We start from the raw sequence: 61,101 nt of genomic DNA on the forward strand, positions 1-61,101 counted from the left end.
TGTAAATATCGTAATCTTCTCAAACAGCCATCAAATCTCTAGAAGTCCCAGAGCCACATTCTTAACAATTCGAGAATGCCGAGCTTCTCTTAACGAGCAAACTATCCTTTTTAGTGTCCTGTTCACATAGTTAACTGGACAAAGGAACATCTCGGATGTTCCTGCAGGGCAGACTAGCTTTACGAGACAGGCACATGACTCAGTGATATTCATTTCTCAAATATTTATATCCCAAGCTGGTAATCAAACAGAAATATTTGCTATGGGACTAGGTTTAGCTTATTATGACTTTTATCGAGCCTATGAGAAAACTGAGGAAACTGTGTGACACCATATATCTTATATGTCAGTGTCCATCATTGGCTGGGGTAAGATTTAAAAATTTTTGTTTTCTTATTTTTTCTTACTGAGCTGATACTACAAAATTGAAGATTTGGCCAAATGAATGGAGAAGTTGTGCTATTCGTCATTGTTTATCCGTTGTATCACAACAGATCATTATTTGAGCTCAAGTGGGTTTTGAGCACAAGGCCGCCACTCCATCCTTACCTAACCATACCATATTTTGCTCAAGCTCAAGCTTGGCCAATTAAAAATTATTAAAAATTGAGATTAAAGACAATGATATTTTTAGAACTCCACATTGTTCTACAACTTTTTTTAAATTCTAAAAATATATTCGCTTTAAAGAATCTAATTCATAATTCACCTGCAAAACTTTTTTAACCTCATATGTATTAAGGGTGTAAAATAATGTATTAATTATTTCATACACTTTTATACATAAAAGTGACACATAAACTTAAGCTTTTAGCATAAAATATTTTTATAAAATTCTTGACTTAAATTTTAATTCAAAAAATTACAAAAAAAAATTGAAATTCTTTTTCTTCTTCTCTCAACAAAAGTAGATTAAAGATTTTTAATATTAATTTTAAGCTAACAAAATCTTTCATACTTCAAAAATCTTAAGTTGAAAAATACTTTTCAAAGCGCCTGCAAGTATGCAATTTGTATTTAATTTGTAAAACGATAAAAACAAATTTTTAAACGATTTTATTCGAGTAGAAGAAAAAATATTAAGAAAATATTTGAGTTAGCGAAAACTTTCACACTGCAAAGCGATGATGCATATGTGCGAGTGTGTGTGAGTAGATTCGTGCTCCGCTTATTCGTAACCATTTAATTTAAACTTTATCACATACACATTTATCCACATGCATAGGTGCGGAGTTATATATATAGTAGGCATACACATACATCAACAAATCTGAGCATTAATTTTTGTTTTCTTTTTTCGCATACTTTGAGGTTTATAAAAAAAATAAATTTCTACTTTGATTACTCTTTTTATACAGAATATAATCTAAAACAACAACTCAGGAAGGAAAACAACAACAACAACATCAATGTCACTGTAACAAAATATTTGCCTACATATGCACTCAAAATTTTCTACTCACTTATTTGCTTGTTTGTTTGTTTACAACTTATGTGTTTGCTTATACGTAAGTGTATGTATGTGAGTGTGTGTGAATTTATTCGAACTTGTCTTAGACAAAGTTTACAAAAAATTTTTCCCATGTGTCACATTTTGAACGTTAATTTTTAAACTTTTGATTAGAGCGAAGTGTGCAGGGTATTTGTTGGTGTAAGAAGCAAGTTTGTATGGATTTGTTAAAGGTTTTTTTTTGCTGAAAAACATATTTTGGTAAAAAAACTTTTTAAGAATAAATTTTAGAACCAATCATTTTTTATTTATTAAATAATTAAGAAACTTAACAACCATCTCTTTATAGGAGATATAAGTGAGATATAAGAAGCAATTTGTAAACCTTTTTAATAACAACACTAACAACTTATAATCAATGTTGCGTGTTCAAATCACGTCGGGGTCACCAATGTTGTAATTCCAGTTCTTTGTATCAACACCTTTATTGCTGTTAATATTACTTCTCAATTACAAACTATGTAAATTATATAAAATTTGTTTTCTTAGTATAAAATTATTTCTGCCAAATTGATTTCTTAAATGTATACTGCGTTATCACCACAATATATATTTTCTTTTCTTTAATTTAATCGATTGTAACTGTGAACTATAATGAAACACTAGGGCCACTATTTATATTTTGAGCCTTGGCAATATTATTTGTTGTCAGTGTCATCCGACGTTCCTCTTCAAAATTCCCTTCATAACTTACCTTAGACTTTTTCTCAAAAGAGCGTTATTTGTGTTATTTACAGTGATTTGTAAATGGAGCGTTCACGCAATGGTATTAACGTGAAAAAATTTTCTTGCAATGCTTTATCACGACTTTCGATGTAGATTACTCGTAACAAGACAAGAGTGCATCGATCGACTTACTTTCACATTTGGCGATGAAGCTTTGTCATTTGCACTGTGAAACGCTAGTACAATGATTTAATCATAGCCGTAGTTCGCTCAGTGGCGAAATTTATGAAGGTCGTCCAAAATCAGTTGTTGTGGCAGAAAACAGTAATGCAAGATCGTCATGCGACATATTGTGAGATTGAGGAAACCCTAGGCATTAGTTCCATCAGCATATATGTAATATTACACGGTCCTATAACCGCGTTGTTGCACGTTGTTCTCGATTGGGGCACACAAATGCTCAAGAAGTACGGAACAATGGCGTTAATTCAAAAGTCGTGCATAATATTGTAGCAGGTGCCGAATCATGGATATATGCGTATGAGCCGGAACGTCAACTGTTTGGGCGTTTCAACATGAACCTATTCTAACAGAAGTTGTTCACGCTCGAAGCACTTCGAAACAAATAACCGGAAAAGCTGGTCATGTGGCAACTATACAGATACCATTACATAAACATTGAACATAAAACAATCAAATCCGAATGGTATACAAACATTTGTTTACCAGAAGTCCGCAATGAAATCATTCTCCATCTCCATCAAGACAATGCGAGTGCTCATACATCTCGTCTAACAACTGACTATTTGTACATTCAAAACATCAAATTGATGGGTCATCCACCGTACAGTCCTAATTTAGCTCCTAATGTCTTCTTCTTGCTCCCAAACGCTTAAATCGGTTTTTTAACACTCAAACAAGAAACACTTTTTAGATTTTTGTTAAAATTTTTTTATATATTTAAAAAATATTTTTTAAATATATAATACAGTAACTCAAAAGAGTTATTTATTAATAATTACAATAATTAATTAAATCAAATTTTATAATAAATACTAATATTTAATATAATATTTTTTATTTAATTTAAGTAATGAAGTTTTTTCAAGTTTTAATTATTTTTATACTTTTTTCTCAAATGGGTGAGTAAAAATAAGTGAACTTGGATTTGTCACAAAATTTTTTCTAACTTAGTCTGGAAATCCTCTCATGACGCTTTGGAATTATTTTTCATTAAAATTTTCGTTACTGTGAATTTTATTCACACTTTTTGTTTACTTTTAAATTTTATATTTATTTATATGCTTACATATTTTTTTCCCTTATATATTCTAAAGCAATTTACTTTTAAGAAGACCCCCATATTGTTTTTATTAGGCTTATACGGCTTATATTCGCGTGTGCACACACAGAAACTGCTTATGCATCTCATGTGTGTGTGAGTTAATAAAAAAGTTTCAGAACTTGTTGCGACATTAAATAAAAACTTTTTAAATTTCTTATTGCTTATAATTTATATTAGAAAAGAATTTTAATTAAGCTTAACCAGCTGTTTTACTTGTTTCAAGTATTAAAAGTTGAAATTGCGTTTTTGATCATTTTATTTACACAAACACATATGTCAACAAAAACTCACACACACGTCAAACAGTGCTACCAACATAATCAACGCCGTAATAATTTTCATTTTTGTGGCACATAAATTACGCATAAAACTCACCACACACGAGCACCCGTCACACACACACACATACACACACAAACGCACACGCATTTTCTCATTTAATGGATATTTTCTACACATTTGCACTGTCTGCATTGACATTAATTTTGCCGTCATATTTTCAGAAAATAAAATCAATCAACGAAACACAACTCAACAAAAATAAAAGCAAACGTAAAGCAAAACATAAAACAAAAGAAAAACGGAAAAAAAGGAAAATAAAGGATATGCATAAATGTGGAAAAAATAACAAAACCAATTTTGGTTATAGTGCTGGACTTACGAGCGATTCATTGCAAGCGCCATATTGTACGCCATGTTAGTTTTCGGCATTCAACAGTGGCGGCTTCCGTGCCCGGGTTTTCTCTTTTTTTGTATTTTTCTGTTGAATTTGATGCGATCAATGATTCTATTTTGAACGTTTTTTTTTTTTGATAAATTTATTATTGCTTTGTTTTTTGTTTTTTTTGACAATTTGCTTAAATACTTTCTGGTATATAAACACTAAGAGAAAAAAATTATACACTGCACTTTAATAAAATATGGAAGAAAATATTATTTTGCTGATGAAGATGCGAGATAACCATAGAGTACGGAAAAACTGTAGGTTAATTTAAAATTAACTAAATTTTAATCATTTCGTAAATCAAAATTTGTAAGCTTAAATAACAATTAGCGAATATTTTAAGTATATCATTGAATATATTTTCTATGAAAATGGTACATAATGCTGCACTTTTATGTAGTGGCTTTTAAGTTTTTTTAATAGTACATCCCACATAAAATTTTCAAAAACTACTATGTAACGTATATACAAGAGTACATAATCAGATCAGCTAATTTTTCTATTTATTCATGACATCCTATTCGTTTATAATGACATCTTATCCGCTTATATCATCTTATAAACCAAAACTTTTAGAAGTTAATAATTAAGTGAATAATTAACAACAATTAATTAAGATTCGGAAATAAGAGTATACAATGCGAATCCTCAATAATAACAGTATTTTTCATCTTCTTTACAAATAACCCTTTCGATGAGACATTACAATCACCATTGCAAAGCTTTGTTTCAAATTTAATAAAGTCTGATTATGTTAATTTTGAAATACCCTTTTCAGAAAAAAAATTTCCCGCATGTGAATCACGCCACACGCGTTGAAAAACATAGATTTAACCGAATAAAATGCGCTAGTATAAACAGTGTAAGTCTTAAATTTTAACAGATTTCTGAACCGAACGGGTCTTATGACAAGGCCCACACTTTTTAGTGTTATAAAGTTCAACCAGCTGTAGTTCAAAGTATCGAACAACTGAACTGAACTATTTTAAAAAATTTTACGATTACGATATTTACATCGAAAATTTTATGGTTTCTAAACATATTTAGTTCAATAAATAATACCATTTATGATGGATAGAGTTTAAGAAATATTCACTAGATCCCCACTTTTTCTTCTTATTTGGCACTACAATGCAGTGTGAACCTTGGCCTCCTTAGAAGGTTGCGTAGCGGTTGAGGTTGCTAACCTTGCAATCAACCCTCAATCTGGAGTAGCAGATCCCCTTATTTGTAAACCTGAGGATAAGGTTGGTGTTTAGTAGCTAAAGAATTCCCCCTCTGCTAGGTGTTTTCAGGTTATACGACCTATGCTCTGTCGCCAGAGCCTCGTATGTGAGAACAGCATGCACCACGTGTAGGTGAGGTTGGCTGTTGAGGAAACTAGGCTGTGTATTCGCATCACTCTCAGTTGGGGCACACACTTCTGCCCCTTGCATTCCTCATTGGATCACCTAACACTGGCATATTTTTTGAGTAATATATAATTCGCAACAATTAACCGTTAAAAATGTTTTCTACTCCTGATCCAATTTTTATGTTACGTAGTGTTATAGCTCTATGCATTGAATATGTATCAACGTTATTACTCTAAAAAAAAATTTTTTTTTTTGATTTGTATACATCAAACATTTGCTATTTGCACATTGTTTTATTATTGCCGAATTGTATTTCATTCCATACAATAATTTTTTGACTATTTTCGCTTTAGCCCCCAATGTTATTTTTCAATTCCATTGTCGGTTTATAAATTTGGCTATCATCGCTGCTGGTTTCGGTATGTTAACATTTATGCCATTACCAGCTTTATTTGCTTTTATTTTGGCAATTTTTTATTATTTGCAAATCCTTATTAATTTGTTAACGTTGTGTTCTGGTGCAATTGATTGGAATGCCATAAAAATGATTAATAGAAATTATTTTTTCGTCAGAGCGCGGAAGAATTTGTTATTGCATGGTATGTATTTGATTGACGAAAATGAATTTGAGAAATATGTGTGCAAATATGTTCAATTTGCACATTGCTTACTTCATCTGACAAGCTTAATAGTAATTGGGTAATACAATTTAAAAATATTTTTGTAATAGTTTTCACAAGCTAGTAACACTCATTGAAATGGAATCCAATCATCTACTAATTCACCCATTAAAATATTTATTATTGGTGCACGACTTTTTTACCTCACACTGTTCTTTTAAATGAGTACCGGATCCAAGGAGACTGTGTAGCGATATCTATGCCTCAATATGGCAGGTAAGTTGTCACCTTACTTTTATTAAACCTGAAAACCCTGAAAATTGCGTGACATCCTATCTTAGAACCCATCTGCCCATAACTTACTAAAATGTCTAGTTTTTAAGGTTTTAAATCCGTTAAATTACCAGTACATGAAAATATCCTGCCCTCTCGTTGAGTGCAATCCTGTCGCAGCTGTAGAGAGGACGATGAAAGTGTGTCACATCTGCTTTGTTACTTATTAATGCAAGCACGACACCAATTACCCATACTAGAGGTTTTTTTTATTAAGGATCTTAGCCAGCTCCAGAATATTTTAGGGTTTGTTTATGGTGGTTTTAAAATCTTTAAGTTGTTATACAATAACATAGATCACCCGATATAATCCAACGTGACCTAGATTTTATATAATATTTTGGGATAAAATTCATTCGCAATGCCGTATGAAATGTAAAAGAATGTTGCTTGCTGAGTAGCTTCGAGTAGCTTCTCCGAAATATTGAGAAATTCAAATAAATTCGTTGAAGTATAGTGTGAGACTCATCGAAAAGGCAACTGTGATTCTAAAAGCACAACCTATCAAATTTTGACTACTGTATTCGACTTATAGAAGATGTGTAAGTGCTTCATGCCACACTTATAACGGATAACCAAAAAAACTACTCTTTGTGGCATCCTCACCGTTAACCGCTCAAATTTTTCGATATGTTTTTCAGCATCTTCTTAACATTGTAGTGATAAAGCATCCCGTAGTCTATGTTTCAAATCAACATAACTTTTTATTTGAGTGATAAATTACATAAATGCTTTCAAAACATTTAATCTGAATTGTCACTATGTTCGTTTATTATGTCCGATTATATCGGATTACTGTTGCCAAATATATGGGTACCAACTCCATTTAGTGACAAGAATCCATGGATACTTACCAATACTACAAAACATTGAAAATGAAACTTATATCGGGTGTAATATTTTTCTTTTTCTAAACTAAGGAATTATCATCTGCATTTATGTCACTTATGTTGTAATCTAGTATGTTTTGCATTAGTTTAAGCAATCTTAAATAATGAAATATAAACAAAATTGAGTTAAATATAAACTGTCAATCGTGCCGGTTGTATTTAAAAATGTAAAATTCACATGGGGTACAGCACAACAACAAGCATTTATAGCTCTTAAAACGCATATTCTCAATGCAGCGCAATTAGCACATTATCAGGAAGATTTATCGTTGGTTCTAGCTACAGATGCCTCCTCCTATGGCATAGGAGTCGTGCTCTCGCATACGTACGTTGACGGTACATAAAGGCCTATTGCTTTTGCATCTAAAACTCTAGACATTCATCAACGACGATATAGTCAAATAGAGAAGGAAGGGTTAGCTATCGTTTTTGGAGTCAAGCGTTTCCATCAATATTTATTAGGAAGAAGATTTGTGGTTACTGACCACAAACCTCTTGTTAGCATTTTTAATCCAATTCATCAGTTGCCGTCGATGACGTCACATCGTTTACAGCGATGGGCTATTATACTAATGGCTTATCAGTATGATGTTCGGTATCGTAAAACTACTGAGCATGGAAATGCCGATGCTTTATCTCGTTTACCTGTTATTGAAGATAAAACTTTTGATCATGAAGAATCCTGTTTCAATATCAATGAACTTAACACACCTATCGACGTTGAAATAATTCGTCAGCATGCCAAAAATGACCTAATTCTTCGCCGAGTTTATTTTCTCGTTACAAACGGTTGGCCTGAAAAGCCAATGCCTCCAGATGCTGATCTTCGATCATTTTTCAATCATCGCTTTGCTTTAATACTTAACAACAATTTGCTTTGCCTCCAGACGGAGTACAACCGGGTTGTCATTCCAGCCTCCCTTAAGCAGAAAGTTCTTAAACTTCTTCATGGTGGTCATTGGGGAGTATCGAGAATGAAACAGCTAGCTCGACAACATGTCTGGTGGACTAATATTGACAAAGACATCGCACAATTAACTGAAAATTGTGATGTGTGCAAAATTGCAAATCCTGTTCACGCACGTGAATACGTAAGCTAGCCTGAAGCTGATCGACCTTGGGAGAGAGTACATATCGACTTTGCTGGTCCATTTTGTAATTCAATGTGGCTAATTTGTGTCGACGCTTTCTCGCAATTTCCGTTCGTTGTACAACTATCTACAACAACAACGGTTGACACCATATCAGCATTGTCTTCTATATTTTCTCTGGAAGGTATACCAGAAACCATCGTAAGTGACAATGGTCCGCAATTTACAGCTCAAGCATTCAAACATTTTTGCTCAAAACTTGGCATCAAACATATAACAACAGCGCCGTTTCATCCAGCCTCAAACGGGTTAGCCGAACGATTCGTCAGATTTTTTAAAACTGCTGTTAAGAAAAACATTGACGATGGATTGTCTCTCAAATTCGCTGCATCAAAATACCTTGCAACATATCGTGCAATGCCGAATGCTGAAGGTAAATCACCTGCAGAACTTTTACATAGAAGGCCTGTTCCCACCCTGTTGAGTCAACTGTTTGAATCGCCTAGGAAGCACCTTGAAGCTTCGAAACGGAAAATGAAATTCAGTCTAAAGCAACCCGTCTTCGCTCGAAACTACGCAAGAGGGGAAAAATGGATAAAAGGAGTTATTGTGAAACAACTTGGTAAAATGGTTTACCGAGTGAACACATCTTTTGGTTACATCAAACGTCACGTTAATCAGCTTAAAACTAGAAGTAGCTCTGACCTCTCTTCACAACCAATATTTGAATTCGCTCCAAATTTCATCAATGCCACACCGCCTTCATCTAGCCAATCAACATTAATGCCTAGTGAAACATCGCATATATTTTTTATTTTCCTCTTTGTTTAGTATGGAAAAAATAATAATTATTATTATTGTTATTATATTTATTATTTTTGATTTCATTATTTCATATTAATTATTATTTCATACTCGAGTTCTATGAATTTCTACCATTTCTTTATTTTCTTATCTACATCAATATATTGCAAAAGGACCTTACCTCCGGTGTGACATTTTTCTTCTGCTGACCCAAAGATTTATTATCTGCATTTATGTCATTTAGTCGGGAACATCGCATATATTTTTTATTTTTCCCTTTATTTATTATGGAAAAAATAATAATTATTATTATTGTTATTATATTTATTATTTTTGACTTCATTATTTCATATTAATTATTATTTCATACTCGAGTTCTATGAACTTCTACCATTATTTCTTTATTCTCTTATCTGCATGAATATATTGAAAATGGACTTTACCCCCAGTGTGACATTTTTCTTCTCCTGACCCAAAGATTTATCACCTGCATTTATGTCGTTTAGTAAGGAACATCCTATATATTTTTTAATTTCCTTCTGTTTATTATGGACATATTATTATTATTATTATTATTTCATACTCGAGTTCTAACAATTTCTCCCATTATTCATTCTTCATTCTTTCATCTCTTATCTACATTAAACATAATTGCAAATACGGAATCGTCAAATTAATGATTTCAGTATAATTTCGAATGTCTAAAGCCAAGTGTCATTAAAGATAAAACGAAACAAGAATGAAAAAACAATTAATTTGACTAATTTGAAAAACAATGAAAGTTTACCGAACACGAGCTGTCCTTTTGGTCCATAACCCTAATGCGTACTTAATTCCTATCAAATACAAAAGAGAAGAGAAGCCAAAACATTGCGGCTGGAATTATTTACAATTTTTGTCTTCGTCGCAATTAAATTAACATGACGATTAGGCGTAATGCTTATTGTATTCTAATAACAATAATGAGCCCGAAAATGTTGTTGCCGCTGAAGCCGTGATGGCGTTAAGTAGGATAATGGTCACATTTAATTTGACCGAAAACCTTAAAATGAAGCGAAACGAAATGAAATGAAATAAAATTAAATGAAACGGAAGTAGCAGAAGTTTTTGAGTAGCATGGCTCACTCCGACTCACTCCGGCTCACTCTGGCTCATACCGGAACGGGTATAATTAATGAGCGGCTCAACTATACGATAACAAAGCAGCATTGACCAGAGCCATAAAGTGATTAATTACGATGAAGTTTCAAATATTTGAAATGTGTAGAGCAAACATAAAATTCGCAATCAAAAAGAAGTTTTATTTGGAACTTCCTTCTACTGGCCCCAGCAATCCTCCCGCCTACAATACGTATACGAATGCAATTTTATATCTGTTGTTGTTGTTGGTGTTGGTATTAGAGTTGTTGGCATACTGCTTCCGGGGAATTTTAATTAAAATTTGTTACACGTAATAATTTTCGATCAACTTTTTTCCACTTCTCCACTTCGGTTCATATGAAATGGCACCATTAAAATAACTGCAGGATAACAAAAACACATTTGATTGATTTGGCATTTATTTGAAAATTAATTAAAATTATCGTTTATGCATAAATTGAATAGTTTTAAATTTGAAATCCTTCATTCAGTGTAAGGTGAATGGGAAAATATGAAAAATAGAGTGCAAATATTCACAGGCTATTTGAAATTCACAGTAAATGTGCTGAAATAGTTGAAATTAAATCAAACTTAATTCAGCTATTATTTAATTAATTATGCAAGTTTTGTTACAATTACTGACAAAATGTAGATTCCATGTACGAATATAACGTCCCAGTATCGCCCAAAGCGGGACAAATTTTGTGCAATTATTGTTGATGTCAATCAAAAACTGTTCAATTAAACACACAACGTAAATTGTTTTCTAAGTATTTAAAACTGCAATTTAGTTTTACATTATCCTTAATATAACAATACATTTAATTTTCATGGCAACCTAAGACCTAAATCTAAATGCCTTCCTTATCTTAATCTCAAACATGTGCAGTACACCCTGTTACCACTAAAACTAAAGGAAGTTCTGGTCATTGATGGCAGAATTATCACATAAACTTCTCTCTAAACCCGTACATGAACCTCAAAAAAACAATATGTGTAGCATGTCAGGCAAAAATCTTCGCCACCCTAAAGACATGTGCTCTTGCTTTAAACATAGTCTTTCGCGAAAAGGAAGACTATATTCTAACTAACAGTCAGGCAGCTATTAAAGCCTTATCAATTGTCTGTATTTCATCCAAATTTGTGCAAGAATATAAAGAATTTATTAACGTACTGAGTGGTCTAAGGTAACTCTAGTTTGGGTTAAAGGCAATCCGGGCCTGCTGGACTGGGCGTGTCTTTCACGGATCCTCCTATTTCAATCACTACCCTGACAGCTACGGTCGAAGGTTTACTTATCGCCATCTCAGCAGTCAGGTTCAATCTATTCCAAAGAACCTTCGACTTGATACACAGAAGCAAATTTGAAGTACCTAGGTTAATATCTGCCTTTACAGAGCACAGGATCATAGGACGGCTCTCGAAGAAAGACACGAGAACACCTGCTGTGTCTATGTCCAGGCTTGGCCAGAACTAGGCTTAAGTTTCTGATGGCCCCTTTCTTTAACGCACTCGACGATATCTCCACCATTAGCATGGGCCAAACTTTTGCCTTTATAAATGCCTCTGGCTCGTTCTAGCTTGACTTTTTCTTTTCTACCCATTATTACGAGGATTTGTGGTTCCAAAATGGCGGAGGAGTATTCGTTCCTCACACTACCACAACCAACTAACTAACAAAATAACATGTTTGGGGACTACAATATACATAAGGCTCCAGCACGACCACAAAATATGAACAAAGACCGATAGCTCCACACTTTTAACAATAATGATAGAAATTGAATTATTGAAATTGAAAAATATTTATGTAAGCCTGAAGCGCTTATTAGGAAGATAGTTTAAGAAAAAATAATACGTTAACATAACTATCTTAATTATAATATTAAGTCCGAGAATATGAAGTCGATAATATTAAGTCAGAGAACTGCACAAAAAATCTTTCAAATCGCAGTGCATGCATAGTCTATCCTTAAGTCAGAGAAAATTTAACTGGTAGACGACTATTTGCACGGTTAGAAGTAGGGGTCGGGGTTACTTTTTCTAGTTTCACATATGACAAATCAACAACTGAATCGGATGTTAAGAAAAGTAATATCGTTCTCACATCAGTTCTAGAGTCTACGCCAAGAGAAGATCGCGTTTGGAAAAAACACGACCAATTGATATGCGGTCTTAACTAAAAATGAGTAAAAACTAAGAATGAATCGATTCTTAAAATATGGAAACATTTTATTATAGGAATTTTTTTTTTCTGAACTGTTAATTACTAGAAGCCTGTCCACTTCAAAATTATCTGAATGACTATCCACAAAATATAACTTTCGGTTCTGCACAATGGGCAATTATATCGAATTAATCGCAGTGTTCTCTTTATAATATGGAAGTAAATGAGACCCTTGCCTACTATATGCTGGAATAGCCTATGCCTTCCGTACTTATTACCTACACACATCAAGTCATTTAGAAGATAGAAAATCCTTTTGAATCAAGACTATATTTTTGCATGAGTATATAATGTATAATAATAAGAACTTGTTGTTTATTTTATTATTATATTAAAAAATTAGTATATTACATTATTATATTATAATTTTTTCTATTTAATTAGATTTTCTATTAAAATTTAAATTTTGGAAATCTCAAAATAATTTATGTATGTATAACTATGTTCCTCCTAAGACTTAAATGCAGGTCATAACGTAACTGCAACTATTCGAATCTTTTTTATTCTTATTCGTAGTATTTAAAATAAATAGATGTATAAAATAATAATCTTCCATTAATATATTTTATTTCGTCCTGTGTTCGTTTTCGTAATGATTAAGGTTTGGTTTCAAGACCCGTCTATAGGGTGTTGGTCAATTTTAATAACTCTTATTAACAATTTATATTTTTATAATACAAATATTCTTAAATTATCATGAAATCTTCTGAACATAAATACTTTTTTAAAAGAATTATAAACAGATATTCATTATATATAAAAATGATTTAGTTAATTTAATACATCAACCGCTTTAGACTTGAAGAACATGGCTTTTTGAAAATATTTATATCGGAACAATATATTCAAACCGATTTATAGCTTTAATCAAGACTAAAATAAAATTTTTATTTTCCACAAATTAAATTTCCTTGAGTGGCACCAATTTTTTATGTGAAAAGCTGTCAAGTGCTATTGGATTCAGTTTTTTTTCTAGCCTATAAATCAAATTTTCTATGAGTTTTTTTTGGCTTGATTCAAATTTAACACTTGCAGTTCTATATTTAATTATGAGTTATTTTATTTGCAAAATTGAAATTTAATTGTCTAATGAAGGATTGCACCAAATCGACACACCTTCCAGATTGCAATCGAATAAAGTGCGGAATACTAAAAACCTCAGTTTGAGTATCAGTGGAACTTGGACTTTAATTAAATGCATCAAAATATTAAAATATTCAATTTATATCCTTCTACTCATATGAATTAGTCGTGGGTGTATGAATATTTATAACGTTTATTATCGATTATTTTCAATTAAAACAAATATTGCTAATCGTTTTATGAATTCTAATGTCATATTATGATATTATTATATTATAATATAATATTATTAATAAGAAAAACCTCTGCTTAAAACTAAATACTAAATTTCTGTATTCGATCGAGAAGAAGAATCGAAAAACAGAGTTCGGTGTAGTATAAAAGAATGTGCAAAAGCCCTATGCTGTACTGGGGCTTTTGCCCCAGTAAAATGTATAATGTATAATGTGTGTAATGATATAATATAGAATATAGTATAATAAATATATAATATAATATTATATAATATATAATACTACATAATATATAATATAATATAATTAATATATAATTTAATATTCAAATTAATTTATTTATAAAAAGTTTTACCTTTTAATAATTTTATCATTTTTAAAATAATACTTTAACTATACTTTTATATAGATATTCACAATCGAAAAGATGTTAATATACCTGTTATTAAAATTAATAAAATATTAATTAGTCTGCAATATTTCACAACGGACAAAATGGACTACTCAATCTTCTTTGAGGATCTGATTTAAAGTCATGCATGGCTTAATTGAATTATCTTCCAATATGAAAATCTGAGTGTGACTGCAGCAACCAAATTAATAACGGCTAATATCAATATTGTGCGGAATATTACTGCATTCAATGATCGTCAAATTACAATGAAATCCCAAAATCCCAAAAAAACTAAACTACAACTTTTTTTTGCTCCCACCTTTCCCAAGGGCGTTAGCATAGAAATATCGTAACCACTTCATCTGTGAGGCAATATAGTAATATTTCAATAGACAACGCATATATGCTATCAAAAATAGATGTAAAAACATGCATTCTTCACTACTCTTATTCAAATTATCAGAATAAAATATTAATTAGAATAAAAGACCAGGTCGATCAGGTATACAGAATAATTAAGGCTTCTATTTCTAAAAGTACTAACTGAAGACCATGAACTATTAAGAAGTTATATGTGGAAGTTACAATCCAACTGTGTCGCTATTGACCCCTACTAAAACCACAATTGAAAAGCCGAAAGAATTTATCAATGAATCAAAATGGTTTTTGTTAAGAGAAAAAGAGAAAGTAGTTCTACCAGTAGTCTTGTAACAGTCTAATCTTAAATAATTTTACTAAAATTTTATGAACACATTTATTACAATGATTTTATTATGTTTTACACCATAATAATGTATGTTCAAATATTGACTATATAAATCTGAAGAACATTTGTTCAATTGTAATTTATTCCGAAATTTTTGAGTTGCTTAATATGATTGCTAATCCCAATTAATTAAATATTAAACTAATTGGTTCCTTCTCTTATGACAAATCTGTAAAAATATTACTATCAATTCTACACAACTATCACCAATATCTAGACTCATTCTAGTTACATTGGATCATTGAATTAGGGGTTGAATTAAATCTCATTTATTGTAAAATAATCTAAAAGTAAATAAAATCCGCATATTAACAATACTTATTAGAGATATTATAGGCTTATATAACAAATATATATATATATATTTTATGAGATTATTTTGAGGATAAATATTCTCGTAAGAAAATTTTTACACTTAACGAATTCCAAAATCGTATTTAGTTTGATCTTATATTTTTCAATAATGAATGATACTTATTTATAATATTGTGTTTTATACAATCAATTATATTATAATCTATGTTATTAATATTATTAAAAAAAGTGAATTATATTCGCTTAATAAATCCTTTCTTATATTAGAATTAATCAAAGTCAATCAAGCAACTTTAATTCAAACAATATTTGAGTATCCTTTGAAATATTACTACAAGATTCCGAATCCCTAAATACCAAGCAATTTTTATCTTCTTGGAAATATCATGCTCAAAATAGATTTTTATCGTAATGGCAAAATATTATACAAATATATGCCGATATACTGTCAACTTGCATATACTGTCAACTTGCATATACTGTCAACGTCAGCATTTTGAGCGTACCAATGGAACGTGGTAAGCCTTACACCTTTATTCCTACGATTGAACGGTCAGTGCTGTAAATTATTGTAAAGCGAATTATATTTCATGTTTGAGCTGTGATATTCATCATTCGGGTAATGAAATGACTCTATTCTTAAAGGTGACAATCAAATTATATATCTTAGCATAGTCATAAACAACAACAACAACTATATTAACTTGAAAACATAACGAATTATAATTGTTATTAATATATGTAGTGCTGAATTGATGTGCTACACTGATATGTCACAGAATCATGGACGTTAATACGGAATAAAATGAAACCACCAATAGTGTTCAAAAGAAAAGCTATTTGCAAGTTCTGTAGTCTTGATCTCTATGAAGACTGGTTCGCTGGTCTGGTTATGTCGTGGGAATGAAAGATTAGCATATGAATGTTTGCAACGACAGTCAGAAAAAGGCTGTATGATAGATTATGAAAAATGTTTTATGGTATGTATATTCATTAGAAATTATTTAAGTCTACTATATTGTTAATCAATATTTTATACTTTTAGTAATAACGTAGTTCTGACAAATTTATATTTTTTTATATAAACAAAAGTAAAATCTTATTTCTTTATTATTCTTCATTTATTTATATTATTTTTTGTAAGCACACACATTATTATTATTACTAAATAATTGGCTATGAATGCACCCCGACCTAGAAGATCTATTGTGTGCCTAAAGGTCAAACTAAAACAATTCTAGACTATTTATAAATCTCGTAATTGCTGTTGGCTTAATCTTACCTATTTGATTAGGGACTAAGATCCCGCTTTCAAGGTTGTCAAGTCTACCTCTTGCCGCCGCTGTGCAGTTGCAATAGGATATGTTCTGATGTTTGCTTCTCCTCATAACAGAGTCAACAGGAATTACTTTCTACCGCACCTAAAATCTTAAATCTTCAGTGTCCTGTAGGAAGTTCAATGTAGATTTTAATATCGATTCTGCTAAGGTTAAGGATAGCGTCAACTTTAATGTGTTCAGGATCAGTGAATCTTCTTAACTGTCGCATTTACAATGATTTTTTATCAGTGTAACTATAATGTTTAGATTAAGTAGATTCATCTCATAAATCATTAATTTGAAAAAAATTGTTTATCCGTATATTATTATCCATATCCGGTTTTCATATTCTATGTAATGGAATAAATTTTTATGCATATTTGTTGAGAGAACTGATTACGAAGAAAACGTAGTAAAGAAATTCCGTTATGTGAAATCGGTTGAAGCAATTAAAACGCTCCCAACTGAAATGAAAATCAAAATTTTTTCAAATTCCACGGCGTTTATGAATGCTGCGTTGAGAGTTTCATTTTCTTTCACTCGCAGCAAAACTAAAACTAATTAAAGCGAAGCAAAGCAGCGAAACGATTTCGCTTGGAGGCAATGACGTGCTTACCTCCAGCACATTTACCCTTAGCTGGCACTGGTTCGTGGGTTCCGGTACCTTAAAATGCCCATCTTTCCCGCTTTATTCTATGAAATTCGCATTTTTATTTCTGTACAAAATTCTTTTCATTACACTTACTCAGATTTGTTTCTGATTTAATTTCTTCGGATTTAACTTTCTGCCTTATTTTTTACTACTGGTCTCTTGCTTTTTTTTCTTACTGGTCTGTACTACACGCAAGTTGCCACACTGTAAAAATTCGCAAACTCATTTCAGCCATTTCGCTACAAACTGCTGCACTCAGTAGTCCTTCACACCACCTCTCTTCCTCGCTTCCTCACTTCCTTGGTCCTTGTTGTTTTTGTAAAGCAATTTTTTTAGCCCAAAATTCTGCTCAAAGCATTATATTGACGTTTTTTCTTATACTTTGTTGCCATTGCTTGAGTATAGTGAATGGTTGAGAAGTGAAGGGAAGCGAAGGGAATGCTTAAATGTTGCCCTAATAATTTAATTGAAATTCTTTGAGGGATTAAAGTTTTTTAACTATCCGCATTTTCTTACACAGCAAGCATTTTTTATGCAAACTTAACATTTATCAAAGTTATAGGAATGATGGTTAAGAAACCAGCGTCGTAATGCCATTGAGAGTTGGTCTAAGAAATTTGTATGTAATTGAAATTATTTAGCATTAAAATAACTGAACTGGAAAACAACTTCCGTTGTGCTTTTCTGAAAACTAACATAAATAGTATAATGTGTTTATAGCAGTAAATCTCCAGAATTACGAATATCGAAAATTATAAAAATATGTCCAATTTAGACACAAATTTCATCATTTGAAATCATGCAGTCTTGTGATAATGTATTAACAGAAATATCTATTTACCCAATATATCTATATAGAATAATACATATAACACATATCGCTAAAATGTATAAAATACGAGTATATAAAAAAAGATGCTATTTCCAAACATTTAAAAGTTATTTCCAACTTTCCAACTTCCAACTTGCTATAGAATCTAACAATTATATGAATTATCACATCCTTCCATTAATTCTGTAGAGTATTATTGATAAATAAATATTATTTATTTATTATTATTTATATATTTATAAATTATATATTTACTTCACTTCGAAAAATGAAGTAAATACATAAGTATAATTCACAAATCCATTATTGTAAGCACTACGTCTCACCTCTCACTCACTCACTTACTATATCTAAAGATAGATATATCTATATATGAATAGATATAGAATTGAGTCATATATGAATAGAATATATTTATTAGATCAGTGGAAACCTTTCTTCTAAAGATGCAGAACGCCTAGATCCAGAGAAATCACAATTTCATGATATGTATCTAATCATGATAATATATGCAGGACAATATCAGAATGTTAAATAGTAAAATATGTGTAAGAGATCACTACAAAACTATTATTTTTATTCATGAATATTTAATTAAAAATTTAATATCAAAATAGCTTTATCACGGAGTAGATTATTGAGGAATTTTATATTTCCCTCTCCAATGTTATTGCACATAGTTTATTTGAAAAGTGTGTTGTAAAATTTACTTCTGTTCTTGGCCAGGTAATTTTTGGTTCATATATTGATCTCACATTCTACTGCTATATGTACAACCTTATTAATACAGGATATGACTTAACTTATCGTTCTCGCGATCGTAGTTCCCTTTCTTAACAATTTTTTTAAGATATATACTAGTACTATTTGCTCTAATTGTGTCTAATTTACTGTTCTGTGCCATTAAATATGCAACATAATTTTTACCTATATAACTATAATTACTTATAGTTCTTTAGTAATATCAGAGTTGGTACAATGCTTTTGGACAGCTTGGTTGACATTTCTCTTTCCATATAATGCTCTCATTTCCGTTACAAACGCATACTAATGTTTTAGAATAGGTAAAAGTCGAATGATCCAATAAATATGACTAATCATTGAGGAGTTAAAATGTGATTTCTAGTAAAAAGTGTGTATTAATGGGTTAACTAAGACAACAAGCTCCAAGACGAATATAAGAAACACTATTCATTAAATGCTTCAAAACGCTTCAAAAGAAGATCTTTGGGTTTAGTGCCTTCTGTGGACTTCCTCTCGGGTCTTTAGCACTTAGTTTCTTCTTGGTTTGCCTTTCAGATAATGTCTCTCGAATATTAAATTCTAAGCGATTTTTAGTCGTTAATCCACTTATGCTGAACAAACCGTGCAATGATGTGTTTGGTGTGCTCAATTCAAAATTTTAATGATTTGATGCTAGTGATTCAATACTAGTTGATTTTTGATCAATTCATGATATCTTATATGATCACATATTTCCATTTATCATATTCTCATAACTGTTTTCAAACTACTTGTTCCACTTATGAATTCTGTCATGGAATAATTAATCATCTCCATAAAATTTATTCGTCAAATGAAACCTTTTTGTAAGAATTTTACATTGCATAAAATTTAAGTTTAATAGTTTTTCTTTGTTCAATGCTTATTTTAATAATCATACTTGTGACGCAAACATACGTCCAACTATAATAAATGTCCAACTATTTAAGTATTTTTTGATTACTACATCAGAAAGATTTGAATACTTGTTTTTTTTTGTTATCGATACTCTGCTGTGCCCACGGTTGCCACTTGAAAATTTTTTTCTGTACCAAAATTGGTTTAAAAAGGTACCATTTCTGTAAAAAAAGGTCCAAAATTTTTTTGGACCTTTTTGTTTTCTCGTTCTGTGTTTTTTATAGTGTTATAAATGAACAAAATATAAAAGTGGAAAGTTGCCATTTATAAAAAAAAATTATTTGGAAATATCCGATAAAGTTTGGGTCGTCAAAAATGTACAGTTTTTGAAAATGAGTTCCCAAAAAAAAAAAAAAGTACCAATTTTGGTACTAAAGTACCATAAGTGGCAACAGTGGCTGTGCCTCCCATTTTATGTTTCCAATTTCTACTCAGTAAAACTAATATATAGATAAGATAAGATAAATTTCATAAAAACTGATCGATCGTATTATACCAATTAGCTTCTACTTCTACTTTCTACAATACATTAAATTCTCTCTAGAAATACTCTAGTAATCTGTCTAATTTTACTTCTAACATGAATTTATTCAATACATCGTTTCACATAAACTTCTTTATAAAATTTTAAATTTATACTAAATCTAAAATAAATACTTGGCAAGACCGAACTATTGCAATTTAACACACAATTGAATTGCTGGAAAAAATGGCAATTTTCAATAAACAAAATTATTAACTGCTTTTCTTATATCCTTTTCTATAATTCGAAAAAACAGAAAACTTATTTCACTTATTGACTCCATTATTTCGCTTTGTTCCTTTTATTTCATCAACTGGCCACTTATGTTGGAATATGTATGACTTCATGCGCTCGTACTTAAACGAAGCTAAGAAGTTCCTTGGTAGCTGCAAGGAGCTTGGAGAATCTCAGAAACTCACTAAGAAACAAAAAGGATATTTTTAAACGAGAAAATGTACTTAGGAGTAATATAATGTAAAGTGCCTTCATATCCATTTGGCTATAATCCCGAAAAATGTATAATGTTTGCTTTCAATTTTCAACTTCATGCTGAAGCATCCAATGGAGCACAATGCAATGTTGTCGTTTTATTGAAGCAGAAACGTAACAAAGGCAGAATGGAATACTATAAACATAAAGAAATTATCCATTGAATACATTTCAAAGCAAATAGAAAACTCTTAAGGGATTTCTCCTTAATATGCAGAGTGCCAAATAACATATATATGAAGGCGGTCGTAGGGGGCAGTTAACCTAAGACTACTTATTATTTAAAATTTTTAAATTTATAAATAAAAAAGTTGTATTTGATTAAGATAAAATCAAAGTTATTTAAAAAAAATTTCTTAATAGAAAATAAGTAAGAGGGTAAGGTAAGATTATTATATCAGCATTGTTCATTTGGTTCGAATTATTGTTGAGTAACATATTAATGTTGTGAAATCAGAGTATCCGATAACCCACATTTCTGTTACTTAAAAGATGCATTCAACAACCCTAACAGTAGGTATCTATGACAAATTCTGCCTACTAAAATATGCAATTTCATAAAGACTATGTATATGACCCCATGCAGGACTCCTATCACATTCTTGTATTCATATTAATTTTATACGTGTTAATCGAGGAGGAGCATTAGGAAAGTATAGAATCACCTTCAAGTATTCAATAATAAATGTGTACACTGGTCTAAGAGAAAATGCAATAAAGAATTTTGTTGTGAAATATATCAACCAAACCATATATGTAACCAAAACAAGTTTATTCTAAGCGTATAGCTTTTTGCCATACACTAGCTCGACTAGGTGTTCCAACCAAAACAAGACCTCGAGCTGTTAATAAAGAAATTGAAAATGCCCGATATACGTGCAATGATGTCACGAGAGTTAAAGCGAGAGTTAAAAAGGCAGTAAGTAAATTGAAACTTGATTTAGTTGCACTGCTTCAAGAGCATTCGTCAAACAGAGCATTTATTCAAGGCATCAAGGCAACGACTCACCATTTTACAATATAGTCCATTTTTTTCCGTTAAATATATAGAAGCTGTGAGAACTTACTATAACAATGAACGACAACTTGTCGCATATAATTTTCTTTAGTAATCACAACATTGTTCGATATGTCAATACATAAAATTGACAACGATGTTGTCTAGTGTACTATATTAGTTATTTTGTATATTAAGTCCAAAACTACCCTAAGTGAATAGTCCGAAATATTAAACTATATGTTGCTGGTAAATAATTAAAGTTCGTTAATTAATTATTAATCCACGACTTAACTACTGTGTGATATATCGACCTAATGCGCCAGTCGTTGAGTGACAGAAAGGGGATCCAGTGGAATCCCTTTACACAGCTTGAAGATCTGGAATACGCAGATGGCAAATGCCTCCTCAGTTAAACTCCTTATAATCTACGAATGTATATTGACGCCATTTATAGTAAGTCTTTAAAAGCGAAACTAGAAATCAGCATAAAGAAAATTAAAGTTAGTGCTGGTGGCTACCGCACCAACCTCACCCCAGGTGTTAACTTAAATTTAAATTGAACCAACATAACAAAGCTAAGACTATATTTGACATGCTACGCGCTATCTGGAAACCTCGACATATCTCTGTAAAAACCAAGCTATGCATATATAATTACAACATCAAATCAGTACTACCGTCATCGACACACGCCGAAAAACATTTTCCAACAAATGCGTGCATCAGATTCTCAACATCTGGTGCCCTAATCGTATCAGTATTGCTGATTTTTGGGATGTCACCTTTCAAATGTAAACCTCTGAGAAAGAGTACTTACGTAAGTGGCGTTGGATCGGCCAGACCCTTCGCAGACCGATTCAAATATTGTTCATCAAGCAGTCAGATGCAACCCCCAGGGAAGTGGCTATCATATTGGGGTGCCTGCTACAACATGGGAAAGGACAGTCGATGTAGAATTGCAAGCAGAAAATTATTTTTGGAGGCCCTATGTTTTACTGGTAGATGAGGATAATACTACAACCCTGATTTCACAATGCCTAATTTAGAAAAATCATTTTGAGGAATTTTTTGTTTAAAAAAAAAATTATATCTGCTATATATATAGATATTCCAATAATAGTGAAATATTAGATGTTCCAATTAAAAACTTCTTTAGTTTCCACTTAGTTTGTGTTTCAAAAACACAATAACTTCCTTTTGATACTGGTTGAGAAGAAGAATATTTCCATTCCATTTTCATTCAAACGTGGTAATGTACTTTAGTTTCTTTAAAAAGAAGCCGATTTCGATTAACTTTTTTACCTTCCATCTACACTACATTACAGTAGTGGACAATATTATTGATCGTTTTATTAATTCACATAGACATAAACACACACACATTTAATATCTAAGAATATATTATAAATTAAACTTTAAAATTAAAATTTTAGATTTAATATATAATAAATATACTTAAAGTAAACAATATCCTTGCCAGTACAATTACTATTCTTGTATAAATCTTCTATACATACAAGCAGATTGGAATATTGTAAAAATTGAATACCGACTACTTTTCTAAACTTTCCGCTCCACTCCACTCCACTCCATGCAGCTTCCATCGCTTGTAACCACTTGTATGCATATGGCGAATTAAATATAAGCTTAAAGCAATAAACTTGAAGTTTATTGTGCCCATATGATTTTCTATGAAATAGAAAACATATTTCATATATCACAGCGCCAGTGCAAAAGAGGATAACTATTGAATAGCGAGCATCGTCACATAATCCTAACTGCTGTTCCACTATAAAACTTACGAGTACAACTACACCCACAGCATTATCCTTTTCTCATGCAGCCATCCAGAATAAAAGGAGGTATATTTTATTATTATTTATTGCTTGTTTAGGACTCTGTTTACATACGTATTCCCTCTGATTTTTATTGGTTTTGTTTTTATGGATGCGGCAATTGATAGTAAATCCTATACAGACGTGTATTAGTCATAAATATTTTATGCAAATTTATATGCTTCTATAATGTTATATAATATGTATAAAGTATCTATAAAAATACTGTTTTTAATATGAGTAGCGATTTCGAGATAAATTGGAAATATGCAACATTAAATTCAGTGATACTTTTCGCATTCATATTGGCCTGTAATGTGAAATATTAAAATTGAAGGATAATCTAAAATTAATGTACAAAATAATTTATCATAGAAGTGGTGACTGTATTTTGATTATTAAAATAAATTATCAAAACGGGCGATGCCAAAGAACAGAAGACCTTCACCTTTAATATATCCTATATGACCATTAGTTGTTATATACGTAAAATTAATTTTCTTTTAGAACTACTACTTAGAAATTATAGCTGTGGATTAAATTATTTTTTAAAAATAGTTAATTTTATATCAAAGGGATGAATCTCTCTATAGAACTTAAGTCCCAATAAGAAATTCGCACGGAATATCGACATGCAGTGATGAAAAATATATAATATATTTGCGTAATACTGAAAAGAAGTATTACTACCAAAATTAGGAACGGATTATCAAGAATTTTCCACTCAACATCTTTACGTATAACCATAAGCATTGACATAAACATTACAGCCTTTGGGCTTATTCAAGTAGTCAATAACAAATTAGACTGTAAAATGTGACCGGGACATAATAATATCTTACATATCGCTTTAAAAAAACTTATCCTTTTTTGAGGTTTTATAATCCATTATTAAATTTTGCTTATTGCGCAAATAAATGGAATATATCCTTAATTGAAATGATTCCAAGTTAAGCTCTCATCTTAGTTTTTTCACATAGGCCAATTGGCTTACTGCCATATCTTTCTAAACCCTTTGACAGAGGACTGCTGCTGAAGCTAAGAAGCTGTTTTTTGACAAGCAAGACATACTACCATCCCATCAGCTTGGTTGTAGAGAAATGTAGTGAATGTAGTAAGGCGCACATTTCAGCTTCGAGAATACTATTTTGGAGCATTTCTCGTAGTTAAACAAGCATTTCACAAAGACTGCTGATGCAGTCTACCAATACTCGGGTGCTATGAAGTAAGTTAAGATGACTTTCCATAGAAAAGCTCTCTCCATATCTTGACCAATATGATTGTGGGAAATGGATTATCCTGGACCTTTGATATCATCACATGATTTCCCCAATAATATATATTCAGTATTTCTAAGTGAAAATATAGTCTAATAAATGGAAATACAGTAAAAGGACTTAGATGCAATTGAAAGAGTTATGGAACTTCTGTATTGGAAACCCATCTCCAGTTTTTTACCAATATAATAGTGAGGCATAACTCAGTATATTATTTTTAAGCAATAATATAGATTAATAATTTCGTATCTCGTGAAAGAACTGAGATGCAAGATTCTTCTTCATTTGAAACCTCTCTACAGTTCTTGAACAATATGATAGTGTACACTACGTATAATCTACTACTAAATAGTAGAAGGACTTAGATGCAATTAAAGGAGTTAAGATACATCTGTATTGGAACCCATCTCTAGTTTTTTGAATTGTGTTAGTCATGTTCTGAGCAATAATATAGTTGAACAATCTCATATCTCGTAAAAGGATGCGGATACAATAACATAAGTTGAAATACCTCTCCATTGCAAACGCGTCTCTAGTTATTGACCAATATGATAACGAGAAATGAATAGAAATGAATAGAAATGGATAAATAGATTTCCCAAAAATTTATATTCAACATTTCCAAGAAATTATGCAGTGTGACCAGTGCACATCTCATGGAAGGACTCAGATTATTTCTTAAAAATACTCGGGAGCAAGAAGGGAATTAAAGTACAGTACCTTGTGAGTTTGTAAGATTTTTAATTACGATTCGTTGGCTGAGTTTATTTGTTTACAAAATAATAATCAAACGGCAAAATCTATAAGTAAATGCAATATATATACGTGTATTATCTTATTTGTATCGCATTTCATCATTGATGGAGACACATAGCTCTGCCGTTAGGGATTTAGTAAGAAAAATTAAGTTTTGAATTAAGATATATTCGCTTTCTACAGCTAATAAAATATACGAAAGGATTTTTTAAAAGTGACTTTCATGTGAGCATTATTTACTTTTCTTGGATTTAATAAGAAATAAAATTAAAAATTGAAACGGACCAATAAGGAGAAGAAGAGGAAAAAATAGAAGAATCTCAGTCACTACAATTTTTTATAATGCACAACAACTCAAGAGAATGTTTGTGTCACTTTGTTGAAGGAAGCAGACAATGATTGTGAACGTACGAGGACCTCACAGGATAAGATATTGCTTTTTAAAAATGTCAATATCCTTTCATGCTTATTGCGTTGATTTTCTAAAATGGCAACATTTTCATTGAAAAATTACTTCAAATTTTTCGTTGTGCCATTTGAAAAGTAAAATAGCTTAAATAGAAAAAAATTGTTGAAATGTACGAGTTTATATATGAAAATGGGAAAATATTAAAAAAATGTGCTTTCGCAAAGAAATCGAAAAATCTTAAAAGGAATTCGCATAGATATATCTAACAGTACGTTGTCTTTTTGTATGGCAAATAAAGCAAACAAACGGAAGCTGAAATTGTTTATGTCCGTCCACTTGTCTATACCAGTTTGACGTTTACCCAAAATATGTTAAGCTGACGACGCCACCAGCACCAGCACTTGGTTGCACTTCGACACTTGCTGCACTCGCTGCACTTGCTGCACTCGCTGCACTTGGTGTATTTGGCGTACTTGGCGTAGTTGTCGTGCAGAGCTGATATTGAAAATGACATATTTGTGCATGTGTCACATTGGGTAACAAAACGTATGAATAAGAAGAAAATGTAAGGATTATAGTCCTTGCTATATTTTAAGCAATTTTCTTATTTATTTCAACTAAAAAAGGACGACGTAAAATATCTTTTTAAGATAAATAAAAAAAAAATGGAACTAAGCTTATAGTTTACGCTAAGAACGGTGCTGGTAATAGCATTGGCAAGCGTCTAAATGGTTTCCGGTACAAACTCACATACCCGTATTACCCGTATTTTTTCCTTGAGCTTTGAAGGCGTGCTAAGTGCTGTGCGCTGAACGCTGAAAGCTGAACGATGAACGATGAACGACGAACGTTGAATGCAAACATATGGATAAGTGTAAACATAACGAACAAATCATATTTCCAGTCACGTTCTAAACATAAACGACAATATTTTTCAATTTTTTAGTATTACTAAGTATTTTACAATTTTTATTGCAACAAAAAAAATTAGTTCAAAATCTTTAGTGTGAAATGGTGTTGTAGTAAACTCGTGGATGTACAGCTTTTTATACTCTTTTATACTTTATTTGACCATTCATATATATATGGTACTTTTCCCATAAATTTCATAAAAATAAAATGTCATATAAATTTTCTTTTCTTTCTTTTTTTTCTACAATTGATATTTTTTAATTTACTTTAAAATGTACTCAACACAATATTCAATTATCCGGAAGTCAACTAACACCAAACGTGGAGTATCATATATTAAAAGATGAAGAAAATTCTACTACTTATTTATTTTAAGTATAATTTTTCATAAACTAAAATTGCCAATATTAAAAATATATATATTTTTTTATGAAATACATCTAATATCACAAAACATGTAGCTATTAATAAATATAGTCTAAACGATAAGAATAACTCAGGTACCTGTGGCCTTTAGTTCCCTTATTACCATGTGAGTCTTACTGGAATGACAATAGTTATAACTTCTAGAATGATTAATTAATTTTCTTAAATGTTAGAAGTACGCATTAAAAACCATTTAATTTTAAATTTTAACCATTTAAAGCAATTTTGAAAAAAAATAGTTAGTATCTTAACGGCTATCGCTAGCTACTACTTTTCCCAATTTTTGTACCAACATACAGATTACGTATTGAATCTTTCCCATCTTTCCCAACATCCCCACCTTTCGAGACAATTCACATTAATCATCTTTTGGCTTCTTCGGAAGACATATGTTACCGTTCGAAAAAAGAAAGGGCAACGTCTGGAGACTACGGCGGGTAGGAAAATACTTCCCATATGAACGGTTCCAAGTATATTTTGACCGATTTTGCGACATACGGCCGAATATTATCATTTTATGAAATTAATTTAGGTTTCAAAATATACCAGCCATTTCTCGTTTAATGCAAACGTTGTTTTGTGAGCATCTAATCCAACATTTTCATCGAAATAAAAAACGTATGTTTAATTGATAACAAAGCTGAAGCGAAAAAATTAAAGGCTTATAGATTAGTTTTTATTTCAGTTTTTTTATTATGTAGTAGTCTATGTAACTATTACCGACATTTCGAAATTTCTTTGACTTCTTGCGCGGGGCGAAGTTTTATTATAACTGTTTTTAAAAACATATCGAATAAACTTATGTATCCAAGCATATGTTATATAGACAAATCAAATTTAATGTATTTTTTATGATCCTTTGTGTACTGTCACTGAAAAATCATAATATATATGAAGTTTTTAATAATTACAAAATTTTTAATGAGTTTATACTAAACACTTACTAAATCACCCTAATAGCACAACGCCTATGCACTAAAACTTCGGTACAAAATGGCAAGATTTATACCCCACTAAGGCATTTCAGCTCGGCTGAGTAAACTCAAGTCTACAAACGGACAGTTAAGCAATATGTAGAAGTCTAACCCAATAAAGATCCATACTAAGCTTCAAACGTAAAGTCAACGTTGTTTTACGTATGCGAAACGTAGAAAAACACGACTTCTATTCAATCACAAATGCTTAAGAAAAATCCTAAAAATATAGTGACCGGAGCACATATCGAATACCGATATATGGGAACGCACGCAACCGATATATGGGAACTGCCACTGAAATCAAAAGAAAAAATGCTTAGGAAACATACTGCATAACAAAACAAGCCCTACGCTGGAATCCACAAGGCTGCCGCTGATCTGGAGTTCCAACTAAGACATGGCCGTAGACTAGTTGCTTAAAGATGCACAATAGTCCTGGAATCAAATTACGAGAGAATCAGGCAATAGAGTAATAATAGTGAATAATAGTTCAGACCTTGTGTTCCACTAGGAGAGAAGGACAGCAAGAAAGTAAGAAAGTAAGGTTGCTTAAAAAAATTTATTAAAAATACTTAGTAGCTTATAGAAATAGAACTTCAGGCACTTGTTAAATTGACAAAAGTGTCAACTTCAAAGTCTACAGAGACGTTTAACGCTATCTGGTATCGCTAGAAACCAATAGGTTTAAGCATGGCTTACAGTCAAACAGATTAACCTAAGCTAACCTGACGTATCCTATATATACGCAGATGATTAAGCTTTAGTATTCCAAAATTACTGACAGCTAACCTTACAAGTATTAATAATAGGGCTAAATAAGTTATTATGTTATAACCAATATAAATCTATATATATATGTGATATATATTTATAATATATTTAATTTTCTTATTTTTTGCTTCTCATCAACTTTCAAGACTTTCATTTTATTTATCTGAATAATTGGTTATAAATATTTATTCAGATTTTCCTGTCTTTTATTTAAATAATTTACGACTACGCAACACAAACAACAACAACAATAATAATAATGCTGCATGGAAGTTTTAAGCTTCTTCTTTCCTTTGAATATTTCAGATACGCCAACAGTGACAGTTCCGTTTCAATTTCACCGATAAGCGCTTTCAGTAAAAACACCAAAAATAGCAAGAAATGAGAAAAAATATATAAAATCTTATATGTGACCAATAAAAATATATATTATATATACGATACATACATACGAGTATATAGTTATGCGCATATGTGAGAAAACATCATAAAAATCGTTGCAACTATAAGGACGCAACTATAAGGACTTGCAAATGGAGGGGGAAAGTTGAACGTATCTGCGAGTAAAAAGCGCACAAACTGATGCCAACCAACACTTGACTGAGATGATAAATACTAAATTTCATGCATTTATCCTTTCGACTGGTTTGCAGAACTTAAGGACAGCACCAGATAAAATGTCACATATAAAATCAATATAAAAACTTGTTATTTCCTTTGCTTGGTAATTTAGTGCAGATAATGAAATTTGCACATTTTGAGTTTACCAGAGAAGACCCATAATTGGTGTATGAAATATGTTGGGAAAAATATTTTAATAAACTAAGAAAAAAATTACTTTGAATTTTAGAAAAACTCTTATTACTTCTATAATGAAAAACTGGGCTGAGTAGTGAACAGCGGTCAAGAAGATTAGAGACTAGTATGGTGGATATGAAGGAAGGATAAATCAATAAATGAAAAAGTAAAAAATACTATCTTAATTTAGTAAACCTTTTACACTTTTATATTTAATAACGATCTTTATTATATTTAATAATAATCTTAATTATATTTATTAATAATTTATATTAATTAGCTCAAGTGGGTTTTCTTCGACACAAGGCCGTCACTTATAACCTAACCTAACAGATATTAATTGAATGCAACTGATTCGATGGAGTAAGAAAATTTGATCCATTTAGTAGGTGCACATTTATAAAGCAGTATTGATATGTTCTTGTCCAAATGCCTAATATATTGATAGGTAAAGTTAGATTAGGTTAAAGGTTGAGTTCTGTACCACTAACGCACATAAAAAATCCCGTTGTAATACTACGGATAAAAGACACTATCCGTACGTCAGATGTGAAAAACTGCATTAATGATAGAAGTCTCAAACATCTAGTATACGAACAGACGCACCTCCCTTAAGTATAACGGAACCAAACTGAAAAGTCTAATAAAAGTCTAAACATTTGGCTATTTCCCTTATTTTAAAGGATGACAATTCTATCAGATCATTTAACAAAGCATCTCTAAAGATTATGAATCTTTTTCTAGGTAATATATATATTATTAATAATACAAATCGGCCCTCTTGGCATGATGGGTATATAATGGAATATAAAGAACTATAGTATAGAGCGTTTGAGTTCAAATTCCGCTAAGATCTGATATAAATTCTTTATAGAATCTTTCAAAAATACTTTTACATTCTTTAAATTCATAAAAAAATCTATTACAAAATCTCCAATAAGTCTGTGCGTAGTTTACAGCCAGTCAGGTTACAGCTTACGGTCAGTCAGATTACAGTCAGTTAGGTTAAGAAACCTAGATTAGGTTATATCGATAATAGAGAAAACTGCTATTGTGGTATTACTGTTTTCTATCATATTACTGAAATAATAAAACGAAGTAGAATAATACCAGTTAGTAGAATAAATTATGAATAAATTCTTTTAAATCTTCATAAGACAGTAGTTAATTGCAACAACAAGTTTTTAAAGAAATAAAATCTAGAACGGTTCGAACAATAACGAAGAAACTACAACTACAAAAATTTGATTCGTTTACTAAAATTTGGCTGATCATACTATACTGATCAAGGTTCATAGGGAGGGAGACCAAGGTTCATACTGGACTGTAGTGCCAAATAAGAAAAAGACAATGCTGAACATCATCGGTCATCTTAAGAAATATTCGAATTTTTATTTAATTAATTTATAATCCGTATATAATATGTTAGACTGCAAGTGCCTGGCATAGAACTGCTTGTCAGATTAGAAACGTTGACTGATCGTATTTTCCACAAGTAGCCAAGGTTGCACAAACTTTCAATGCTCAAGTTTCACGTTTTTTGTCACTTAAATTGTAAATAACACTAACCAAAGCATTTTTAAATTAGAACGAGATTATAAACTGCAGCAGAAATATTTGAGAGAAAATGAAGACATCTGTTATACATAATTTTACTTACTATATGTTAAACGCCTTTCTTAGGTGCAAGCTATTCGCTAAACAGGCTGACCATACAGCTGTTTCAAGTATTGTCAAATATCTATTATCCTACCTGACGTTAAAATCAAAATTTAAATCGTCATTAAATGAAATAAATCTCAGAAATTTGACTTCAAGTGTTAGGCACAACTAATGGAAACGTCTATATAATTAAGATCAGTTTGTTTTTTCCTGCTATAACCTGAACGAGGACAAGACAGGTTATGACAGGTTTTTCTGTCTTTCCTTTTTGTAGAAACTGCTCCAGTAACGCTTCATTAATTTACAATGCATATGTTATAGTAGTGCCTTAACTCCAGCGATATTTTAATCTCAATGAATTTCACCCGGAATCCCACCATAAACTAACTTCATATATATTTTTTTATTTATTAATTTGATATAATGTATATACGTCACTAAATAAATACATATTTTCTTTCTAAGAATTTGAGAAATCGTATGCACCTGCTATTTTATATTGACATTTACTATAACTTTATGGAAACCTTTAATAGATTACTAACTGAACACACAATTGCGCTGAAAAAGTTTCTGGTCTGGATGTTTAAAGATATTGTACTGTGTAAGTCCGCAATTTACGGTAAGAAACTGCAAGGGAATACAATATAAAACGCGGCATTACTGTCTTCAAGTATAAATTACAAGCACTGAGATATTTCTTTACTTGGAGATAGTGATACAGGGTTCTACTTCTGTAAACTCAACTCGTACAATATCTAAACGAAAAAAAAACGTTCTTTAAAGTCTGCTTTTTAACTGTGTGTGATTACTTGATATATATGCTATTACTCTCCCATAGCACATATCAATATTGAAACACCATGCAGGAAAAAAAATTTTAACTAAAACTTGATTTGGAAAATATAAATTTTAATCCTTCAAGTTTGTGCAAATAACTGAATTGCATTATGTGTATGAAATTATTGTAATTAAAAGCGATATAGCACTATAAAGATATAGGGATCTGCTCAAGGTGTTTTAAAGATTTGAACCTCAGTCGTGTAGGTCCACAACTAGTACCGAAAGATCTGACCTTTAAGCAAAAAGGGACCATGAGATCACTAAAGACAAGATTTCAATAGGTAAACTCGACCCAAAATTTATCTAACGTATAATTACTACCAAAGAAACATAAATTTATATTACAACATGCGACTCAAGGATCAGGCAAGTGATTGGCGTTCACCAAACCAAGTAAATGCCACGGTCACAATTTTTATAACTTATAAGTGTTGTGTATCATGAATATTATGAATAAAGAAAATCAAAAGCTCAACAAAAGTTATTATTTGAGCATTATAGGACATTTGCGAAAAGCAATCCGCTAAAAAAGCCGAATTTGTGAGCAAAGAACTTTTGGAATTTGCACCACAATGACACAACTTCGTTCATATAACAGTCACCAAATTTTCCAAATTTGATTCCCTTTGATATCTTGCTGTTTGAACAACTCAAGAATCAAATTGGATCAAGCATAAGGCGCTTTGATCAATAGAAATAACTTTTAAAGGTACTGTCCTCCTTAAAAGTTCAACTCGATTATTAAGAGCATAGTTGTATTCCGTTGTTTCAAGTTCTTTATCTTAGTGGTATTATATCAACCATTTTATCTATAAACAAAAGGAGCTTATTAAGGAAATTCTCAATGTTATATAACTTCAATAAAATCCTTGACATAAAAAGTTTCTTAATACTAATTATGAAAATGGTAAGACTTTACTACTATTTCTCAGCTGAATAGTATATACACATATATCGTATAACTCACAAGAAATTAATTTGAGAACTTCATCATTCAACATAAAACACAGCATCGTGTAGTTCTTAACATCAACCACCTATTTTCATCAGCTAAAAATTAATCAGATCACGTACGGTTGTGATTTGGGACAGCACCTGTCTATCCAGCTGCCTGTCCGCCTTTCTCTCTAACTGTCTGTGAGCTTATCAAAAAGCTAATTTTACGACACATACCAAATAACGAACGGCACAAATAACACATGAGTAGCTTTTTAAGAAGATTGGCATAAAAAGTGAAACCATGTAATGACGCCTTCCATTTACACCACAGCGAAAACCTGTCGTAAACCACATAAATCCGTTGTTGGCTTGCTAGTTGGCTAGTTTGCTGGATGATTCACATTACACGGGTAAAGAATAAAATAGACAAACAATTTTCTACGAATTATATGGGTTCTGTACATTCATGAGCACATAAGTGTGTGCTCCCCGCAAGCACATGCCCATATATATTTCAAGTAAATAAATTACGTATACGCCACTGTGTTCCTATTTACCAACAAAATAGATAAAAATGCAAGGAAAGTGTTGGAAAAATTATAACGAAATCGGAAGCAGCGAAGCAAATGTGACTTGAGAAGCCAAAAGCCTAGCCAAACACAGCCAATAAAACTGATTTACAATAACAACAAGCAGCAAGCAACAAACAACAAACAGCTTCAACACATCGGACAATATAAATTCCTATTCCTATTTTATGATTTGCAGTTAGAGAAGTTACAAAGACCGCAAAACTCCTTAGGGAATTTACTCCAACAAAAGCAACAACAATAAACAAAGCACATCAAATTGCAGTCACAAGTACACAGACTTGTTCATTTCTTGTTCGGATTGCTTGCTTATCTGTAAATTCCTTTGATATTGTGTGGGTGTCAGTCTTCCTTGTGTACTGTTGCTGGTTCATCACAGTGACAACGACTTTAGTGTGCATCAGTTAAACTTTTGTTTTTGTTAGAAATCTTTGAGCAGGACGTGATGCGCTAACTAGCCACATCTGCACGTCAGATTCTAACTGGAAATTGAATTTCCTCAATTACAGATTACAACGTTTACTTATCCTCAATCATCGTTTTTTTATGGTTTCTGTCACAACACCCAAGTGTGTGCAGAATACAAGTAACCATGCTTTCATTTTTGCACAGATTCTGAACAAATAGCTAGAAACTTTAAACAAAACCCAAAAAAAATTAGGATTTAAGAAAAACCAGAAAACACAATTTGAAACTAATAGAATATATTAGCTTGTCCACTTCCAGAGAGAACGAAATGGAAAATAATTTTCTTTCGAAATTTTGGTACATAAAACAAAACTAAATATCCAACCTCACGTCATTTTCTCAACCACATCTACTAAACTATTTGATAAAGAGATAGACTTAAATTATATTTCATCAGTTTTAATTTGGTGTCCACACCTATATTCACTAATTAAAACTGGAGCCCCGTTACCAACATAGTAAATCGACAAATTAAAGAGATTTTTATTAAATTCAGTAGTATGCTACTGATGAAGACCATAATTCATCAGGTACTGTAAATGAATATAATGTGAGAAGGCTGCAGCTATGTAAAGTAATTAACTCTAATCTTATATGAGTATAAGATATATCTTATCTTATACCTTATCTTATATCACTTCTAATCGAGAGTTTTTAAACTCACCCAATAGCCGCTTTAATCACATTTTACTCCAGACATGCTCAAATACAAGTAATCTATTCATAGAAATAATAATATTGAAAGTGAAATATTCTTATTAATCATCCGTTAAGTTACATTATTAAAGTATACTAATAAGGTATACAAAAGGACTGCGGTAGTCAACATACAGGCAACGCCAAAAGGCAGGATTCCCTCATTCAAGTGAAGTTGAACCAATATACAACCTTGACTAAGTTCTTAATTTGCAAAATCACAGCTCTATCAGGTTGATAAGAAAATAGAATATTTTTAATCTTCTATTAGCGAAAGATGAACATTGGCAATGAAGCTAAAACATGGATCTCTGATTCTCTTCAGAGCCGCTAACTACTACATTTTATGTCCAATTTGATTCAAGTTTATCTAGAAATCAGACAGGTTTTTTTATCTACCAAAGTTTTGTACTCCTACAAACAACTAATAATTATTACGCAAGACCGTGCATATGTAAAAGAACCTAAACTGAAACAGCGGTATATCAGCTTCCTTCCCTTTATTTTCACTTCTGTAGCATCGTTCCTCCTCGTTTCATTTCCTGATATGCTCATATTTCCAGCTGGTATTTGCAAAAGACCTCGCTAGAAACATTCTTCATAATTGGTTGTATATAAATATGCAATGGTATTAGTAGATGTGGGTATTCACCAGAGTTCGTATTTGCGTACCCATGAGCGGCTTATTTCGGCTCATTCTGCTCACGGCTCATGAGCCGGCAATAAATTCTTTTCATACGATGGGTGACGCTCACGAGCGAGCCCAACTACAGAGCTCTCGCTTACGAGCAAGAGCCGCCATTAAGTTATAAATGGGCTCACGCTGGTGAGCAGCTCTTCATTATGAGCCAATTATGGGCTCATTGGCTCTCGCTCTGGTATTCACGTTGCAGTTTTTCTTCGTTTTTCAAAACGCAGGTCAGCTAACACTGCAAACTAGTTTTCAGTGGAAATATTCTCAATTGCAAAATTATTGCGATTGCATCATTATCTATCAATATTTAGGCAGTGTGCGAATTCTATTAAATTGAGGTAAAGTAAATTGAAATTTCCTGAGGATTTTTTGCACTGCACTTACGTAAATATTTATTTATTGTACTTATTTATTATTTTCGGTTAAAAGTTTTCAAATTTATTTATGTATTTATTAAACATCTTATAAAATTTTCACAATGATAATACCTAAATTAACTAATTTACCCTACTCGAAATTCTGGTAAATACCAACATTCGCTACCATACCGACATAATTTACTATTTCCCTCAATTAAGTCGAACTCGCACACGGCCTTAATGGGTTTTAAGTCTATTTTTTATGACTTTTAATGTTCAATTCACACATGAGCTTAACTTACTCATTTTACACCATTAACCACAAAACATCGAGATATATGTACTTAAAATAATGAGCAGCTAAAGCGCTGCTTTAATATCTTATATTCTCCGCATACAATCCATTACACTTTATTTGCATAAAGTCCCAAACACAGTTGCTTCTAATCGAATCAGTTTGGAAATGTAAATTTTTGTACAAATAACAACTTTCGTTACTCCTTTTTATTTTGTTCACTTCACTCCAAAGCAAATCTTTTTCCAATCACTATTCAATACTATTTAAGTACAAGTATGTGTGGACAGCTGTTGAACATGCCTTGTCCACTAGTGCTAACGGTTTTAGTATCAGCACAAACAACAACAACTCCAACAATAGCTGTTAGCAACTAAAGCGATGATTGCAATTGCAAAATTACTTTAACAGAAACTTTTTGCTGAGATCCAGAGTGGATACTTGCAAGGGAGAAAACAGCACAAAAGTGTGCATCAGAGCAAATAACAAGATTTGGCGCTTGGTTTTCGATGCCAATGCATCAATCCTTTTTTTGTATTTTTTATTTAAGTTTGTAATAAGGACACCCAAAAGAAATAAAGGAAAACTTTCGGTTTATTGATTGAAGCAGAAAATTTGATCATAGCTTGGAAAATAAAGTTGAATGTGTAATTAAAAAAAAATGTTTGCTGTGCCACGAAAATTCTTCATTGAAGTATTTATTTTTGTTAGTTTAACATCAGTTCTTAATAAAAATTCCTTTTATGAGGAGCAGTCAAATGGTAATATGAAAAAATTGTAACCTTTAATAGCACTTATCTATCAATGGCTTTATTATCATTGTGCTGTTTTACTAATGCTTCCTTAACGGCGTTTAGATATTTAGTTACACTTAGTTTTTGTGAAAATCCGTTTGGATTCTCTGCTAAGTGCAAAGCATGTGCTAAAAGTGGTATTTTACGTATACTTCGTCCACTTAAGCCGCTGCTCTGCTCTACTATTTCCTCAATTTGCTGTTTATAGCCAGGAAACAATTCTACTTCTTCCAATATTTCTACTCGCATCAACTCTAGAAGTACTGTTTCATAGATTTTCCTGATGGCTTTTTTGGTGGGCAAACCAATATATTGCTTTACATCAGCACGATCAATAAACGCGTCATCAATTGTCTTTGCAAGATTGGATGTAGCTAGTATTAACACATTGGGATATTCCTTTATACTATCTAATTGTGTAAGCAAAGCATTTACTACACGCATTGCATCTTTAGGTTCCTGTGAAGACATCGAATCACGAGCAAAAGCTAGCGACTCAACTTCGTCGATTAACACACAAACTAGATTATCTTTATTCACAACGATTTCACGTATCTTGGAAAACAAACTCATTACCAATTTACCACTTTCGGAAAACCACTTAGAAAATAAACTATGACTGTTAATTTCTATTAAATGCGTGTGACGATATTTCTTTACACTTCTTATAGCAATTTTTTGTGCTAATGCTTTGCAAAGGCTAGTCTTGCCAGTGCCTGGTGGTCCGTGTAACAATATAAGACGATTGCAGGCTATCACATTTTGATTAACATTATGTTCCGAAAATAATAAAGCAGAAAATGCAAAATTCAATAACTGAAATTAAATGAAGTTAATACGCGTAAGACCGAGCTATTTATATAATCACCTACTTTTTCTTTTAGTCCCTGCTCATAAATTAATGTTTCCCACAAACCAACAAAGGCTGTTGATGGCAATATCCAGTGATGAAAAGTTGGCACAGCGTCCATATCACCTTGGCCATCTATCTCAAATAACTCAGTTTCCATAGGCCGATTAATGGCCGAATAGAAATGAAAAATAAGATTTTGATCGATATTATCTATTATCAACTGTTAAGTGAAAAAATAATAATTAATAATGTTGACACTAACGACAAATTAACTCACTTCGTCTTCTTCAGTATCACAATCAATATAAACAGATTTAACTAAATTCAATTTATTATTTTCTAACAAATTTGATGGAAAACATTTGTTTGGAGCAGGCTTTTCAGTTTTAATCATATCCGTCAGCAAAGTCTTTAACGTGGACTCCTCGGAAGCTGTTGTCCTACAAAGGATTTCATAGATTAATAATAACAAAATAAACGTAAACTTACCTATCACATCGCACGAACTGTACCTCCACATGCACAACATATCTTTCAGTACCATTATTCATTTTTAAAGAAATAATTTAGAAAAAATTTACAATAAAATATAGTAAAACTGCGTTTGCTTTAAAAAGTTGAAGTAAGCGCCAATATGAGAGATAATTTATAGCTTCGCAGGGTTGTATTTTGTGGTAATATAAAAAAATGTTTAGAAAAAGTATTAATTTAGGAACTGTAGTAATATCTCATGGTTTAATTTTTTTTCGAAAAAGAGTTTTAGATTTGTGCTTACTCATATCAGATATATTAAAAATATTTAAAAAATTCGATATTTACAGGTCTAGTGAAAACAAACTATAATTTGATTTTATAAGCATTTTTAAACAATATGCAAGCAAGCACTTCTTTTCAAGAAGACAATACATCTCATAATTTAAAAAAATTTTAGATTTATTTTCTGATGCTTCAATGTTCAATTTTTATCATCAAACAATTATCAAACAAAAACAAATACAAGTAGAGTATTTAATGCTTTAATGAAATTAAATTTATTGCAGTACGTTCCACGAATAATTATATTATTTTTTACAATAACAAAGTCATTCATGTTATCGATTGAAATAAAAAACAACACATTTTGGAGACAAACATCGAACTCAAACTCTAGTTTAATATTACTGATTGAAGAGTATATTAGTTTAAGCGACATTAACTTTGAATTTCTGGTAAAACTGACAGCTCCTTCATAATGCACCACAATTCATCGCATAATCGGATAAACGACAACATATGAACTTTTTTGGTTTTTTTTTATTATTTTGTTTTTTTTATTTTATTGTTCATATCAAATGAAGTAGATACTATTAGCCAAAAGTAAATTTGTGTTAACACATTAGCCACATTTCAAATAATTATTATACAATCAGTTATTACAAAAATATATATAAACTGAAGATAACAAATTTTTATAGAACGATTTGCCATTACCTATAGGTAAAATAATAATACATTTCTTATTTAAAAAAAAAGTTCGTTATTGTTTGTTGCCGCCTTTGTATCGCTTGTAACTGGCTAGCGATTCTAGTTGATCCCAGGACCACGGGACCCAAAAATAGTTACCCTATAATATACAGCGTATTGTAGAAGTTTTTGAAGCATTTCGCGTAATTCAGAAAAATATAAATAGGCACCACACACAGATCAAGTTGCAACTCATTCTTTTGATATACTTTTCTCAGAAGCAAAGTACACAACACGCCTATAAAAAATATAAACAATAAAAGTATATCAATAAAAAATAATTGTTAAAATCAAAGCATTCTTGCAGCTTTAAGTTATGGAAGCGCAACATTAATAATATTATAAATGCCCCCCCGACACAAGAATATAAGGTGAAACACAATCATTTGTAGAAATAAAAAAACCCAGTGCATTGCTAAACCACACATTTTACACTCATTTACATTTACAAACAATAGATTTTATTAGTTAATTCTTAATTTTAAGCATCTGAAGTACCCAATAAGGAAGTTTTAGTATTTAATTGTTGATTCTAAGAAATAAGTATTAAATTTCTTATGTGCGAAACGTCTTTTCGGATCTTTTTTACTATTAGCTGGCGTTAAGTTTGACATAAGACCTGCTTTTTGAGCCATTGTAACCATCATGGCAATTCGCTTTTGTTGTCGCCGACATAAGCCTTTTAGTAAAAGAAGACATTTAACAGATCGAATAAAATTTAAAAATTGTATATCTACCTGTGATGCGCTGGGGTAACATACAACCATCTGATCTTACATATTGCGATAGTATAAGCACATCAGTATGTTTGATTTCTAAGCCCAATGTACATTCCGGACAAAATTTACTCTGACAAACCTCTTTCAATAGTTTCTGAGCGCGCGGCGATGGTAAATTTACACCTTCTACTACCAATGCATTATTTTCAGTTCGTTCGTTTACTAAAACGTAAATATATTAATTAGCAAATTAAAATAAAAAAAGAAATGTTGAAAGGTTATGAAACGAATGAGCACTCACTTTCTTTAACTAAGTACGGTACTGTTGTATTAAAATTTCTACTCGTTATTATGCCTTTAGGAAAAAGACGAACAGTCCTTATAATTACTGACATTACTTTTATTTATATAACTAAAGTTTATGTCAAGAAATTTAAAAAATATTAAACACAAATTCCTCATGCAACAAAAACCGCAACAGCTGATTTCCTATTTTCAATTTATGTGAGAATTCACAATAGATTTACTCAAATCAGAGAATAACTTTATTGCTATGTGACTCCTCACTACTTAACTTATTTATAGCGTTATATTCATATACCAATATGATGATAATTATTAATTATGAAGAGTGGAACTACTGAAATTTATTTTGTAATTACATTGCTTTGAACAAAAATTTAATATACTAAAATCGCAATTATTCTGTAAATCGGTTACATTTTGTTTGCAATAAAGATATAACGTAACTAATGCAAACGATTAATTTATATCTTTAATCATATTAGTATATTTTTATATAAAAATGAATTATACCATTTATACTTTGTACTAATAGTATGTTCCCATTGCCTTCATTAAACCAATTCATTTAATTTAGCTCCCATAAGGGAAATTACCTCATACATGTCGAATGTAATATGGCGTTTACACTGGCAGAAAAAGGCCATTTGAAAGTGTTTACATTCGTTGTATTTAATTTGTTCTCATTTTAAACAGCTGATTTTTCATCTTGTCTGCTGAAAATGAACGTCATTCATACAGAATGTGATGAAATGAATCGCATTCGCGCTTGATATTTTGTATGCAAGAATAAGCCATTCACTTCTCATTTTTAATTTTTACCCAAAATGAGCCATTACCGGTCAGTGTAAATACCGTATAAGACTGCAAAACATTTTTTTCAAATGAGAAATTATCAATTTTTCACATATTTATCACATGAAAATATATATAAATAAACAAAAAACTAGAGGTAAGAATTTTTTAACAATTTTTGTTGTGTTATAAATAATATATATAATTGGTATATAAAAATATATAAATAAGTTAATATATCAAATAAATATTTGATATCATTATACAATATTATATATTACTTAACAAATATGAAAGAAACACATATACAAAATAGTGTTGTCACAATTCGTTTGTGTATATTTCGTTATTCGGTTTCTACTGCTTCTATAAAAATATATACAATAATTAATAAAAAATTTTTATACATATTTTATGTTGCTAAATACGAAATTCTTTATGAAATGAAATAAAATTAGCTTAATTTAAAAATAGTTCACATATTCTATTTCAGTTTGTATTTTAATTTTGATAGAATCATTTCAATTTACAACTCAAGAGTTGGCACAGTATGGCACGGACTCATAATCATGTGCGGCAAAAATAGTCCACGACTATTTTCAAGCATCAGAGGAAAGTTGAATTGGAGTATGTTAGGTGGATATAATAAGTTATACCATTTGTATAATGGTATAATATATATAATTGTCCCATAAATGTCATTGTAGATGCGCATACATGTATAATGTAATTATCTTTTGAACCCGTATATAGTTATTGTGAATTTTTTAAAATTCTCTCCAAGCAGAGCTAAAATATTTTCTTCTTTTTTTCGCTGTTTGTCTTGTTTCAACTAATGTATGCTTCCACTTTCAGAAAAATTCTACACATTTTTATTTGTTTTTGTTTTGACTGTATTTATTACATATTTGGAATCGCTCCAATTTATTATTTTCTTTCAACTGTAAACTCAAATTATATGTTTACTTAAATGTATTTCTAAATTAATCTTCTAGTTTGCTTGTTAATATATCGTACTACTTTTGCAATACAAATTTTAGAAGTATCAAACAAATTTTTTTTCCCTAAACATGGAAATTATTTAATCTGGCGTTTACACTGGCCGAAAATGGCTCATTTGAAAATGAGTTTACATTTGTTGTAATTCATTTGTTCCCATTTGTTTTTTCAACTTGCCTGTTGTTTTAATTTTTTGCATAAAATGTTGCATGAAGGTTAAATATACCTTCAAACCTTGCAATACTGAAACTGAAAACATATTTTTTACTTCAATTAATTAACTTTTGAGAAGCAGAAATTCTAAAAAAAAGTGTATCGTTTTCAAGGAAATGCAACCACCAAGCATTTGTTTACCTTTTTTTGTAAATATGTTAAAAATAGCTTTATCAAACTGTCAAAATACCATAAAAAGCTTTTATTTAGAGTATGTTTAATGCATTCCTTTACATGTGGAACATATTTGGAACACATTCGACCCTCCTTGGAACGCATTCATACAGAATGTGAACCAATGGATATCATTCGTGCTTGAAATTTTGTATGCGAATATGACCCATTTACTTCTCATTTTCGAATTTTGACTGAAATGAGCCATTTGAGGCCAGTGTAAATGCCGCATAATAAACTTATCATATAATAAGGTACAAGACGTACCATTTTATAAAAAATATTCTTTCTAAATACATAATGTTACATATAAAATATATTCGAAACAGCAGATATGTTACATTCTTTCTTTCGTTAAACGCAGAGTCCATTGTTTGAAGAATATTAACATTTTCCGATATAACTTGACTAAAAATGATTTATGTTACGTTTGCACTTTAATAACCGCAGACCTGAGCAGATATTAAAATATTGCTCTAATCTAGTTTTTAGATTGTAAATTAACAACAAAGAAATAAAATTTCCTTTCGGTCAAAATTTTTTTAACGATAGTGTCTTTCTCTGCAAAACTGCAAATAGCTTTAAATAAACTAATTAATTGTTGAATATCTTTCTACGATATATTATCTAATATTCATTGACTTTTTTTTAAACAACAAATAAGTTAAATAAAAGTATATTTCAAATTTGTATAACAGTTATTGTGAATGTTTCAAAATTCTCTACAAAATTAATAACCAAGCAGTACATATTTCGAATTTTGTTTCGCCGTTTGTCCTGTTTCAACTTACGTCTAATTCCGTTTACAGAAGCAATCTACACTTAAATTTCTCTGTAATTTATCATTATCCGTTTTATTTTTGACAAGTTGTGTGCATTTCTTCCAAGCAGGAGGTGAAGAGGTTATATTTTATATTTCGGGTCGTGCTAAATTTTTTTTTGTTTAAACTGTAAGTATTAATATTAATTTTTTCAAATTTATCTATATATTTTTAATTTAATGCATTAATATTATAATAATCTTATGTGTGATGGAAGAATGTGAACTAATTTGTGAAATAGCAAAGTTCAAATAAAATGTGCGTTTGCACGCTTTTACGCATAATTTGTAGATGCCTTTAAACGTAATTAAATGAATATAAGAATTTAAATTAATAAGACTTAGAGGAACAATTTACATTTTGTTAAATATAACAAATTTTGTTGTATAATTAAGTCGCCACATTTTCAACAACGTGACTCATAGTCATATAATTTCTCTTTGTATTGTTCAATAATCAAACAAAGACTACTTTTTTGAAACTTTAAAACTAAAGTTTTATTTATTTAAAAAGGTAACTTATATGTGAATATAAGTCGTAATTGAAAATAAAAGAATTGTGATTTTATTCTATAAAAAAATGGTAGGTTTTCTATATGCGTTTCTGAATTTCAGTATCAAAAGATTACATACCTACAAAACCACTTCAAAGTACAGTTAAATATTTGCCCTCAAAACATTTTTTTTTTCGCATTTGAAACGTTATTGATAACGAAAATTTCAACAAATTTATACATATTAAATTTTATGTGCCGTTAACATAATTTCATCATGATCATAATTTTCATGCACCCTATAAAAATAGTTAGTATTATGAACATTTAATACTTTAAAATTGATATGACACAAGAGGTATAATTGACATAAAATATTCATTGTGAAATATTTTTTTTTTTATATAAACTGAGAAACTATTTACATATTACACACACATTTTGTTTTGATATTATTATCTCTCAGCGAATTGAGGTCAATGTGTAGTTAAGAAAAGATTCCATTAATCTGTAGTATAATAAAAGTATACTACAGTCACTAGGAATTTTTGTCAATCTTTGTGTTGTAACCATGTCCGTTAGTGGGATCTATAAATTATATAATAGCTGTAGTAGAGAGTAGATATAACTTAAGGTATAGGTGGTATTATTGAATATAGTCCATATTCAAATGAAGAAATCTGGGCACAAATTAATAGGACTGAAATTAGTTTGTTTGGATATGAAAATAAATGAACATCATTAAAAATAAAACTGTAGTTTTGGCACACATTGGAGATAGATAGGCATATTTATGCATAACAAGTAACTATTTAGCATTTCATATAGACTTTAATTGGTTCTAAACTATTTAAACAAATTTAGTTTAATTCCGTTTAGGACACTATTAAATTAAAAGGATCTTGGATTATATAACAGCATAAAATTTATACCAAATAAGTGCCATAAATAGATTAAAATTTTCTTTTCCTTAAAACAAAAAATAAGTGTCCAAAACCATTTTGAGTTGCAGTTGACACAGTCTTATTTCTAAATATTTCAAAAGAATTACCCTATCTTTACAAAACTGGTAACTAAGTCTTGTCCTAATTTTTCGAATTTTTTTTTTTTAAATAGATACACAAATAGCGTAAATAAAATCTACGTTAACTTAAAATTTTACAACTATTGTAACATATTATATGTATTGTAACATATACAATAAATATTAAAACACATGCCATATACTACATGTTTAATTTTAAGTTACTTATGAAGGACACTATTAAATTAAAAGGATCTTGGATTATAAAACAGCATAAAATTTATACCAAATAAATGCCATAAATAGATTAAAATTTTCTTTTCCTTAAAACAAAAAATAAGTGTCCAAAACCATTTTGAGTTGCAGTTGATACAGTCTTATTTCTAAATATTTCAAAAGAATTACCCTATCTTTACAAGACTGATAACTAAGTCTTGTCCTAATTTTTCGATTTTTTTTTTTAAATAGATACACAAATAGCGTAAATAAAATCTACCTTAACTTAAAATTTTACAACTATTGTAACATATTATATGTATTGTAACATATACAATAAATGTTGAAACACATGCCATATACTACATGTTTAATTTTAATTTGCTTATGAAAATGGAATCGTTTATTTGTTTTTATATACATTACCTAGAAATGTTTTTTTCTTAAATTTAAATACAAAGTTAATTTTTAAATATATAATATTATCTGCAAACATACTTGTCACACATACGTTTAAATAAAATAGTAAGGTCGGTTATGACTTATTGTAGCGTGCGCTACATAAAGATCAACTCGTTAAACGAAAATGGCGTCTTCCTCAGATCGGCAGAGATCGTGTACTTATTTTGTCTTGTCACATTTTTTACCACAATATCGTTTCTTACCGTTCGTTTGCCGTCATTTCATAAAAAGAGTTTGGAGAGTAAAGTGCCGTGCGCATATTTTTTTTATACAAATTATTTGACTTTAATATATTTATTTATTTTTTTTATCTACAAAAAAGAATTTAAAACATAGTTTTGCAACTAATTGTGATATTTATATTTAGTTTTTATATTAAAAATATTAAGTAACTAAAATTAAAACTTTAGCAATTGTGTGCGTGCGTGTCAATTTTGCAACAAAAAAAAACCGGATATTAAAAGAAAGCAAATTTTTAGGTGAAAAGAGGAAATCTGTAATACATTTGCACTTGAAATTCCAACAGTTTAAGGTTAATTGAGTTATTTTACTTAATTTTTTTATTTATAATTTACAAATCGATTATTGAAAATACAAAGTGAAAAGGTCACAACATATTACTTTTTACGGAAGTCTAAATTAAAACTGCTTTAAACAATTTATCATAATTAAATTATATATTTCCGCAGCGTAAATCTGTAAGTTATATGCAAAATATATGTATAATGTAAAAAAATTAAGATTTTTCGTCATTGAATTTAAAACACTTATTTTTACAAAATGGTGAATATTTTGCTCGCCTGGGTTTCGTCGTGTTGACCTGTTTTATGCATATATATATATATATATATATATATATAGTATATAGCTAATATATGAAATTTCTCTTCGTTTTTTTTTTTTTTTGTTTTAAATATTTTAAATAGCTTTCACACTTTCTACTGGTAAATCTGAACACATGGCACAAAGTGGAGTCGACTGATATCAGCAATCAATACTTTGAGGTTAAGGTTCGGTCATACGAGTCGAAAAATACCCAATGATATTTTTCAATAAATAATATAAAACAAAATTATTTATTAATTAGTCTACAGTAATTATTAATAAATAAATAAAAAATTTTAATATCTTTTACACAATAGTGTAAAATTTTTAAGAACATATCAGCGGCACCACACATGGATATGCCAGATCTATATAGAACTGGTGCGCGACATATGTTGAACACACCACAGAACAGAAATCAATATCTCTTATTGAAGCAATAAGAGTGAGAACGGTTGATCCCTTTGTCCAAAACATGACAGAAAAATTGTGTGAAATTCCTTTTCAACATTAACTAGATATAATATATTTAGGAAAAGATCATAGCATAATGAGACGTAGACCTATTTTGAATATTTAAAAAAAAAATTAGATCACTAACATATATAGAATAACATATTGTACCAGTTGAAAAGTAATAGATGTTCTATAAATTCGTATATTATGTTAACTATCTAAATCTCGGTTGGGGTATGATTTTCTTCACCCATATTTTAACTGTGAATTTTGTAAAGATCAGCAACAGTGAAATCGAATTGTAGATTGGATTACATTATATTTATATTTCATAACCTTTATTATTAAGACTTATGGTATCTAGAACTAAGTATGAGTTGTAAAAAACATGAATGCGTTACTAGACTTCGTGCAGTGTGCGATAGATAGGGAAAAGGTTGCTAAGAGAAATATATGAAGAAGAAAGGGAGTCTTACATAGGCTACAAGACGAATTGTACATATTTGCTGGTATATTCCCTGTTAAAAGTGATGAGCGACATTTAATCGTATTGAACGACAAGTTAGACCATAAAGTAGACACTTTTTATGGTCACTTTATATTTGTAATTCATTTCATTCCTTCTTGCTATATAAATCCATATAAGCTCCAACAACAAGAATAATATGAAAACCAGGGTGAGAATAATATGAGAAGGTATATTGTGCGGTATGAGAGAAAAATATGTGGACGTGGGTGTGGGTGAGTGCTAATTCAGATAACGTCAACAGGGACAGTAATAGCAATATCAAACATCTACATAATTGATGTCTTCTTAATGCAAAATGCGTTTTATTTTAGCTTTTAAATTCTCTCTATATATCTAAAAGTTCATAAAATTTGTCTTTGATTTAACTAGTATTTCAATTATTTGAAATTTATTCAAATCTACAGTTTATGAAGGTAAAAGTTAACTAAAAAAAGTTATTTGTGTTAAAAAATCACTTTAAAGATGTGATATTTCCCATTGCCTTGAAGGTAATTCAACAATTGGGTGAGCTACCCTTCTTAGGTGGTGTTAGACGAGTGGCTTGGGGAAACACTGCAGCAGTTGTCATAATCTAATATTATGTTCGTTGTTATTATTATACCTTTTTTTCTATTAATATAAGTTGATTCAGATTGATAAAAATTTTTTTCAAACAAAATGATTAATATTTTTCCATATATTTATTATTTAAAATACTTAAGTAAAGATTTCAAGAATTAAAATATATTTACGTATTATTTTTATTATCTTTCAGCAAATTATTGTATGAGTCAGAAAACTGAAAGACCAGTATTATCAGGTCAGCGCATCAAGACCAGAAAAAGAGGTAATATTTTCGAATTTATTTCTATTTACATATGGGGATTTTTTTTAACTTAAATTATATATCATATATATCAATAGATGAAAGAGAGAAATATGACCCAACAGGATTCCGTGACGCGGTCATTGCAGGTCTTGAAAAAACTGAAGGTGACTTGGAGCAAATATCCAAATTTCTAGACAGCGCTGGTAATAAACTTGATTATCGTCGTTACGGCGAGGTTTTATTTGATATATTAATAGCTGGTGGTTTACTCGGTAAGTGATAATAATGTAATACAAAAATTGTTGCAAATTTAATTAATTTTTGGTATTTTTTTTTTAACCAATAGTCCCTGGCGGTTCAATTTCTCAAGATGGTGAAAAACCACGTACAAACTATTGCATCTTCGAAGCAGAAGAGAATATGGAAGCTATGCGTCAGCATGAGCAGGTAAATGAATAATTACTGATGAAACATACAAATAAACAGTGGCAATGTTAGGAAGCGCTTTTATCAAAACTTCCAGCGCCACTTTTAATAATTAAATCTGCATCTAATTAGAGCCAATTATTAAGTTACAAATTATAATAATAGGTGTCACATGTATGCTAGACTAAACGAAACATTAAACTTGACTTCGTTTTAAGCTAATAATATCGCATATCGAAGATTTCAAATGTTTCAACAAAAATTCTTATTAAAATATCTTTTTTTTTATTTGTTTAAAAATTGATTATTTATAAGACGAGAGTTAAAATAATTTAATTAATTATATGTTTTTCATAGATATTCGTTTATCTCATGCGAAGATATAAGTACCTCGAGAAAATGTTCGAGGAGGAGATGAAGAAAGTGTTGGTCTTTATTAAAGGGTTTTCTCCAAGTGAACGAACAAAACTTGCGCGTATGACTGCGCTTTGGATAGGTAAATATATGATTTGAACTAAAATTTATATACATATAATATGTAAATGTATGTCAACTAATGGGAATTCAGTTTCTACGAGTTTTGATTTGTAGAATCTACGTTTAAAGTTGACATAGCATATTTTTTGAACGCACAAACTTTTGCTTCAAATAACTAAAGCAAGAGTCTTTGTTCAAAAACACTTATTTATTTTTTCAATAAACGACAAAATACCAACTTTTGGGAATTCAGTTTTTACAGAATTCTTAAACTGTAAAAACATGTTAAAAGTTGGTAAATAAAATTTTAAATGTACTGACATTTAAGTTGTATTAATGATATAAATGTCATTGTTTTAAAGACATAGTAATTGATTTTATATTTATTTAATTAAAGCAGTGCTTATGGATACTTAACATATATTAATTTCTTAATTTTTTTGATTATTTTATTACAGTAAATGGCTCTGTACCACCAAATGTACTGTTGGTTCTAAATAATGAACATTTAATTAAGGACGGTATTGCTCTAGAATTTCTCGTTGAGCTATTTGTTACTTTTAAGCAAGAAAAGGGCATTGCATATCTGGTACAAGCTCTAAAAAAAGGTGGTCTTGAAAGCAAGTAAGTAGTTACAATATAAATAAAATACAGTATTTTATGATTACGTAGTTTGTCATTTGTCATTTGCACACACGATCCTGGCATTCGATTATAACTCCAAATCATTGTCATTGGAAAAGTTGTGCTAGAATGAATCAAAATGATTTTGGGTGTCTTGATTTCTAATTGATAGAATTTTTAGACAATAATCATAGTAACATTTAATATTATTTCTACCAAATTGAATGTTGTACAAGAGATTTTGTTTGTTTATATAATAGTAATTAAAATGGGATGTAATTCTGTTTCATTAAAATAATTAATTCAATTCAAATAAAGAATTAGTCTTTGTTTATTGTTACAGATATAAAAAATTATTTTTAGCTTAATTCAATCAAAATTATTAACTATAATGCTTTAGTTAGATATATATTTTTTAGTTTTATAAAACAATCGTAAGCGCCATTAGCCTCTTCAATTTAGCACAATATATTTTATAGTTACTGCTATATTACATTCACATAATCGTTAGTGTTGTTGTTGTAACTCATAATGGAAGAGCGGTGAGAAGAATTGGGTTCTCATAGCTACGCAATTTTGGCCGCACATAGAACCATAGCGTTTGCCAAAATAGTTGGTGGTGATTAGTTTCCAAGTGTTAGGTCATATCCAATTTGTTAGGAAAAAATAAAGTAGATAATAAAATATATCTGCATCACAATAATGAGCTTTAAAATGTATTATAATTAATATATTTTCTATACAAATGTTAAAGCCAAAATTTAATTAAAAATTAGACAATTTATTTTTCAGTTTTTATAATTACTGTCTGAATTTTTAATTCATATATGATGTTTTCAATAACTTTTCTGAAAAGTTTATATTCTAAGAAGATAGTTCATACATATATTGTGTTAATAATTTTAGCTCTATCACCGATTACCGATATCACCGATGATTAAGTTACATTCAAATCCATTTTGGACAAAACAAAAAAAAATAGTAACATTTAAAAAAAACGGATCAGTAGAGGGATCCATTGTAAGAATAAAGTGTTGTTTAGGTCTGTTAGAAAATCAGCTTTTCTAATTTATTTCTGAAAGTTTGTGTTAAAACAATAATAAACAATAAAAAAACAAATTAAACCATCTATAAAATAAAATAAGATTTTTCAATATTTTAGATAAATAAACATTAAATCTTTTACAAACATTTGCATATTGGAAGCACGGAAAGTTTCAGGAAGAAACTTATGTACATGAATTAATTTCTTTAATTAACTTTCCAAGAAAAATTGGTCTTATATTTAATTCGCAAATAAACGTGCTTTATTTGGGTGTCGATTTAATTCCAAACAAGTTTTAAATTTTCTACAAATTATACAGAAAAAAAAATCACTAAACTATTCAAATATTTATTAACACTTTCTCCCTTACTAAATCCTTATCATTTAAAATACTAATACTATTAAAACACTAATAAAATATATATTAATTTACTTGTAGACTCATGGACTTTTTCCCACCAAATAAACGCACTGAAGATTATTTAAAACAAGTTTTCCTTGAAAAGGATCTAACTGAAATAATAAAACTACACAAGGCTCAGGCAAGCCAAGAAGCAAAACGTGAATTGCAACAAACTTTAATTGACGACATTAATGATGAAAAAGCACACTCAGAAATAACAGCAAATATCAAAGATTTTGCACTGAAATCTAACATTCCCGATCATGAAGTTATTATAATTGTAAGTGTTCATTCTTCATTTGTTTTAAATTAACTAAACTATACATTGAATATATCTAAAAACTAAGGGCGGGTACGATAAACCCGGTTAAATCATTCTTTAGTTAACTTACGTATTTTCTTAACCTGTGGATGCGTCCATTAACAACTATTTATTCACTATGGATAGTTAACCATGGTTATTAAAAATTATAGCAGTTATTGTTTTGCTTTTTAACTAGTCTTAAATTTTAAATTATATTGATTAGAAAATACATCAATTCATCGGTTAACCAGTACTTGAAATTAAGCGGAAAAAAGGTGAAAAAACCGATGCTATATATGAATAGTACTATTAAATATAAATCATGAAGACAACTCTTTCGCTCGTTGATTCGCGTATACAACCAGTGCTTAACATCAGAATAAATAAAAGGTATGCCCACAGTTCAAATAAACTACACTCTTTCGCTACAGTAGTGGACAACTCTCAATGTAGTTCACTTATGGCGTAGAATACAGTAGTCAAAAAATAAGCAAATCATTTAAAGAAAAATTTCTGTATAAACATTTTCAATTATTATTTTTGTTAAGAGATGTGGACTGCAACTGTCAGATCTATATTGTGTGGTCTTCTGGGTTTAGTGTAGGTCTCTCAAGCTCTTCCGTGAGGGTATATATTCACAGGAATCTATTCCGTTTGTGCATTAGCGCAGGGCATTCTAACAGCACATGTGTGACTGATTCTTCATTCTCTTTGCAGAATCTACAGTTTGCATCCGTATATATCCCCAGTTTTGATAAGGTGATATTTTAATTTACAGTGCCCTGTTAGGATTTCTGTGATGATTCTATGTTTTTCCTTTGACAAATCCGCACACTCCTGGTATCTCTGATTGTTATAGGTATCAATAAGTGATTTAAATTGTTTTAATCCTGGAGTAATTAATCCTCAGTAATCTTTTTATAACTTTTCAATGTAAATAGCTTAATGTAGAAATCTTCCATGATAACTCATTTATAATAATTTCTGCATTTTTCAGATTTGGTCTACTATAATGTCACTCGGCGAATGGAATAAAAAAGAAGAACTTGTAACTGATCAAGCAGTAAGGCATCTAAGGGGCTACTGCCCACTTTTACAAGCTTTTGCTTCAACTGATCGATCCGAATTGGCACTTATATTGAAGGTGCAAGAATTCTGTTACGAAAACATGAATTTTATGAAGGCTTTCCATAAAATAGTTTTGTTGTTTTATAAAAGTAAGTTATAAACAAATTGACAATATTAAATTTTATTTGTAATTAATACTGTATTTTATATTTTAGCTGACGTACTTTCTGAAGAAATTATACTCAAATGGTTCAAAGAAGCGCATTCGAGCAAGGGCAAGATGCATTTCTTGGAACAAATGAAAAAATTTGTTGAATGGCTACAGCTCGCTGAAGAAGGTGAGTGTGAACTAATTAATTTTAGAATTAAAATTAAAGTGTTAAGCAGAAGGCAATATTTTGAGAATAATTTTGATTAATAAATACATACTTATCAATTTTGTTGTACCATATTGCCAGACTAATATAATTTGTTTTGCTTGCCTAATTATTTTTTTACTATAGATACATTAGGCCAATGAAAATTATGACAAAATAATATTAAAACTATTGATATGCATTTCTAAATTTTAAAATTTAAAATTAATTGTTCTCATAATTATTTTGAAGTAACTAAATGCTAGAAAAATGTGCATTAATTTTGGGTGTCTAACTTCCTAAAATTTCATGGATTCGATTAGACAAATATTAGTGCTACATATCACAAATAGAATATCTAAAAAAAGGAATAAAATAGATTTGAACAATTACTATTAGATTTAATTTAATTATAATTATATAATATATATATATATATAAAAAAAAGTCGATTCAAATAATTAATGATTTATTATTTTTATTTTACAGAAAGTGAATCCGAAGATGAGCAAAAAGAAAAGGAACAATTTTGGCAAATATCTTAAATATGTAAAAGAGTTTTTTTCGGCGAAACATAAATTTAAGTAACAGTTCTCTATAATAACACTCAACCTCCTGATTTGACGAAAAATAGATTTATATAATTAATTCTCATGTAATAAACCAAACCGTTAAAAAAAAAATCGACTCGCTATATAGTTATATCATTTATATATAAGTTGTGTAAGTATATCTTTAACAATGCATGAATTTAAATGCAATTATTTATAATATACACTAATATATACAACACCGTATTTATATAATATATCTATATGTATATATATATATTATATAATAGTATATTTATATAAATGTTTCAAACAAAAGCTATTCTAAAAGTTAATTTGAATTGTATTTGGGTATTGTTCAATAATTATATTTAAAAACAAAAACAAAAAATAAAAATAAAATTCCTTTTGGATGTTATATAAAAGAAAGAAAAAAAAAATACATTAATTTTTAATTATATAAATTGCCAAATTAACAAAAACCAACCAAAATCCGTAATCAATATTAACCAACAGAGTTTAGAAAAGGTTAAAGAACTTTTACATATTATGTTTTCTACTGATATATAATTTTAATTAAATGAGATTTTATGAGAATTTTAACTGAACAAATGCTAAAACACCGTAAGTTCATCCATCATAAATATGTAATTTATATATAAGAAATAAAAAACAAACAAAAATTAAAATATGAAGTTAAAATATATATGTAAAAATATTGACTAAATTATTATATGTAGCGGAAAAAGATTTTAAAAATAAAATTATATGCAGAACAAGCATAACATATATATATCGTATTCTAAAAGAAACAAAATAAAAATAAAATTAACAATTACAACATACATATGAATCATAAATGATTGGTTTTATTTTATATATAAGCTAATAGAAATAGAAAAGCTGTTTTTTATATTAATAATAATTATAAATGATTTAGTATAATCATATCTTTTGCGATCAGGTTATAATGGTAAAAGTTCCACATAGACTTTCTAAGATGGGTAGCATTTTTAGAAGCTTATAATGCCAAGCATTTTACTATTTCTCTCCTGAAAATGAGAGAAAGAGAGTTGCCTTATAATAATTAAGAATTTTGCCTTTGAATGAGCGCAACTTAAGTAGTGCAATAAGAGCAAACGTGCCAAAATGGACATTAAATCAAAGCAAAACAGGTTATGTGATGTTATAGTTCAACAACTATTAGATTAGAAGACTATCTGTATAGTTATAGAAGTAGAATAACTGATCCATAATATATGTAATTATTTCTTGTTCCAAATAGAAGACATTTTCTCTTTAAAACATTCAGGTGAATAACTCCTGAGTAAGTTCCAAATGAAGCACAAACAATAGAGTGATGTTTACAATGTTTGGTTAATGATAAACTATTTGTAGACCTATCTATAGGATAGACAAGTTGATATAGCTTAAATTACAGTTACTGTAACCCATCACGTTTAATTGAATAACCGACGAGGTCCATATCTAGATACAGTACGACCTCGCTTTGCGTCGTAGATACGTTCCAAAATATCGCGACTCAAATTGAAACAACGCAAAGTGGATTGCTGTTTTCTATTGGAAATCATAAAAACAACGAAGATACGTTACCGTATTTTTCATTCAGTCCTTAAATGTTAAAAAAAGAAGAATATTTAAATAATAAAGCAAAAATAAAACTTTATTAATTCGTTTAAAAACATAAAAAAGACTAGAAATTCAACCAAAAATTAAAAATAGATATAAAAAATAAATAAATTATAAAATTACTTGCACTTCTTTCGCTATCAGGACCGTTTTTTGAAAAAATTTCCATTGCTTCGTCAATTAGATTCATTGCTTTAGAAATTTGCTGTGAAGTTAAATTTTGACTCTTACTTATATCTAGCGAGCTGTCTTCTTCGTTAGCGATTTTCAAATCCAGTTGCATCAATTCCTCATTAGACATTTCTTGGTTATGAGCTAGCAATTCATTTATGTCCACTTCATCCATCCCTTCAAAATTGGACTCTCTTGCTAAGTTAGCAAGAATTTTCTGAATAATAATAAAAAAACATCTCATTTCGCAATCGCAAAACAACGCAATTCGAGAAAACAACGACTCACAGCGAAAATAAGTCTTAAGGCTCAATTAGACGGTAGGTAACGTAAGAAATTAATTCGAAGCGAAATGCACAACTAACCAAACCTGCGTACTTGATAGGAACGAAATAAATTAAAACTGTGTACTTTGTTTATTTCGTTTATATCAAACACACAAGTTTGGTTGGTTGTGTATTTCGCCTAGAATTAATTTCTTACGTTACCTACCGTCTAACTGAGCCTTTAATTCAGTAACGACGCAACCAAAAACAGAAATAAGACATGTAATTTGCCTCTGTTAAAAAAATCAAGAATTCTGAACAGGTACTCGGAATGGGTAAACATGGTGTCTGCAATTTATTGACTTTTTTAATAAATATTCGTTATCAAATAAATTTTGAATTTGTGCGGCAGTTATTGTGAATGATTCGAAATTCTCTACAAAAGAAATAGCCAAGCAGGACACACTTTAAATTTTGTTTCGCTATTTGTCCTCTTTTAACTAACGCATTTTTACTACTCACTGAATAGTCTACACCACACATTCTTTTTTTGTAGCTTATCAGTTTTTGTTTTGTTTGTGATAGTTTGTATTTATTTCTTAAACACCGTGACATTTTTTTGCGTTGTTTGATCTGCGATTACAAATGTTAATTGTTTAATTTCTTACATTTTTAAATTAAGAATCGTTTAGTTTGCGTGTTTTAACATTTTAATAATCTGGTATATTAACTGGTAATATTAAAGAAGCAATTGACGATTCTCCTAATTACATGTTTTGTTTTGATATGGTTTTTTTTTGGATGAATATAAATAAATATATTTATTTGGAATTAACATTTTCCTTTAAGCTAGTCAAAAGCATTGTTTAGAATTATGTTCGTTTAAAATAATTCAACCTTCATATATTTTAAATATATATATAAAATGAGTTTATTTGTTTACTATTGCAATTGTTTTATGTTTCCCCATATATGAAGATTTGTGGATTTATATTTCCTTTCCATTTTCCAATCACACACACTAGGCATTCAAATTTCTTGTACCACACTCCACGGACGATTAAAATCACTTAAGAAGTGGATAAGTACGGTAAATGAGTATGTGCATTGATAATTCTAACGACCAACAAAAGTAGTTATTGCATAAATATTTTTACCAGTTACTGAAACGGGTTCTTAATTAGAACAGAAGACATGTATAGGTATCATAAAGGTAACAGGTCCTTGAGTGTTATGATCTACAATTACTAGAGACTCGGAATAAATTAAGCCTTTACTGGGTTCCGGGTCACAGGGGAGTTTTGGGAAATGAACAAGCTGATAAGTTAGCCAGAACTGAATCAAAAACTGCTTTCACAGGCCCTCAACCGTTTTGTGAGTTAAATTGGGCCACTACAAAACAAATTATTAAGAAGAAGGAAAATCATATGTTGCTGGAGTACTGACAGAAGAATTCTCAGGACTTAGACAAAGCACTGATAAAACCGTACTCCTACAAAAACGTCCTTAAATTCTCAAAATGTAATTTAACGTTGATAACGGATTTCATTACAGGTCATTATGGCCTGAAATATCACCGTCATAAATTAAAATTATATGCTAATTCGGAGCAGATTATGCCTCGAAGATGATGAAACTACTATGCATATTCTTTGTCCAACTTTAATAACCCAGAGAAGAAACTGGTTTCGTGTGGAATTTCTGTCACCAGAACAGATTAAGAGCTCTTCTCTAGATTTAGTTCTAGACTTCGTTCACAAAACTTTAAAAGGCTTTGTGTAATCAATTGTGAAATTGGTACAATAGGACTCTTCTGGCCGTAGTACCGGCTGTTGTGCGAATTTAGTTGGACAATGCATGTCCACAAGTTAATTAACTTAGACCTATTAGTATTAGTATTTGGCGAGTTTGAAAATTTCACTTCAGCTGTACCCAGAAAAGCTTTAATCTTTCCCAGATGGATATTTGACCAATCAAATTCGTTGATCAATTCTTTGTGGAAAATTTTTCTCCTACATTGTATAGAAGCAGCACACTCTCCTAGGATATTTAAAGATATTTCTGTCTTGCATACATAGTCTGAAATCTTTAATTGCTGTCAGACCACTTGTGGTTAGCTTTATTGGTAAAGTAACATCATATTATGTTTAAACGTAACATAATAAAAATGTTAACAAGTTTCGTTCTTAAGCTATGAAAGTTGGAACAAAATCAACATTATTTATTTTTAGCACAAAATATAACAAAATTGCTTTGTCATTTTAATTTACATAATTCATCGTAACTGAATTTTTTGTACATGTGCTCTTCCTTATTTAGATGTTTAATTTACGCTCTGAACCGATCACGAAGATAGACGTTCTATATGTTCAATTAGGTGTTTGAAGTATTTGCCTTTTGAAAATAGTTCTTTGTATCTGATTATTTGTAAATAATTTTTTGAGACTGTAAGTACCAAGAGTTGAACTTGTGCCCTGCCAAATTTGAAGTCAGAGTCAGTGTTAATTATCCAACTGACCTAAACCCGTGCTTTAATTTTGTGTTCTTACTTAGAGGTTTGTTAATTTATTCTGAAAGTTCATTAACAAATTCAGATATTGTATTATATTAGAACGAAATCATAAGCCAGCTGTAGAATAATTGAAATAATTAATTATAGTTAGTTTTAACTGTTAATCTATAATAATAAGTTCCTTCTATATCAAAATAGAAAATAATTTAAACAAAAAGTTTTACGATTTAAAAACGTATTTTTGCCATAGAGAGCCACTTAACAAATTGCAACAACATAGCCTAATGTTATCCTTCTACATTGTATAATATTCTCTAAAAATTTCTTCAAGCTCGTTTGAATAGCTTCTGATTGCAAAGGAAAATCTTATTAAATAAAATTTCATATCGATATAAATGTGATACAAAGTATAGACGTAAATATGTATTTTTTTGGAATTCAGTTTATTTATGCATTTTAATTATTCTTTAGGTAATTGGTGGCTTCATGTCAAATGTTATTAAAAACCAAAGATGAGTGAAATCTCGGAAAAAATTCGATATGTCTTGCAATTTTACTTTGATAACAGGTGGAACGCGTCGAAGGCGTGTGAAAAAATTTGTGCTGTATACGGTGACGATGCTCTTTCGCAATCAACTGCCAGAAAATGGTTCGCACGGTTTCGTTCGGGAAATTTAGATGTGAAGAATGCTCCTCGCTCTGGTCGACCTATCACAGATAAGGTCGATGAAATTATGGAAAAAGTTCAAATAGACCGACATATAAGCAGTCATGACATCGCTAGGGAATTAAAGATCAATCACAATACTGTTCTAAACCATTTACACAAAGCTGGTTATAAAAAGAAAATCGATGTCTGGGTGCCCCATGAACTGAGTGAAAAAAGTTTAATAAACCGAATTTCTATATGCGAATCACTGTTGAAGCGGAACGAAATTGAGCCATTTTTGAATCGAATGATAGTAAGCGATGAAAAGTGGATCACATATGATACACGTAAACGTTCTTGGTCAGAAACAGATGAAAGAGGAACATTACCAAAGCCAGAATTGACGAAAAAGAAGTTAATGTTATGTATTTGGTGGGATTGCAAAGGTATTATCCATTACGAATTACTACGGCCTGGTCAAACGATTGATTCGAATCTGTACTGCCAACAATTATTGCGATTGAAAGAAGAAATTGAGAAAAAGAGACCGAAATTGATCGATAATAATCACGTTGTGTTTCATTATGACAGCACTAAGCCACACACATCTTTAATGACCCGTCAGAAATTGAGAGATCTTGGCTGGGAAGTTTTAATGCATCCACCATATAGTCCTGACATTGCACCGTCAGACTTTTATTTGTTCCGATCTCTGCAAAACTCTCTCTCAGGAATAAAATTGTCTTCGGAAGAGGATTGCGAAAAACACCTGCATCAGTATTTTAAAGATAAAACACCGGATTTCTACAGAGAGGGAATAATGGGTCTACCCAATAAATGGCAGAAGGTAGTGAGTAAAAATGGACAATATTTAGACTAATCGAAAATATCTTTAAAGTAAATTTTAAATAAAACAAAACAAATAAAACACTAATGGACTCAAAATTGATGTAAAATATGATGTTAAAGAAAGAATATATGTGAAATATATAAATTGCTAAATTAAAGAAAGCTAACCAAAATTCCTAATATAAAAAACAATAACGTTTAACACACTGTAAAAAACTAAAACGTATTATGTTTTCTATGGATGTATAATTTTTATTAAATGAGATTTTAAGAGAATTTTGACTGAACATTGTAAAGATTTAAACATTGTAAATATATATGTATATATATGTAAATCATATAGTTAACTCCTATATATAAAACACAAAATAATTCTTTTATTTTAGATTAAAGCGAAGGGAATTAGAAGTTTTTTTTTATACGTGAAGTATTTTTTTTTGTACCCTGAAGAGAGCTACTGTTTTTTTCTCCCGTTAGGAGAGGGACGTTTGAACTCTATATATAGAATAGATTCTGCGATAGATGACATTTACACTGTCAAGTCCAAAATAAATAAAAATAGTGTTAGTATTTTTTCTCATAAATTAGGTCTTAGCATCTTTCTTCGGCAACCAAATTATTGTGTCTTTCAGGCAGAAATAATAACACAAATGGGTCTTATGCAAGAACATCCTCGAACAGTCAAGCTGCTATTAAGTCTCTAGTAAGCTCTACTGCTTCATCCTTAATAGTTCGAGAATGCCGAGTGTGTCAGTGTCCAGCTCAGAAAGGTACCTGAATATGATGATACTTCGGGTAACTGGTTAGTCACTCTGCTCCCTGACACTCATGTCTCGGAAATTGGAATCCCAGTTGCAACGACCAAGCCAGCAATTAAAGTATGGCTAAACAAACTTTGGCAAATAGTCCCACCTGCACTACGACATCAATTCTGATAGATCTCACTGCTTTAACACTAGGTTCAGCCGGAGTCGTGTGGGTTTGTGGATGAAGAGGAAACTATAGCAAATATAAGAGTACTGTATGTACTGATCAATATTTTTTTTTATATTTATTTATAATTGC

General features: G+C 30.2%; 5 protein-coding genes across 7 annotated transcripts; 3 read left to right on the top strand and 2 right to left on the bottom strand.

The window, feature by feature from the left end:
• Nucleotides 1-8,606: 8,606 nt before the first annotated feature.
• LOC119675574 (uncharacterized protein K02A2.6-like) lies at nt 8,607-9,365 on the top strand. The gene has a single exon (XM_038086780.1). It carries the CDS (start codon nt 8,607-8,609, stop codon nt 9,363-9,365), a length of 759 nt encoding a protein of 252 aa, XP_037942708.1.
• A 27,997-nt stretch (nt 9,366-37,362) lies between these two features.
• On the bottom strand, nt 37,363-39,108 carry LOC119679790 (pachytene checkpoint protein 2 homolog). Its single transcript, XM_038092331.1, has 4 exons — nt 38,835-39,108; nt 38,623-38,785; nt 38,365-38,565; nt 37,363-38,308 (listed from the first exon to the last, which is right to left on the bottom strand). The coding sequence occupies exons 1-4, from the start codon at nt 38,894-38,896 to the stop codon at nt 37,493-37,495; spliced, it is 1,242 nt and encodes a 413-aa protein (XP_037948259.1). The 5' UTR covers nt 38,897-39,108; the 3' UTR covers nt 37,363-37,492.
• A 1,153-nt stretch (nt 39,109-40,261) lies between these two features.
• Nucleotides 40,262-41,065, bottom strand: LOC119679795 (28S ribosomal protein S18a, mitochondrial-like). Its single transcript, XM_038092336.1, has 3 exons — nt 40,869-41,065; nt 40,586-40,789; nt 40,262-40,527 (listed from the first exon to the last, which is right to left on the bottom strand). The coding sequence occupies exons 1-3, from the start codon at nt 40,960-40,962 to the stop codon at nt 40,361-40,363; spliced, it is 465 nt and encodes a 154-aa protein (XP_037948264.1). The 5' UTR covers nt 40,963-41,065; the 3' UTR covers nt 40,262-40,360.
• A 2,672-nt stretch (nt 41,066-43,737) lies between these two features.
• Nucleotides 43,738-54,329, top strand: LOC119679789 (protein krasavietz). Of its 3 annotated transcripts, none has more exons than XM_038092328.1 (10): nt 43,738-44,001; nt 48,632-48,703; nt 48,781-48,957; nt 49,032-49,132; nt 49,469-49,607; nt 50,047-50,212; nt 51,697-51,940; nt 52,962-53,181; nt 53,248-53,370; nt 53,878-54,329. In XM_038092328.1, exons 2-10 carry the CDS (start codon nt 48,643-48,645, stop codon nt 53,931-53,933), a joined length of 1,287 nt encoding a protein of 428 aa, XP_037948256.1. In that variant the 5' UTR covers nt 43,738-44,001; nt 48,632-48,642; the 3' UTR covers nt 53,934-54,329. The 3 variants fall into 3 exon arrangements, with proteins under 3 accessions (XP_037948256.1, XP_037948257.1, XP_037948258.1); XM_038092329.1 differs by lacking the exon at nt 43,738-44,001 and adding an exon at nt 46,479-46,599; XM_038092330.1 differs by lacking the exon at nt 43,738-44,001 and adding an exon at nt 46,690-46,765.
• Nucleotides 54,330-56,608: 2,279 nt separating this feature from the next.
• On the top strand, nt 56,609-60,155 carry LOC119679791 (histone-lysine N-methyltransferase SETMAR-like). The gene is made up of 2 exons (XM_038092332.1): nt 56,609-56,759; nt 59,010-60,155. The coding sequence occupies exon 2, from the start codon at nt 59,051-59,053 to the stop codon at nt 60,065-60,067; it is 1,017 nt and encodes a 338-aa protein (XP_037948260.1). The 5' UTR covers nt 56,609-56,759; nt 59,010-59,050; the 3' UTR covers nt 60,068-60,155.
• The last annotated feature ends 946 nt before the right edge of the window (nt 60,156-61,101 follow it).

This window comes from Teleopsis dalmanni, chromosome 2, assembly GCF_002237135.1.
Source record: "Teleopsis dalmanni isolate 2A chromosome 2, ASM223713v2, whole genome shotgun sequence".
Lineage (NCBI taxonomy): Eukaryota > Metazoa > Arthropoda > Insecta > Diptera > Diopsidae > Teleopsis > Teleopsis dalmanni.

Coding starts and splice junctions, on each gene's coding strand:
- LOC119675574 (XM_038086780.1), top strand. CDS start 8,607: ATGTGGCTAATTTGTGTCGACGCTTTCTCGCAATTTCCGTTCGTTGTA.
- LOC119679790 (XM_038092331.1), bottom strand. CDS start 38,896: ATGAATAATGGTACTGAAAGATATGTTGTGCATGTGGAGGTACAGTTC. Junction 38,786..38,834: donor CAGTTCGTGCGATGTGATAG/GTAAGTTTACGT, acceptor AATCCTTTGTAG/GACAACAGCTTCCGAGGAGT. Junction 38,309..38,364: donor AGCAGGGACTAAAAGAAAAA/GTAGGTGATTAT, acceptor ATTTAATTTCAG/TTATTGAATTTTGCATTTTC.
- LOC119679795 (XM_038092336.1), bottom strand. CDS start 40,962: ATGTCAGTAATTATAAGGACTGTTCGTCTTTTTCCTAAAGGCATAATA. Junction 40,790..40,868: donor ACCGTACTTAGTTAAAGAAA/GTGAGTGCTCAT, acceptor TTTACGTTTTAG/TAAACGAACGAACTGAAAAT. Junction 40,528..40,585: donor GTTACCCCAGCGCATCACAG/GTAGATATACAA, acceptor TTTTACTAAAAG/GCTTATGTCGGCGACAACAA.
- LOC119679789 (XM_038092328.1), top strand. CDS start 48,643: ATGAGTCAGAAAACTGAAAGACCAGTATTATCAGGTCAGCGCATCAAG. Junction 51,941..52,961: donor ATCATGAAGTTATTATAATT/GTAAGTGTTCAT, acceptor TGCATTTTTCAG/ATTTGGTCTACTATAATGTC. Junction 53,182..53,247: donor AGTTTTGTTGTTTTATAAAA/GTAAGTTATAAA, acceptor TTTATATTTTAG/CTGACGTACTTTCTGAAGAA.
- LOC119679791 (XM_038092332.1), top strand. CDS start 59,051: ATGAGTGAAATCTCGGAAAAAATTCGATATGTCTTGCAATTTTACTTT.